General features: G+C 31.9%; 2 protein-coding genes across 2 annotated transcripts; both read left to right on the top strand.

Moving 5' to 3' along the window:
* The first annotated feature begins 7,744 nt into the window (after positions 1-7,744).
* Positions 7,745-23,134, top strand: LOC143246085 (uncharacterized). The gene is made up of 6 exons (XM_076492301.1): positions 7,745-7,789; positions 12,141-12,328; positions 14,404-14,713; positions 17,692-17,919; positions 18,739-18,946; positions 22,994-23,134. Exons 3-5 carry the CDS (start codon positions 14,461-14,463, stop codon positions 18,822-18,824), a joined length of 567 nt encoding a protein of 188 aa, XP_076348416.1. The 5' UTR covers positions 7,745-7,789; positions 12,141-12,328; positions 14,404-14,460; the 3' UTR covers positions 18,825-18,946; positions 22,994-23,134.
* Positions 23,135-27,070: 3,936 nt separating this feature from the next.
* LOC143247003 (uncharacterized) lies at positions 27,071-42,982 on the top strand. Its single transcript, XM_076494302.1, has 10 exons — positions 27,071-27,163; positions 28,060-28,241; positions 30,787-30,883; positions 32,389-32,578; positions 34,345-34,470; positions 35,757-35,864; positions 37,467-37,529; positions 39,485-39,652; positions 40,980-42,781; positions 42,863-42,982. The coding sequence occupies exons 1-9, from the start codon at positions 27,074-27,076 to the stop codon at positions 41,162-41,164; spliced, it is 1,209 nt and encodes a 402-aa protein (XP_076350417.1). The 5' UTR covers positions 27,071-27,073; the 3' UTR covers positions 41,165-42,781; positions 42,863-42,982.
* The last annotated feature ends 29,107 nt before the right edge of the window (positions 42,983-72,089 follow it).

Below are 72,089 nucleotides of genomic sequence, written 5' to 3' on the forward strand. Positions count from 1 at the left end.
CTTGGGTTGGGTGATTTTTGTGGGTGTTTAAGCAACCTTAAGACTAACTCATGAGAATGCTGCTGATCACCCGGAAGCTGTGTATCACCCAGCACCAGCACAAACCAGTAAAATTGTAACCTACAAAGAGCTGTATTATGAACAAAAACACGAAACTACCGAATGAAGTCTTGTCTTCAAACTGTCAGACTTGATGATATATGATGATAAACGAATATTTGCTTCCTGTTCCTTACTGTTATTTTTTTCATCACAAATACTTGTCTTCAAACTCTCAGACTTGATGATATATGATGATAAACGAATATTTGCTTTCTCTTCCTTACTGTTATTTTTTCATCATAAATATTTGACTTGATGTCGGAATTATTCATGGGATTTCATTTATCGAAATATAAGCCAAGAAAAAAAAAAAACTGTTTGTTTTCTGAATTTCACACAAAGCAACACGAGGGCTGTCTGCGCTAATTGTCCCTAATTTAGCAGTGTAAGACTAGAGGGAAGGCAGCTAGCTAGTCATCACCACCCACCGCCACCTCTTGGGCTACCCTTTCACCAACAAATAATGGGATTGACCGTCACATTATAGCGCCCCACGGCTGAAAGGGCGAACATGTTTGGTGCGACCAGGATTCGAACCCGTGACCCTCAGATTACGAGTCGAACGCCTTAACCCATCTGGCCATGCCGGGCCCTGAATTAGAACGTTTAAAATAAAATATTACAACACTTACAACAAGAAATTACAACTAAAGCAAGAAATTTTAACACCTTGAATAAAATATTACAGCATCAGAAACGAGAGATTACACCTGAAACAACATCACGAGGGGGAGGAAAAGATGTGAAATCAAAGTTTGCAAACCCCATTTTTAATTTGCAAGAAAATAGTTGCTTATTCGGTGAAAGTTCATTCGAACATCAAGAAGGAAAAGTCTGGATATCCATCCAGTAACACAGTCGTATGTCTACGGACTTACAACGCTAGTAACCGGGTTTTGATACCTGTGACGGGTTGAGTAAATAATCGTTTGTATAGCTTTAAGCAACCCAGACAAAGGTGACGTTCCTAATATTGAAGTTACAGTATTACAGAACATTCTTGAATATATTTCGTTTTATACACAAAGTAAAAATATTTGTAATATTTTATTTTAAACCTTGTAATTTAGAGCCCGGCACGGCCAGCTGGGATAAGGCGTTTGACTCGTAATCTGAGGGCCACGGGTTCAAATCTCCGTCGCACCAAACATGGTCGCCCTTTCAGCCGTGGGGGGCCTATAATGTGACAGCCAATCCCACTGTTCGTTGGTAAAAGAGTAGCCCAAGAGTTGGCGGTGGGTGGTGATGACTAGCTGCCTTCCCTCTAGTCTTGCACTGCTAAATTAGGAACGGCTAGCGCAGATAGCCCTCGTGTAGCTTTGCGCGAAATTAAAAAACAAACAAAGAAAACCAGTGTCCTTGCGGAAGCTGTTGGCACCGGAAACGGAAATGAACCAGTTTGAGCTGTGCTAGTTACGAAACTGGGAGGAAAAATGAATTGTGATAACTGCTTCTATTTTAAAAAAAGAAGAAAAAAAAACATGTCATATGGTGAGACTCGGCACGCAACTACTAATTTTTCAATGGTTATTTCACTGCTATTTCTGTAAATTTAGTTTCGTATCTTACACTTTTCTGAATTTTATTTAGGACTACAAGTAACATCCAGAGTTAGAGATGTTACACTGGTGAGTTGGTTCCACGGTTTCACTTTTAACTGAGGGCGCGTTAAATGTATATATATAGGTGTATATATTTACAAGCCTTTTATTCCACCAAAACTTAACGCTGTTGTAGCAATTGGTCTTACTGACTATTTATATTTCCTTTGATTTGTAAGTTTATTTTGATTGGTTGTTTTGAATTTCGCGCCAAGCTACATGAGGATTAATCAATCCTAATTGAACAGTATAAGACTAGAAAGCTTCAGCTATTCCAAACCACTCATCGCTAACTCTTGGACTGCTCTTTTACCAAAGAATAGCGGGATTGATATTCACATTATAACATCCCCACAGCTGAAACAGCGAGCATGTTCGGCGAATAGAATTCAAACTTGCAGACTGCGAGTCGAGCGTTTTAACCATCAGGTCATGCCAGGCACTAACCAGAGGTCTCTTTTAAGCGTACGCTTGCAAAAGGTGAATTTTAAGTCAATAAATGAAGTTACCAAAAGCCAAAGTATGAAGTTATAAACTTTGTTTTATGGACTTCCATTTTTTGTTCAGTTAATATAATGTTTCTTCGGCCTGTATATTGGTTCACTCATAAACTGAGTTATTTTTTTCTTTCTAATGTGAATTCAACGTTGTATTTAAATACCTTTAGCTATTTATTTATATTATTTATATTTACATATATCTTTTATTTTCAGATATAATATAATAATATTTCCTCCTCAATTTTTAACTGATAGATCACAGGAGATCTGAATTAACAGCGCACATCACCCATCTTTAGTCAACACTTTCTGACCAAATAGTGAAATGTTATTTTTACAGGAGTAAAAATTAATTAATCATTAATTAAGTGTAGAGAAAGCGAGATAATCTATAAGAAACTTTTATAAACATTGAATCAGATTAAAAGAGGGTGTAGATAGGTTTGACCCATAAATTATTAAATACACTGATGAGATTGGCTATTTCTTCATCCACAATGAGCACAACTGACCAGGTTATTTCCTAGAGATTGTGACTTATCCGAGTAAGTGGACTCTGGTCGGAATGTCTCACTGAGGAGCGGACAGGCTGGCCCTAGAAATCTCTGACGTGGCCGTTTAGCTCGTTTATCCATAAAACCAGAAACTGATAAACTAGCTTTCTAAAAGTGCACCAGAAATGGATTGAATGGTCTGACAAAGAGGGAAAGTTGCCGGATTTGCGGGCTGTAAGCAGGCTTGTGGAACTGTTAAATGTGGCATGAACAGGAAGGAAACACCCCTACTAATATCCCTCTGTGCTAGTGTTTTGGTCGATGTTCAGTGACCACGGAGAGTTAGGTACAGAAGGGACCTTTTTTTTTGTCATTTTGAAGTTGGAAACGAATTAAGGACAATATATGATTTCCATTCAACTGCTGATAAGATATGGAACAGGTTATTGTTTTTGGAAACTACCACATTACCCTTAGCAAGAATGTCTGTTGTCGCTATTGCAATGAACAATATAGTAACATCTTATTTACGATTAATTTACATGGCCCCGGCATGGCCAAGTGTGTTAAGGCGTTCGACTCGTAATCCGAAGGTCGCGGGTTCGAGTCCCGGTCGCAACATACATGCTCGCCCTTTCAGCAGTGGGGGCGTTATAATGTGACGATCAATCCCACTATTCGTTGGTAAAAGAGTAGCCCAAGAGTTGGCGGTGGGTGGTGATGACTAGCTGCCTTCCCTCTAGTCTTACACTACTAAATTAGGGACGGCTAGCGCAGATAACCCTCGAGTAACTTCGTGCGAAATTCAAAAACAATGATTCATTTCCACAAATGCTCGTGTTGAACAAACACACTCTTAATGTTAACGCATTAGTTTCGTTTCCCGGCGTTAAGTGACCAACGATTAATAGTTGAATAAACTTTAAAGAGGGAGATATTTTAAGCCCTGTTAACATCATACGTAACAATTTTTTTAGTTTTTTTTTATTTTTTTTTCCTGAAAAAGCCAAATGAACATTGAGGTAATCTGTCTAACAACATAGGAACATTTTAGTTCTCGTGCAAAATCTGTAATTACGACTATCTGTATAGGTTGTATTTAGTCTTGAATAGTTTATAATTTATCCAGATTAGATAGACAAATATTAAACCAAGCTAAACATAAGTAATAAAATACTCACCTTGTGTAAGATTTATCAGTTCTAATGACATATTCAGGTGACACACATAGGTCGGTCCTAAGATTTATCAGTTCTAATGACATATTCAGGTGACACACATAGGTCGGTCCTAAGATTTATCAGTTCTAATGACATATTCAGGGGACACACATAGGTTGGTCCTAAGATTTATCAGTTTTAATGACATATTCAGGTGACACACATAGGTTGGTCCTAAGATTTATCAGTTCTAATGACATATTCAGGGGACACACCTAAGTTGTTACTAATATCACTTTGAATGGTATATTCAGGGACACACCTAAGTTGTTACTAATATTTATGACTTTGAATGGTATATTCAGGGGACACACCTAAGTTGTTACTAATATTTATCACTTTAAATGGTATATTCAGGGGACACACCTAAGTTGTTACTAATATTTATCACTTTGAATGGTATATTCAGGGGACACACCTAAGTTGTTACTAATATTTATCACTTTGAATGGTATATTCAGGGGACACACCTAAGTTGTTACTAATATTTATCACTTTGAATGGTATATTCAGGGGACACACCTAAGTTGTTACTAATATTTATCACTTTGAACGGTATATTCAGGGACACACCTAAGTTGTTACTAATATTTATCACTTTGAATGGTATATTCAGGGACACACCTAAGTTGTTACTAATATTTATCACTTTGAATGGTATATTCAGGGGACACACCTAAGTTGTTACTAATATTTATCAATTTGAAAGGTATATTCAGGGGACACACCTAAGTTGTTACTAATATTTATCACTTTGAATGGTATATTCAGGGACACACCTAAGTTGTTACTAATATTTATCACTTTGAATGGTATATTCAGGGGACACACCTAAGTTGTTACTAATATTTATCACTTTGAATGGTATATTCAGGGGACACACCTAAGTTGTTACTAATATTTATCACTTTGAACGGTATATTCAGGGGACACACCTAAGTTGTTACTAATATTTATCACTTTGAACAGTATATTCAGGGGACACACCTAAGTTGTTACTAATATTTATCAATTTGAACGGTATATTCAGGGGACACACCTAAGTTGTTACTAATATTTATCACTTTGAACGGTATATTCAGGGGACACACCTAAGTTGTTACTAATATTTATCACTTTGAACAGTATATTCAGGGGACAACCTAAGTTGTTACTAATATTTATCACTTTGAACGGTATATTCAGGAACACACCTAAGTTGTTACTAATATTTATCACTTTGAACAGTATATTCAGGGGACACACCTAAGTTGTTACTAATATTTATCACTTTGAATGGTATATTCAGGGGACACACCTAAGTTGTTACTAATATTTATCACTTTGAATGGTATATTCAGGGGACATACTTCTGCTATTACCAGTTGAACTTCTCACATACTTTATTTTCAAAACTTGATTTTCGATGTGTCTAATCCACCTAAGCCTCATATCAAAAGAGAGGCCAAGAAACCTGTCTGATGTAGGTGTTTAAAGCTGGGTTATTTGTAAGTGTAGTCGTCGTCTTTGTAATAGATTACAACAAACGTTGTGTCCAATGTGAAGATTGAACTCAGAATTTTGGTGTTTCAAACTCACTGCTGAGCCACAAGGCTAGTAAAGACAAATGGTGAGAACTTGAGGTTTAATTTATGAACAATAATTTTCTAGAATTGTTAAAAAACTAAATGATTATGATTATGACCACTGTGTCTGAAGTGTTTCATTGATCAGAGGATCAACGGTAAGTTTTCAAACAAACAACGATAAAATTTGTAATTCGATTCTACGCGGTGAAGGAAAAAGTGCTTGTAACTTATTGTGTAACTTTACACACACAAAACCCAAGACCAATAATTCATAGAAGGTATTCAAAAAACTAAAATTATTTGTTCCTTGTGAAAGGAAAATACAGTTTAACGTGATTGCAATACAAACTCGCGATTTACTCAGTGTGTTTGTATTTTAAATTTCGCACAAAGCTACTCGAGGGCTGTCTGTGCTAACCGTCCCTGGCTTAGCGATGTAAGCTAGTCATCACCACCCACCGCCAATTCTTGGACTATTTTACCAACGAATAGTTGGATCGATCATCAATTTTAACGGCTGGAAGGGCAAGCATGTTTGATGTGACGGGAATTCGAACCCCCACCCTCAGATTACGAGTCGAACGACTTAACTCACCTGGCCATGTCGGGACCTCAATGTAATGTGAAAACGAAAGTAATCAATGGAGAAAACATATGCTAAGAAGTTTAATTTTGGTCAGGTTTAGTTGTTTTAAGATAGGTTGTATATTTACTACACGTACTTTACCCGCAAATAAGTTATTTGTGGTTAGGCTTAACCTAAAAATTACCCAAAAGGTTTTTACAACACATTTTGATAAACTACATATGCGCCCAGTTGCTTTTGGGTTTTTGAATCCTTTTCCTACCAGAAATGCTTAACTATTCAGCCAATGGAGCGTTGTAAAGTCACGGTAAATCCCACTATCCGTTGGCAGCGGATAGCGAGGAATAGCTACCTTCCCTCTAGTCTAACATTGCTAAATTATGGATGGCAAATGCAGATAGTCCTCGTGTAGCTTTGAGCGAAATTCAAAAACGAACAAACAAACAAACTTTTATTTTTCACGTCTTCCATGAATGTCCTTTAATTGTCTCAAATACTTATTAAGTAATGATAACTTCTTTACTACACCGAAAAGACAGTAACTTTGAGAATCAGAAAATTTATATTTTAAATCCCTTAGCACTACGTTTGTGTATGTGCTTGAGTGCGGTTTGTGGTTTTAAGACAATTAAATTTTTGAGGCCTACAATGTATATATCAATAATCTTTAATTATATGTTTTTTTAAAAAAATATTTTCTTTTTTCAGCACAGGAAAAATATAACGAAGTATGAAATATTAAACTCATGTAAAGAAGTGTAGTTAATGTAAGTACTTTGAATCTGGAAAGACACCTTTAGTAATTTTAGTGATTTGTCAAAACGAAATATCATCTCGAGTAGAGTAAAGCCTATAAAAATGCTAACAAGTACATCTCGCTTTTCACTACTAGGCCTTGCGCGATGTTTTAACGAGTTTATTATATTTTAAATGTTATAGCTTTTGTCGTTATTTTGAAGATTAGCACATAAATATTTTACAAAAAACAGTGAAGTTCTACCGCCCTAAATATATAAATGTATATATCAATAATGACCCACAAAATAATCATTAAAGTTATATTAACAGCGCCAATAGCGTTGGGTTTGTTTGTTTTGAATTTCGCGCAATGTTACTCGAGAGCTATTTACTCTAGCCCTCTCTAATTTAGCAGTGTAAGGCTGGAGGGAAGGCAGCTAGTCATCACCACCCACTGCCAACTTTTGGGCTACTCTTTTACCAACGAATAGTTGGATTGACCGTCACGTTATAACGCCCCCACGGCTCAAAGGGCAAACATGTTTGGTTCGACCGGGATTCAAACCCGCCACCCTCGGATTACGAGTCGAACGCCTTAACACGCTTGACCATGCCGGGCCACCCAATAGGTTTGGAAATAACCTGATTTATCAGTATCGGACAAACGCAAGACAATAACTATGAGTAAACAAAATAACACAGTAAGGTCAGTGGTGAAAATTGTTTGGATCTGTCCTTATAAACAAATAATTATATCGGTATTTAAATTGAAATTGAAACATTAAAATTTACTTTGATCCGAAAAATAACTTATAACCAGATTTAATATTAATGTACAAATTGTAATTTAGATTTTATCGTTAGAGTGCGTTAAATATATTTATCACTGTTTATATATTTACAACAAATAAAACTATGGTAGTTTTCTTCAGATGGCGCTACTGGTGTGGAATATCGGAAGGGTAGCTTTATGTATTTTGGTAGGCGGCTAAATTCTGTTTATTTGATACTACAGTTGATATGTGTTACATTTTTATAATTACAATTTTTACAGAGACAGAACATAGAATTTTAGTTTAGGAGTACGTCTATTGATCTAGTCTGTCTTATCCATTAAACTTTAGATTTTAAGAAACAAATAAAAACTGTAATTTTGTCTTTAATGTGTAAATATTTGTCTAGCCTACTTTTAAAGCCTCCTACATGGAGAAGACAGTCTATTCTAAATCTAGTAAAAGCCAATCACCCTGTTAGTGTTAGAAAAAATAACTCATAGCTGAATATGACACACACTGGAAGTACTTATATTTGTGACCCGTAACGCTACTCATAATTATTTATGAAATTAAATAAAAAAGTTGAATAACCAACATTATCAAGTTCCTTGACACCACAATTAGATCAACTCTAACTCTTCTTTAATCAAGTGAAAACAACTTCAGATAAATTATTCTCTTATGACAATATTTCCTACCAACATTCCCAGATATCATCTTACTACAGGGTGTTCGGAAAGTCACTGTGCAGTTTGTAATCATATTTTATTCAGTATATTTCAAGCCAGCAACTGATAGCGGTGTTTAGAAACAAAATAAGAAGGATCCAGGCCTGTATTGATGCCAACCGGGGGTCACTTTCAACATTGTTTATAATTGTCATTTATATTTACTTCCTGTATTCTGTATTGAAACATGTCTGTTAATAAATATATAAGTGCACAGTGACTTTCCAAACACCCTGTAGTTCTCCTCTGAACACTTGCCAATAATTCAATGTCCTTTCTAAGCACTCCAACTGTGACCTAATTAGTGACCCATATATTGCAATGAAAACTTTTAATTCTTATATTTAATGTTTCTATGGATACATCCAAAAATCATATTTGCTCTACAACTAGCAACAATACACTTCTTGGATGGTTTAAGATACTGATCAATTTGAACACAAATTGGCCCTGGTAATACAATTATTTTAATTTAAATTATGTCAGATAATGTGTTTCCTGGCATTTATTATAATTAAAAGCTGTCCACAATTTAATTGTCCAACTCACCAAATAACCTAAATCCTTTTGTAAAGCAGTGGCATCCTTACAACCAGCAACACTCAAGATATTAATATCATAAGCAAATTTATTGACCATTCCATTATTTATTTCATTGACATAAATCGTAAAGAATACAGGTCTTAACATTGAGCCCCAAAATACCACATTTGGAGCATTAATCCCATTTATTTAAACTCTGTTTACAACCTCTGGGTCCTTCTGCCCAGCCAATTATTCTACTTAATTAGCCAACTTATCTCCAACACAAGTTGTGATATTTTATAACAACTCTTAAGATTTAGATACACCAAATTCACACCCTAACCCTTATCAATGTAAAAGTAACCTCTTAAAAAAACATTTAAAGATAAGGAAAATAATAAGAACAGAAGGATAACCAACTGTAACACTTGTAAAAAAAACCTTGTGTTAGAGTCACACATTACATAGAAGATACTCCTGAGGAATCATATGGAGTAAATTAACCAAACTTCTTGCTGCTTGAGTTGTCAACTTCATCTCAAGTAAAACGGTTATTTTAAGTTTGGCTGATTTGGAAATAAATTGTTACTTCTTGTGGATGGTTCATTGGATTTTATTGTGTTATGCTATGCAGGTTGGTTTTGTATATTATTTTTTACTTTACTGCTTTATTTGATAACTAGCTGTAAATAGTAAATGATTTGGATGCTACTTTTGTTAAATCCCCTTATGGAATGTATTTTTGTAACTCTGTTAGTTTTTTCACCTTTGTTTAACAAGCATTAAATTAATTTACAGTGTAAGTCTGATGGTTTTTCACCTGAGATTTGTAACCCCTTACTAAACATATGTTGTTAGTCTAATGGTTCTTCACCTGAGATTCGTAACCCCTTACTAAACATATGTTGTAAGTCTGTTGGTTCTTCACCTGAGATTGGTAACCCCTTACTAAACATATGTTGTAAGTCTGTTGGTTCTTCACCTGAGATTGGTAACCCCTTACTTAACATATGTTGTAAGTCTGATGGTTCTTCACCTGAGATTGGTAAACCCTTACTAAACATATGTTGTAAGTCTGATGGTTCTTCACCTGAGAGTGGTAACCTCTTACTTAACATATGTTGTAAGTCTGATGGTTCTTCATCTAAGATTGGTAACATCTTACTAAACATATGTGGTAAGTCTGATGGTTCTTCATCTAAGATTGGTAACATCTTACTGAACATATGTTGTAAGTCTGATGGTTCTTCACCTGAGATTAGTAACCCCTTACTTAACATATGTTGTAAATCTGTTGGTTCTTCACCTGAGATTGGTAACCCCTTACTAAACATATGTTGTAAGCCTGATGGTTCTTCATCTAAGATTGGTAACCCCTTACTAAACATATGTTGTAAGTCTGTTGGTTCTTCACCTGAGATTGGTAACCCCTTACTTAACATATGTTGTAAGTCTGATGGTTCTTTACCTGAGATTGGTAACCCCTTACTAAACATATGTTGTAAGTCTGATGGTTCTTCACCTGAGATTGGTAGCCCCTTACTTAGCATATGTTGTAAGTCTGATGGTTCTTCATCTAAGATTGGTAACATCTTACTAAACATATGTTGTAAGTCTGATGGTTCTTCACCTGAGATTGGTAACCCCTTACTAAACATATGTTGTAAGTCTGTTGGTTCTTCACCTGAGATTGGTAACCCATTACTTAACATATGTTGTAAGTCTGATGGTTCTTCACCTGAGATTGGTAACCCCTTACTTAAGATATGTTGTAAGTCTGATGGTTCTTCATCTAAGATTGGTAACATCTTACTAAACATATGTTGTAAGTCTGATGGTTCTTCACCTGAGATTAGTAACCCCTTACTTAACATATGTTGTAAGTCTGATGGTTCTGGTAACCCACTTGAGAGTCTTGGTTCTTCATCTAAGATTGGTAACATATAAACATATGTTGTAAGTCTGATGGTTCTTCACCTGAGAGACTTAGTCTGATGGTTCTTCACCTGAGATTAGTACTTAACATGTGTTGTAAGTCTGATGGTTCTTCACTTGAGATTGGTAGCCCCTTACTTAACATATGTTGTAAGTCTGATGGTTCTTCACCTTAAAATGTAGACCCTAATGAGTTGGAGTAACGCATGATCATTATTTTATTAACTGACTGTTGTAATAAAAATAAATAAAATTCACTTTCATTCGTATGCCTGCGTTTTTTTTTCTTCGAATGTTCGTGTAGTTTAGGGTAAGTTGGTTTCATCCTTTTGTCGTACAGAATCATTGGATCAAAAATGATTAATTATCCAACATAATTATGAAAAGTTAAATGGATATCAGTACAATTTCGAGAGTCAGAAATGTGACGTGTTGTGACTTGTTTGCAGACAAGTTTAAACTTAATACATGAAGGTGAAAAAATATACCTAATTTTCAACGATTAGAAAAAAACAACAACAACTACTTTTACTTTTTGCAAATGTTGATAGACCTTTTGACAAAATCCTAAAATTCTTTATATGGCGAGAACAATTTTCATATATAACCGGTCAAGCTCAAAGTTCTATTCCTTGGGGAAGGTCAGTGGATATTATCATGCAATGATACGGAATAACAGTAATATTTTATGTTGTGTTTTTCTTTACGTAACAGTATGATTTTTGAGCTGTTATACAGAATGAATTAGGGTGTACCAGAGTGAAATCTTAGGGTGCACAGTCCTTGCCTGATAATGTTTTAAGAAGCAAGATGCATTAAGATATGTGAAAACACGATAATACCACCAATCATTTCAATTTGTAAGATTAAATACGTGCAATATAATTTCCTTGACCGAAAAAAGCTGCTATACGAATATTAAAAGTAATTACAATGTACTCCGGTTGAGAAGAGAACTTGAAGGAGAAAACAAAATTATTAAGTTAACGATATTTAATAAAATAAAATGGCGGCACCTAAGCAAAAGATTGGCAAATCTTTAATTTTAAGGTTTGTTTCCATTATCGTTTTATTACATCCCTAAATAGCCATGTTTAAAATCATTTTTTACATGTTCTGATTCCAATTAAATTACGTTTGATTTAATTTTTTACACAGATTTTATGACATTAAAAATTAGAATGATAATACTTGTTTAAAAATCTGAAGGTCAGATAAACTTAGATACCGCTCTAGGGTAACAGTTAAAAGATACTTAGACAGCGTAGCAAGCATGAAGATCAAATTGTTTTAGTAAAATAACACTGAATTTTGATGTATGTTAACTTATTGCATGTTTGAAATGTTATCCTTTCACCAAAACGCAGAGGAAAGATGTTGCACAAACACGTCGCCCCTGTGGAACGTGCTCTACTGCGCGAGCGAAGCTTGTGCAGTGAAGCTAGTGTAACGCCCTCTGGCCGAAGCGTCATCACTAACTGGCGTAGTGAAGCGACGGTGAAAAGTATTAATGACGGTAGAAAGGTGATGTGTTGAGCAGCTGTCTGAACCATATGTGAGTAATTTTTTCGATGTTAGTTGTGTAAACTTTAGCTAAATAACTCTTTTGACTAAAAAGTACAAGAATCTGTGAGAAAATACTGGACTTGGACAGCAAAATAAAAGTAAAACCGATTAAAAATATGTTTTCTTTTGGAACGCAAAATTATGTAAGCCCATAATTTGTAGTGTAATGTTACGCTGGCAAAATGTTTATTCAGTTGCTAATTTTCGTTTTAAATTTAAATTTATTTTCTATAGCTTGGTATATTATAACATTTATTAGCAATGAGTATTTGAAAATCAAAAGTATACCTTAACGAAATTCGAGAGTATTTGTTACAAATATCCATGTTTAATAACTTAATCAATGAAACAAAAAATATCAGATTACTTCAGTTATGTTTATCAGACTTCATTTCACTCGAACTTCTTTTGTATTTAAAATAACTTCACTGTTAAAAAGTTTCAAGAATTTTACTAATGAGAACATAACATCATAAGAAAAGGTAATTTGTGTTGGAAATCAGGTATATCTTTAATGACATACAATGATTATTTGATGTGTAGAAATAATGAAGTTAATGAAACCATAAAACAATTAAATAGTACGTCAGTAATTTGCTGTTGTTTCTTTAACATTTAAAATTACATGGCAAAATCAAAGGTTTGATAATATAAGTCAGAAATAAATATTAAACAAAAATCGTATTTCAATATATTTATTATTACTATGATTATACATGTTTATCGTTTAGTGTGTTTGTTTTTACTATGTAAATCACTTTTCATGAGTTTAACAAATATGGAAAGCAGTTTGTATTACCTAAACATAAATTAGAATATAGAAATTAGGGCTATACAGTCAGTGGTACCAAAAACAATGTTTTATTTTATAATATCTGTGTTAGTAGTATTTCTAAAACATATTGTCATGTTACATTGTCTGCTACATTTTATTAACCTATAATTCTAATTATTATCAGTTATTAATTTTTTAATATTTTGTAAGATGGATTTTTTTTGTCATACAAGTTAAGCCTAACACACAATTAAGAAATATTCAGTAGTTCTCTGCTACTGTTTTATTTCATCTGTTTTTTCCTTTTATTTTAAAGATATTATACAAAACATGAAAGTATTGGTTTACTTTTGTTCTGTTTTAAGGTTAAAGAAGAAAGGATTTATAATATATTTTTTATTATTAGGAATAACTGACTTTAAGATTACATATCAGCTTAGTATTACTGTAACGTGACACATTATTATCACTTTGGTCAATAGCTGATCCATTCAGCAGTTGTAAGTGAAACGGACTTCTGCATTATATATGTGGCCCATGACCTATGATTTTATATTGTAAAATGTGTATGTAATGTTTAACAAAAGATTAATAGTAACAAATTATGTGCCCCCCACTAGTACAACGGTATGTCTCTGGATTTACAACACTAAAATCAGGGGTTCAGTTCCCCTCAGTGGGTTTAGCAGATAGCCTGATGTGGCTTTGCTATACGAAAACACACACACACACAAATTACGTTTTATAGCTGTTGTAACATGATACAAAGCTCATATTACTTTGGATATTAATCATAATGTTTAGATGTTGTGTGAAAACATTTCCATTGTGTAAATAAATTATGAAAAATCACCTTGGTGTTTCTCACCCTACTGAAGTTTATTCACACTCTAAATAGATAAGTTTTAAATGTAATTCTTCCCTTTTTATGTTGCTATTAATTTCCTTACTTGCATAAAACAATTTTATGTCTGAGTAACTTCATCAACACAAACAATGCATCTTTCTATGGATATTTTCAATTTTACTTTAGTATTGTTCATTATAACAAATTATTCACTTATTACTTCTTATTTGCCAGTTTATCATGTGGGAATGTTTAAAGACCTGAACTGTAACACAGTTTTTTAGTTAACTTTTGAATTATTCCATTGGCATTTGGTGCACTGTCTCATGAGTTTCAGTTATAACAGTGGAGAAGTATGCTGTGAGAGTACAGTAAACATTGTACATTATTTAATCTCTGCTAAAGTGTAAAGTGTGATAAAAGTACAGAAAATGCATTACAGGTTTTTCAAGCTATATATGCAGTGGCTTCTTAAGCCTGATGATATCGTAAGGTTGTGATGGCAACGTATACAGAGCACTTAGAACTTAATGGATTAGACGAAGAAGATGAACTGACAGACGACGAGGTATTCACCCGTGGAGGAAAGTCTATTCCACTTGATGAAAATGGAATTAGCAAACCCCTTATGGCTCCTCGCCACCGTGTCTCCAAGACTGACGTCCTACACACTAGAGTTCGGAAAGTGCCCCCTTTAAGAGTAATCTGGGGCCCCATTATTTATGGACTGATTGCTCTAGGAGCTGTTATAGGTGAGATCATGTGATGGAGTACACTGGGAAACATTGAAAATAAAATGTGTAGCCTGTAGTGTCCTATCATTTTACTGTGATTTTGGCATCATAATGACTTTGAGTAAAATATGTCATTAACGTTAATGTTTAGGATGTAAAATATCTTAAGGCATTTTGTGTGAAATAATCTTGCATTTAAAGTTTGAAAATTTAAACATGCTACGTGATAAAAAGTGACACATTTTCAAACAATTTCAAACACAATATATTAACATATCTTGAAATATACATGCAAGTAGAAGTAAAAATTTTATGGGATTTGTGAAAAGGTTCTTGGCAAATTCAAACATCATTGAAGTGAATAATGTTTATCACAGAGTAGGAACTTTCGGTGGGTAAATCAGAGATACTATGGTGTACAAAATTCATCTGTGGTTTCAGGAAATATTCACCAGAGGGAGCTACATCTACTAGAGTGTTCACCATTCATGTAAATAATGGCCTGTATCTCTGGTGATGTGAGAAACTGTTGGGCAAAATTGCCTGATAGTTTATGTGACTGTTCTGGTGGTTGGTCTACTTGAATAATTTACCTTTCAGATATAATTGAAATTAGGTGCATATCATGAGGGGCTTAAATGATGGAGAGCTTCATTCACCTCTTTTGAAGGATATGGGCCATTGGCAACACAAATTGTGACCACCTTGAAGAGTTATAGTGCCCTCTGGTGGACATAGAATCATTGTATCACTGGTATATTCATTTGCCAAGAATTATTGGTTTATGATGATGTTTATAAGAGCCCCATATTTCAAAATATATTTTCTTGGTGTCACTCAAATTAGCATTGAACTATGTGTTAAACTCTAGATGTACGTTCACAGGGTTTTCAATAGTGTTCTGTTTCAAGAGTAAATTAAACCAAAATTAATAAGAACAAATATATTTAATCTTTGCATTTAAAGTTCATATGTCATGCTATTTTGTATTGTAGAGAGTGGATAATTCTTCTCATGATTCATGGCTTGAGCATGTTTCACTGATGTGACAACAGTATGAATTACAGCATTAAGCATACTTCATGCAGTGTCATTTTAGTCTACTGACTGACAAACATACAAACACTACTCAATAATGGAGCAAGCATTCAGGCAACCTTCAACCCTTCTTCAGGGAAATAACTGGTATATGTAGTATGTTGTAAGTGGTAGGTGCTACATAATAATTCACAACAATAGGAATGATGCTTATTACACTATTCCTATTACCTTCTCTAGTTAAACCTAAGCCTCATTCCTCCATCCTTGATTGTTGTAAGTGGTAGGTGCTACATAGTAATTCACAACAGTAGGAATTATGCTTATTACACTATTCCTATTACCTTCTCTAGTTAAACCTAAGCCTCATTCCTCCATCCTTGATTGTTGTAAGTGGTAGGTGCTACATAATAATTCACAACAGTAGGAATGATGCTTATTACACTGTTCCTATTACCTTCTCTAGTTAAACCTAAGCCTCATTCCTCCATCCTTGATTGTTGTAAGTGGTAGGTGCTACATAATAATTCACAACAGTAGGAATGATGCTTATTACACTGTTCCTATTACCTTCTCTAGTTAAACCTAAGCCTCATTCCTCCATCCTTGATTGTTGTAAGTGGTAGGTGCTACATAATAATTCACAACAGTAGGAATGATGCTTATTACACTGTTCCTATTACCTTCTCTAGTTAAACCTAAGCCTCATTCCTCCATCCTTGTTTGTTGTAAGTGGTAGGTGCTACATAATAATTCACAACAGTAGGAATGATGCTTATTACACTATTCCTATTACCTTCTCTAGTTAAACCTAAGCCTCATTCCTCCATCCTTGATTGTTGTAAGTGGTAGGTGCTACATAATAATTCACAACAGTAGGAATGATGCTTATTACACTGTTCCTATTACCTTCTCTAGTTAAACCTAAGCCTCATTCCTCCATCCTTGATTGTTGTAAGTGGTAGGTGCTACATAATAATTCACAACAGTAGGAATGATGCTTATTACACTATTCCTATTACCTTCTCTAGTTAAACCTAAGCCTCATTCCTCCATCCTTGATTGTTGTAAGTGGTAGGTGCTACATAATAATTCACAACAGTAGGAATGATGCTTATTACACTGTTCCTATTACCTTCTCTAGTTAAACCTAAGCCTCATTCCTCCATCCTTGATTGTTGTAAGTGGTAGGTGCTACATAATAATTCACAACAGTAGGAATGATGCTTATTACACTATTCCTATTACCTTCTCTAGTTAAACCTAAGCCTCATTCCTCCATCCTTGATTGTTGTAAGTGGTAGGTGCTACATAATAATTCACAACAGTAGGAATGATGCTTATTACACTGTTCCTATTACCTTCTCTAGTTAAACCTAAGCCTCATTCCTCCATCCTTGATTGTTGTAAGTGGTAGGTGCTACATAATAATTCACAACAGTAGGAATGATGCTTATTACACTGTTCCTATTACCTTCTCTAGTTAAACCTAAGCCTCATTCCTCCATCCTTGATTGTTGTAAGTGGTAGGTGCTACATAATAATTCACAACAGTAGGAATGATGCTTATTACACTGTTCCCATTACCTTCTCTGAGGCCATGTTCACAAATTTTACACTTAAACAAAATCACATAGAATAATAAAAGGTGTTCTGATTGTTTTGAGTTCATAATTTGAAATAAAGCATTCAGTTACAATAAATACTTTGTTGTTAATAATATGGTCATGTTCTCTCCCAGGTTATGTGAATTCTGGTTGCGTCACATACATTTCTTTTCACAAACAAATTTCAGTAACTGTAACTTGTATATAATCATAGTGTTGTGGGTTGTTTCAGAATAGAAAATCCAGCTTGTGTTGTTAGAGAAAGAATTACCAGTATGCTATAAAACTCTGCAATTTGTATTTCACGTGCTTTATCTGTTTTACCAATGACACTTTATTCTGGTTTCTTAGGAATCATCTGTCTGGTGGTTTTTCTAATCAACACCTTCATGGCACATTTATCAACTTCACATCAACTGCTTCACACTCACACTCGAAAAGCTATTTTACCCTGTACCAACATAACAGTCAGTGATATATGGGTCCAGACATTCCCGATGCTTACCACAGAAACAGCAGTGAGACTTGATGACATAAATCTTGATGGAGCTGAAGACATTATTATGGGGTTTGGAACAGGTAAGTTTGGACCAATAGTTTTTTTCCCTCCCATTATTAGCAAAAATAATTTATATATAGATATAGTATGTTTGTTTGTTTACAGTATATTTTCTCACTAAACCTCTTGCAGATTAGGTGAATGTTCCACCAACTTACTTAAAGAGCAAGCACATTCTCATAAACAAGACCCACCCTAAGGCCTAATTTCAGTATTGGTGACTTCAGAAGTAATGCCCAATAACATTATGTAACACAAATTTTGTTCTTGGATAGTATGTGTTATTTCTTAATTACTTATGTTGTAAAAGTACAGAAAATGGCCATTATTAACTTCAAACTTTGCTTTTGTGACCGGATAATGAAATTTAGAAATTAACCTATTTTGTATGTAAAGATGGGCAAACTTGCAAATTTTCATTTACATAAGGTCTGAATGAAACAACATATGAATCGAGATTTACATGTATTTCTGCCAAAGTTATACAAAAATGAAAACAAATATTTAGAAGTGAGTATTTTTCGAGACTTGCGACTGTAATGTAAATAACTTTCACGTATCAGCCCCCAAATATAGTCTCCCATAATGTTTTTGTTATACGCTCCCAGGTCACTAAAGCAAAGTTTTAAGAGAAAATAGGTCTTTTCCATTTGACTTCAGGCTTAAGTAATTGGAAAATAACACTTTCTGTCCAGGAACAAGGAAAAGTAAAATTTTGTTACATAGTGTAATGTGATCAACATGCTTTTAATAAATTATTCTGTGAACTTTGACCTTTTGACCATTTTCTGCAGTTTACCTTTAATGAGCCAATACACCATAGAATTATTGTTCTGCAGGTGCTGATGCCTTTATTACCCCCGAATTGTTTGTGATGTCTATTTTGATGGTCAAGAAGCTTGTGGGGGTGGAATTCTTGCTTTGAATGGACGTACCGGCCAAGAAATATGGAGGCGTTACACACCGCACGAAATCTTTGCAATCAACTGTAATGCTGACTTGGATGGAGACAAGATAAAGGATTGTATTGGAGGTGGACGGATGGCAGTAAGTGAGGCGTTTTGTTTACGCACGTCTTTGATAAACATGAATGAAGATGTAAATATTAGTCATATTTGGTTTAGACGTGTCTGCTATGATTTTGAAGATTGTAGTATTAGATGATTTGCTGTGAGTAAAATTATGAAATATCAAACAAAACACAGTTTAATGTTTCAAAATTCTTTGTGTATCTTACATACACAATGCTAACAAAAGCAATCTGAGAGATTCCATGTCCTTAATTCATTTCTTCTCTTTTTGAGGTCATATGTGTTTATACAATTTCAAATTTTACATTTAAAACTCAGTAAATCCTTTTCAGGCCCTGAATGGTCAACAATCCAGATAATATTTTGTAGTCTCATGAGGAATCTCAGTCTTAATGTGTCCATGGAATTTAGTGCAAATGTGATCACACTGTACAGAGTTATTAACCCCAAAATGCCCCGCCTCCCTATTAAAAAAAAAAAAAAGGTTCAAAGTGATGCAGAAGCCAGATCTGAACCTAAACAAAATTTGAGGAGAACTATCCCGTTTTGACTTCCTATCTCGTGTAAACTTTTTGTATGCATCAGGCTGTTAGTTGAAGAAACTTTGTAGGATGGATGGCAGTTACCTATTGTGGAGACACAAGTGTAGAGGATGGCGGAAGGCTTTTTGAAACATCGTTCTCTACACTTGTGTAGAGGATGGCGGAAGACTTTCAAAACGTCATCCTCTACACTTTTGCCTCTGCAACAGGCAGTTGCCGTCCATTCTACAAAGCTTCATCATGAATACTCTGCCTAAACATCCTGTTAGAGAATAGTCTATTAGTTTTCGAGGCACGGATGTGAATAGACGGACACAAGGACCCAGTTGCAATACCTTTCCAGGGTGAGGGTAACTGGACTTCTTTTGAATGCATGCTTAATTGTAACCTAATGCTCAAACTCTTATTTAACATGTGTGAATAGTATTATAGAATTTAAGAAACTGAAAGGAAGTCCTCATTACTTAAATATTTATTAAGCTTTCATTTGAGCATCCTGAAACTTGCTGCATCCAGCTTATTCCAAACATCCTGTTGGAAAAATAAAAGTTTCCTAGCCAAAGTTGACTTCTACTCTGCCCAAACTTATATATTTGTTTTCCTTAGTCCTTTAGTTTTCACTCTTATTTGTGGTGTAAAATATATCCACCTGCATTTGTCTCATATGTCTTGCAAACTTTACTTGTTTCTGTGTTTTATTGTTTGTAGTAACTTGTGGTGGTTTAATTGATACTAGGCTAAAAGAGTTTACCACTACTTGTTAAGTAATTTTTTATTGAATTAATAACATCTAACCCTAATTAGATATTGAATGTATGAGTAATATTTCCAGAAATACTCAGACTTTAAATTATTGTGTTTTCAGAATATTATTTAGATTTGTAAAGTAAACTGTAACAGAACTAATATTTTGTATTAGAGACAGGTGGTATTTTAAATATACCCTGAATAGGTCATCAAAACTTTACAGTACTGCACAGTGTTTGCTTTTGTAACAACATCTATGTAATGACTGATTCACAAGTTCTGGTAATGTCTGTAAACATCACAGCAGAAAGTTTGTATTTTTAAAATTTAACAATTAATACGACTGATGGAACCTAACTGTATTTAGAACCTGGTTATAAATCTGTTTAGCCAAACACAGATGGATTATTTGGTACATCAACTGTACATGTTTCAGCCAAACACAGATGGATCATTTGGTACATCAACTGTACATGTTTCAGCCAAACACAGATGGATCATTTGGTACATCAACTGTACATGTTTTAGCCAAACACAGATGGATCATTTGGTACATCAACTGTACATGTTTCAGCCAAACACAGATGGATCATTTGGTACATCAACTGTACATGTTTCAGCCAAACACAGATGGATCATTTGGTACATCAACTGTACATGTTTCAGCCAAACACAGATGGATCTTATAGTGCATCAACTGTACATGTTTTAGCCAAACATAGATGGATCATTTGGTACATCAACTGTACATGTTTCAGCCAAACACAGATGGATCATTTGGTACATCAACTGTACATGTTTCAGCCAAACACAGATGGATCATTTGGTACATCAACTGTACATGTTTCAGCCAAACACAGATGGACCATATAGTGTGTCAACTGTACATGTTTCAGCCAAACACAGATGGATCATATAGTGTGTCAGCTGTACATGTTTCAGCCAAACACAGATGGATCATTTGGTACATCAACTGTACATGTTTCAGCCAAACACAGATGGATCATTTGGTACGTCAACTGTACATGTTTTAGCCAAACACAGATGGATCATATAGTGCATCAACTGTACATGTTTCAGCCAAATGCAGATGGATCTTATAGTGCATCAACTGTACATGTTTCAGTCAAACACAGATGGATCATATAGTGTGTCAGCTGTACATGTTTCAGCCAAACACAGATGGATCATATAGTGTGTCAGCTGTACATGTTTCAGCCAAACACAGATGGATCATTTGGTACATCAACTGTACATGTTTCAGCCAAACACAGATGGATCATATAGTGTGTCAGCTGTACATGTTTCAGCCAAACACAGATGGATCATTTAGTACATCAACTGTACATGTTTCAGCCAAACACAGATGGATCATTTGGTACGTCAACTGTACATGTTTTAGCCAAACACAGGTGGATCATATAGTGCATCAACTGTACATGTTTCAGCCAAACGCAGATGGATCTTATAGTGCATCAACTGTACATGTTTCAGTCAAACACAAATGGATCATTTGGTATATCAACTGTACATGTTTTAGCCAAATACAGATGGATCATATAGTGCATCAGCTGTACATGTTTCTGCCAAACGCAGATGGATCTTATAGTGCATCAACTGTACATGTTTCAGCCAAACACAGATGGATCATTTGGTACATCAACTGTACATGTTTTAGCCAAACACAGATGGATCATATAGTGCATCAGCTGTACATGTTTTAGCCAAACACAGATGGATCATATAGTGCATCAGCTGTACATGTTTCAGTCAAACACAAATGGATCACTTGGTACATCAACTGTACATGTTTCAGTCAAACACAGATGGATCACTTGGTACATCAATTGTACATGTTTTAGCCAAACACAGATGGATCATTTGGAACATTAACTGTACATGTTTCAGTCAAACACAGATGGATCACTTGGTACATCAACTGTACATGTTTCAGTCAAACACAGATGGATCACTTGGTACATCAACTGTATATGTTTTAGCCAAACACAGATGGATCATTTGGTACATCAACTGTACATGTTTTAGCCAAACACAGATGGATCATTTGGAATATTAACTGTACATGTTTCAGCCAAACACAGATGGATCATTTGGAACATTAACTGTACATGTTTCAGCCTTTTTGAATGATTAAACTCATTTTGTAATCAAAACCAACATCACATTACAATTTTAAACTATCAGAATAATCTACTTTTAACACCAGAATTTCTGACAAGGGTCTTATGGATTCCATTGTACTTTTACAAACAGTTTTCAAACTGTTTATTTACCAAACTGCTTGTTGCTCCATGGCATTGTTTTTTACAGGTCTTTAATAACATGAGTCACAACATAATGGAAACAGAAATACTGTGAATATGCCAATTAATCATACTGTTTATTAACAGTGTCACCTAACTATTTGATGTAGAAAAGTGATTTTAAAATATTATGAACATTTTCTTCTACACAAAGAATTTAAATGATTTATATAAACCTAAATTAAACTTATGTGATGAAAGTATTCAAAACTTAACAGAATTAGACTTATTTATAAGAAAAAATATTAGTAGACATTTTAGAATAGTGGGGTGGTCATTAGACAACTCCGAGATATGTCCCTGTGATTGTACATCTTTACTTTACGATGTCGATAACTTGCAAGAATATGACATTTTATATAATTAATTTGACCTTGTTTTGCTCCAATAAGACTATGTTGAATTGCAATATGAAGTCTATAATTATTTTCCATATAATTAAATCAACAGGGTCTGCTGGCAGTTAGTGGAAAAGATGGAACTGTTATTTGGGATTTCAAAAATTCTGATGCAATAATGAAAACATCAAATATGTACACTCCTGTTTATATCAATGATATAAATTCTGATGGAGTCCCAGATCTGGTCCAGATCCATGGAGGAGACCCTTTAAAAGAGCCAGGTAGGGTTATCAACAGTATAATGCTTGGAAGGTTATCAGGGATATGAACAGTATAATGCTTGGAAGGTTATCAGGGTTATCAACAGTATAATGATTGGAAGGTTATCAGGGTTATTAACAGTATAATGCTTGGAAGGTTATCAGGGTTATCAACAGTATAATGCTTGGGATGTTATCAGGGTTATCAACAGTATAATGCTTGGAAGGTTATCAGGGTTATCAACAGTATAATGCTTGGAAGGTTATCAGGGTTATCAACAGTATAATGATTGGAAAGTTATCAGGGTTATCAACAGTATAATGCTTGGAAGGTTATCAGGGTTATCAACAGTATAATGCTTGGGATGTTATCAGGGTTATCAACAGTATAATGATTGGAAGGTTATCAGGGTTATCAACAGTATAATTATTGGGATGTTTTCAGGGTTATCAACAGTATAATGATTGGAACGTTATCAGGGTTATCAACAGTATAATGCTTGGAAGGTTATCAGGGTTATCAGCAATATAATGCTTGGAAGGTTATCAGGGTTATCAACAGTATAATGCTTGGAAGGTTATCAGGGTTATCAACAGTATAATGCTTGGAAGGTTATCAGGGTTATCAACAGTATAATGCTTGGGATGTTATCAGGGTTATCAACAGTATAATGATTGGAAGGTTATCAGGGTTATCAACAGTATAATGCTTGGGATGTTATCAGGGTTATCAACAGTATAATGCTTGGAAGGTTATCAGGGTTATCAACAGTATAATGCTTGGAAGGTTATCAGGGTTATCAACAGTATAATGCAGTATTGGAAGGTTATCAGGGTTATCAACAGTATAATGCTTGGAAGGTTATCAGGGTTATCAACAGTATAATGATTGGAAGGTTATCAGGGTTATCAACAGTATAATGCTTGGGATGTTATCAGGGTTATCAACAGTATAATGCTTGGAAGGTTATCAGGGTTATCAACAGTATAATGCTTGGAAGGTTATCAGGGTTATCAACAGTATAATGATTGGAAGGTTATCAGGGTTATCAACAGTATAATGCTTGGAAGGTTATCAGGGTTATCAACAATAATGTTATCAGGGTTATCAACAGTATAATGCTTGGAAGGTTATCAGGGTTATCAACAGTATAATGCTTGGAAGGTTATCAGGGTTATCAACAGTATAATTATTGGAAGGTTATCAGGTTATCAACATGCTTGGGTTATCAACAGTATAATGCTTGGAAGGTTATCAGGGTTATCAACAGTATAATGCTTGGAAGGTTATCAGGGTTATCAACAGTATAATGATTGGAAGGTTATCAGGGTTATCAACAGTATAATGCTTGGAAGGTTATCAGGGTTATCAACAGTATAATGCTTGGAAGGTTATCAGGGTTATCAACAGTATAATGCTTGGAAGGTTATGGGATGTTATCAGGGTTATCAACAGTATAATGCTTGGAAGGTTATCAGGGTTATCAACAGTATAATGCTTGGAAGGTTATCAGGGTTATCAACAGTATAATGATTGGAAGGTTATCAGGGTTATCAACAGTATAATGCTTGGGATGTTATCAGGGTTATCAACAGTATAATGCTTGGAAGGTTATCAGGGTTATCAACAGTATAATGCTTGGGATGTTATCAGGGTTATCAACAGTATAATGATTGGAAGGTTATCAGGGTTATCAACAGTATAATTATTGGGATGTTATCAGGGTTATCAACAGTATAATGCTTGGAAGGTTATCAGGGTTATCAACAGTATAATGATTGGAAGGTTATCAGGGTTATCAACAGTATAATGCTTGGGATGTTATCAGGGTTATCAACAGTATGATGCTTGGAAGGTTATCAGGGTTATCAACAGTATAATGCTTGGAAGGTTATCAGGGTTATCAACAGTATGATGCTTGGAGGGTTATCAGGGTTATCAACAGTATAATGCTTGGAAGGTTATCAGGGTTATCAACAGTATAATGATTGGAAGGTTATCATGGTTATCAACAGTATAATGCTTGGGATGTTATCAGGGTAATCAACAGTATGATGCTTGGAAGGTTATCAGGGTTATCAACAGTATAATGATTGGAAGGTTATCAGGGTTATCAACAGTATGATGCTTGGAAGGTTATCAGGGTTATCAACAGTATAATGCTTGAAAGGTTATCAGTGTTATCAACAGTATAATGCTTGGAAGGTTATCAGGGTTATCAACAGTATAATGCTTGGAATGTTATCAGGGTTATCAACAGTATAATGCTTGGAAGGTTATCAGGGTTATCAACAGTATAATGCTTGGAAGGTTATCAACAGTATAATGCTTGGAAGGTTATCAGGGTTATCAACAGTATAATGATTGGAAGGTTATCAGGGTTATCAACAGTATAATGATTGGAACGTTATCATATTTAAATTTGTTTGTCAGTTAATTAATAACGAAGTTCATCTGTTAATGTCAGCCAGCAGTTAATTTGGTGTTGTGAATATTGGGTTTGTGTTTTGACAAAGACTTATAAGAATAATGATTTTGTTTATTCATTGAGAGACGAGAAATAAGTGTTACATCACTATTTTATGTTGCGACAGGAAGCCCCACACGACTTGTCGGAAGACTGCTGGTGATCAGTGGAAGGAATGGACAGGTTGTTCAGTGGGTGGAAGTACCCGACAAGAAAGAGAGCTACTATTCTCCGCAGATACTCACCCGTCCGATGGTGAGGTTTTAGCTTCACTTATTGAAACCATACACATTTATTTTTGAAGTTAATACTGTTACTTTTAGGCCTGATTATTTTGTGTAGTTTAAAGTTCTAAGTTTGTGTGAACTTTTCACTGACATCACGTACATGCCTAAAATTCTTTGTTTTGTATTCAATAGCATTTCCATTGTACGTTTCTGAGATTTCTCATTTGCTCCTTAACTCGTGACATGAACAACTGTTATGTTTTGCAAACAATATGTATATATGTTTTACATAAAATAATAATTCACTTCAATTATAAACATAATAATACTCTTACGATTATCTTATTGTATACAAAAGTAGTAAATAATGGATACTTTATTAATAGCTTAAAACTTGAGGAAAGATTAAGAGATTTTACTGCCTTTGGTAATTATGTATTGAACGCTGTTTTCTTTGCATTTTTCTTCCTTTCACATATTAACGGAAGTGCTTCTTATTGTATTAATTGTCTCCTTGTTTGAAAACTGTGCTTCATTATAAAAACGTGTATCAATTTAAAATGCTTTGAGTGAACTTAAAAACACACCAACTGGTGCTTGTTGATTTTTATGGAATCTCCTGCCATGCTGTTATGGTTTGGCCAAGCAACTTGAGTGTATTCGAGTCTTTCTAGAAATACCTGTGCCAAAATAAACTTCTTTGTATATGAATTATGCTTCTTCAAGTAATATTAAACTACAAGGTGTTCGGAAAGTCACTGTGCAGTTTGTAATCATATTTTATTCAGTCTATTTCAAGCCAGCAACTGATAGCGGTGTTTAGAAACAAAATAAGAAGGATCCAGACCTGTATTGCTGCCAATGGGGGTCACTTTCAACATTGTTTATAATTGTCATTCATATTTACCTTCTGTATTCTATATTGAAACATGTCTGTTAATAAATATATAAGTGCACAGTGACTTTCCGAACACCCTGTATATTCCTTGTACCCATGAGGCTTACATTTTGAGTTAAAGATTTAATAACACTGGACAGACATAAAATAGTATGTATCTCAGAACGGCTGGTATGGGTATTAACACTTTTATTGACAAGCAGAGAACAACCTTTTGACCTTCCTAGGACATCTTCAGGTGTTTATTTCAAGTGGGTTTCTCGTCATCAAGACATAAAATAGATTGTGGCTATACATTTAGAGACATTAATAAGTGTCATGGTTTCAGGAAGTCAGATGGTCCTGTTTGGAACTGGAGGGGAAACACATGGTGGTTCCTTGTGGTATATCAGTTTGGTAGATTTGCTGAATGGACACGTTGAAAAGGTGAGTGTGAACACAACACTGATTGTTCAGTAGGCTGTTACCAAAATGTAGAGGAGAGACAATGTATCATTACTTGTGGTAATGCAGAATGTGTTTAGAACACTATAATAAGAAAGACTGACCATTATTGTTGAATGACCAAATTATTTAGCTTTAATCTCTTTATCTTTAATGATTTAAAGTTCACATGCACTTGTCATAACACAAACTACTCATGGTGTCAAGGCACAGCTGGTATGTGGTAGTTTTAATGTCATAAACATCTCTAACAATATTTCAGGGGTAGATTTGTGCATCAAATATGAAATTCATACAATCATGTTGAATGAATGAAAAATAATTACATTTTTCATTTTCCAGTCAGGTCCAAAGGTTAAAGTGTCACACAGGTAACAGAACTTTTGTGACAAGGAAATACAAAAGAAGACCTGAAGTGACAACATTTCAGAAGTACTCTATCTTCACATTAACAATCTTTGTTACTGAAAACTGTTGTCAGAAACTTTCTGTTACTAGTGTGAGGATTTGATACTTTTCACCTGTGTTTTAGAGTTAATGTAAATATTGTGTTAACCCTATCTTCAGAATAAATAATTATTTCTAAAATCTGGGTTTGTAACCAGATGCATTATAATACAGTATTGTTTATTAGATAATTGGTTCATATCAAAATTATTAGAATTTGTTGTTCGTATTATTCGTAAAATTTTGAGAAATTTCAAAGTACAATTGAGTGTTTCATTAGCTTTAACATTACACATTCTTACAGTTCTCTTAATGACCAAATTTATTTCTAGATCTAATTTTAGATTGGTCTGTTTATCATAGAATGCTTATGATTATTTATCCTTTATTGTTTTGCCTAGTTAAATTTTTTTTTTCCACTGATATTCAAGGCTGACAAGATATACACAGATAAATACAAAGGGATTATGACACCTCCAGTATTAATCGATATTACAAAAGATGGAGTACTAGATGTTGTAATGGCCATGTTCAACTCTTCCGTGATTGCGTTTGATGGACTTACGTTCAAAACCATCTGGATATCTCACTTTCCCAGCTCAGAATCCTACAGGTGACCAGAAATTAGTCAGTTATCTATTTGGTTATCCAATGAAGTTGTTAGTTAGCTTCAAAATATGTAGGATTGATTAGGAAATAGAGAGTCAATCAAACAGATGTGTCTGCACTTACATTTAGCATGTAATAATTCTATTTGGTGATGAATCAACTAATTGATTAATTGTAATTGTGAGTAATGACAACTGGTCTTAATGTGACTGTTCCCTAATATTACCAATCAAAATGATGTATCATTTCCCTGTTATGAAGTTGCTGTTATTGTATTTTTGAATGGGATAATTTTGTTTACTTTTTGTCTTTATAGGTTTTATACAGTTCAGAATAGTTTAATTAAATATCTTCTTCCAGTTATTTTTAAAGTGACAAAAAAAGTTGGAAAACAGATCTGAATTAAACTTGGTTAGTATGTTCTTGAATAAAAACCAGATGTGTGATGTTTTCAAAGGCTACCATTTTAAGGGGATTTGCTGGTTTTATTTTGGTATTTACCTTTCTTTATCTTACTCATATAGTTAATGTGTTTTCAAATTGTTTTTTGAAAATATTTGAATACTTTTCAATGACTTTCACAAACTTATCTTCTGTTAAAAAATTGAGAAATTTGCTATAATATTTTGATGCATATCGAGAAGATATCACGACATTAAGTGTTTACAAACACAGCTGAAGGATATTTTAAACATATATTTTGGAGAATGTTCAGAAAATATTATATAGGGTAATTTAAACATTTATTTTGATTAATGTTGAGTAGATATCACGACACTACATGATATACAGGATGTTCGGAAAGTCACTGTGCACTTTTATGTTTATTAACAGACATGTTTCAATATAGAATATAGAAGATAAATATGAATGACAATTATAAACAATGTTGAAAGTGACCCCCTTTGACATCAATACAGGTCTGGATCCTTCTTATTTTGTTTCTAAACACCGCTATCAGTTGCTGGCTTGAAATAGACTGAATAAAATATGATTACAAACTGCACAGTGACTTTCCGAACACTTTGTACAAACATAATTGTAGGATGAACCAAATCTGAAAAACAACATTTAGCTAGTTTGTAAATTAGTCAATTCCGAGAAACTGATAAAATTTCTATGTATTTAGTTAACTGAAAAACAACATTTAGCTAGTTTGTAAATTAGTCAACTCCGAGAAACTGATAAAATTTCTATGTATTTAGTTAACTGAAAAACAACATTTAGCTAGTTTGTAAATTAGTCAATTTCGAGAAACTGATAACATTTCTATGTATTTAGTTAACTGAAAAACAACATTTAGCTAGTTTGTAAATTAGTCAACTCCGAGAAACTGATAACATTTCTATGTATTTAGTTAACTGAAAAACAACATTTAGCTAGTTTGTAAATTAGTCAAATCTGAGGAACTGATAACATTTCTAAGTATTTAGTTAACTGAAAAACAACATTTAGCTAGTTTGTAAATTAGTCAAATCTGAGAAACTGATAACATTTCTATGTATTTAGTTAACTGAAAAACAACATTTAGCTAGTTTGTAAATTAGTCAAATCTGAGACACTGATAACATTTCTATGTATTTAGTTAACTGAAAAACAACATTTAGCTAGTTTGTAAATTAGTCAAATCTGAGGAACTGATAACATTTCTATGTATTTAGTTAACTGAAAAACAACATTTAGCTAGTTTGTAAATTAGTCAAATCTGAGAAACTGATAACATTTCTAAGTATTTAGTTAACTGAAAAACAACATTTAGCTAGTTTGTAAATTAGTCAAATCTGAGGAACTGATAACATTTCTATGTATTTAGTTAACTGAAAAACAACATTTAGCTGGTTTGTAAATTAGTCAAATCTGAGGAACTGATAACATTTCTATGTATTTAGTTAACTGAAAAACAACATTTAGCTAGTTTGTAAATTAGTCAAATCTGAGGAACTGATAACATTTCTATGTATTTAGTTAACTGAAAAACAACATTTAGCTGGTTTGTAAATTAGTCAAATCTGAGGAACTGATAACATTTCTATGTATTCAGTTAACTGAAAAACAACATTTAGCTGGTTTTATAAATTAGTCAAATCTGAGGAACTGATAACATTTCTATGTATTCAGTTAACTGAAAAACAACATTTAGCTGGTTTGTAAATTAGTCAAATCTGAGGAACTGATAATATTTGTATGTATTTAGTTAACTATCACTTTAAAAAAATATTTTGGTCCCAGTTTTTTTAATATTTTTTGAACTTTGTGTATTTCTAGTTTTTAAAATTTAAAACTCATTTTATAGAGAAAAGTTTTATTAAGTTTGTGAGAAAATTTCATTTTTGCAGTAAGTGTTAACATAACACGTAACACAAATGTAAAGGGAAGTATGGTTGAAAGTTTATTGAAATTGAGTAAAAGATTTGAGAAGTGAACTCAGTGACATTCACTTCTTGCTTTTAGCTTGTGTTGCATTAGTAGTAGATATGTTAAATTTTCTAAATTATCAGATGTGATATTTCTAGCTATTTGTACAAACACTTTCATTTTATTTTATGTAGCACACCAGGAGTTGGTTATTTTAATGATGACGCTGTTCCCGATTTCATTGTGAACTACCAAACTGGGCCTGGTTTTCCGGTGTATTATTACACACAGGTCTGTTCTGCCTATCCTTGTAAATAACATTTTCTCCATTACTAGAGTTTTTCATATTTTTTTCCTTTAATTTTTCATTTTCTCTGTTGATAAAGAATCCTTCTATAAAGCTTAATGGTTAGGCCTGGTGGTTAGTGTTCCCAACTTATATTCTCAGAATCACGTAATTGAACCCATCACCAAATGCTTGCCCTTTCAGCTGTTGGTGTGTTATAATGTGACATTTAAGCCTACTGTATGTTGGTAAAGAATAGCCCGAGAGAGAGTGGTGAAGGGATGGTGACAAGTTTCCTTCCATCTAGGCCGTCATTTGAAAATTAGGTACAGCTGTTGTAATGCAGACCTTTAATAACTTTGTCCACGATTCATCAAACAAACCTTCTGTTAAGGTTACTCTAACATTATTCTTAAGAGCTGTTTTATCGTGATTGTAACATACACTTCAATAGCATGTAATGAAAAGATTAACACCTAAACATGTAAAATTCTTCAAACATTTTACTGTAACGTAAACAAGAATTGGTAGGTTTGGCAAGGTACAAGTTGGTACACTGTCTGAAATGGGATGTTTCCATCACGGACACTGGTTTAACATTTATGTGCCTCAGTTACTTATTCCAATGAAAGGCCAGCTGAGTGTGGGCTGTTGTGACCTACTGGCCTGTACCATGATGCAATTTGAAACATTGTATATGTTGACGAATCAATATGACAGGTTTCTTATGTGCAGGTTTATGTTGTAGAGTATTACTAAAACATTTTTGTGAATTCTGAATCGTGCAGTGCCTGTAATTTGTGCACTCACAGAAGCACATGTGCCAATATTTTTAACTTTTAAAGGATGATAGCTTGTTCTTTATTAGTTAAAACAGTAACACATATTGTTATGCACTTTTACAGTGATGTTCTTTGAAGTTCAATTACGTTTACCCAACAACCTCCAACTTTACTACACACGTACATCTTAAAATTGGACCTAAATGTTTCAGTTACCACAACAAGCTTGCTGTAGTTATATCTTTGTCTCTTCAGTTTCAGGATTCAGAAATCTTTTATTTTAACTCCAATTGCACCTGTAATATCTCAGACCCAACATTAATTATTATTTTTGTACATTTATTACATGTGTTATTAATTACTTTCCATATACACGTAATGGGACAAATATATTAAAATACAGTTTGTGCTTCATTACCATGGCTTCACTATGTCTCTCAGTGATGTTACTCTGTGTTGTTTCATTTATATTACCATGGTTAAGTGATGAAGTATTTTCAGCTGGTTAACCATATTGCAATATGTCTTTTCAGTGTTTTTATTTTCAACTCGGCTACTGTTGTATGACTAATTTATATTAAATTCTTGCTTCCAAGGCTCAAATTATCATGATTAAATTTTAATATGGAAAAATTTACTATAACACTTTGTTATTGAAGCTTTAACAGTCATATGACGTTTGTTATAGAACATAGTTGTGATGTAATTTCATTTATTTATGAAATCAGACAACTATATTAGATGGAAGAACCGGTCAACATTTACTGTCAGAACCAATCAAGATGGTGGTAGGAACACAATCTTCACCATTGGTTATTAGTGCTGAAGGATTTGGTAATGACATCTTTCTTTACTGGGTGTCAGACTGCCATGGTGTGTCTGGTGAAGATCGTAATTTAAAATTCAGCTTTGTGCATGGTAAGTTCAACTTTATTTATGTTTTTCAAAAAGACAACCTATTCAGACTTCATTGACTGTTTCATTTTGCCCAGGAGAAAGTTTAAATTGTAAAAGACTGTCCAATATGAATGATTGGATTTGGATTTTTAATGAACATTTATTGCCCATAAATCTTTGCCTTATTAGTTTAAAACATGAATGAATATTTTCGTGTATATCTATATATGTATGTGTTTTTTAATATGATTCTCCTAAAACATACTTCAAGGCTTAAAATATGCAGTATAAATGGTAATTTGTCTTTGCTACTTCTGTAGATGTAGAACCCTGGTGGTAAAAAGTGGAATTAACTGCAATACTGACAGTATTTTTTTCCACTTTCGTTTGTGACTTATTTTATTACAAACCCTGTAGTCATGATGTTTTGTTGTGTGTGTTTGTGGCATTTTTATTATGACCCTGTAATCTTTATGTGCCCACAAGCAATTTGCTTTGTAGATGGTTTGGAAAACTGTCTAACGAAAACTAGTGGAATCACACCAGTAATTCTATGGTTTATTTGAGACTAAAGGTTAAAGTAGTGGAATCACACCAGTAATTCTATGGTTTATTTGATACTAAAGGTTAAAGTAGTGGAATCACACCAGTAATTCTATGGTTTATTTTATACTAAAGGTTAAACTAGTGGAATCACACCAGTAATTCTATGGTTTATTTGATACTAAAGGTTAAAGTAGTGGAATCACACCAGTAATTCTATGGTTTATTAGATACTAAAGGTTAAAGTAGTGGAATCACACCAGTAATTCTATGGTTTATTTGATTCTAAAGGTTAAAGTAGTGGAATCACACCAGTAATTCCATGGTTTATTAGATACTAAAGGTTAAAGTAGTGGAATCACACCATTAATTCTATGGTTTATTTTATACTAAAGGTTAAAGTAGTGGAATCACACCAGTAATTCTATGGTTTATTTGATACTAAAGGTTAAAGTAGTGGAATCACACCAGTAATTCTATGGTTTATTAGATACTAAAGGTTAAAGTAGTGGAATCACACCAGTAATTCTATGGTTTATTTTATACTAAAGGTTAAAGTAGTGGAATCACACCAGTAATTCTATGGTTTATTTGATACTAAAGGTTAAAGTAGTGGAATCACACCAGTAATTCTATGGTTTATTAGATACTAAAGGTTAAAGTAGTGGAATTACACCAGTAATTCTATGGTTTATTTGATTCTAAAGGTTAAAGTAGTGGAATCACACCAGTAATTCTATGGTTTATTTGATACTAAAGGTTAAAGTAGTGGAATCACACCAGTAATTCTATGGTTTATTAGATTCTAAAGGTTAAAGTAGTGGAATCACACCAGTAATTCTGTGGTTTATTTGATGCTAAAGGTTAAACTAGTGGAATCACACCAGTAATTCTATGGTTTATTTGATACTAAAGGTTAAAGTAGTGGAATCACACCAGTAATTCTATGGTTTATTAGATACTAAAGGTTAAACTAGTGGAATCACACCAGTAATTCTATGGTTTATTTGATACTAAAGGTTATGACAAAGATCGTATTTTATGAAAGGAAAAAGTGACCACCAGTGTGCGATTTTAATTTTAGACCTTTAGTGTACAAGTTTATTGGTCAAATTATGAAATGCTTAGAGAATGAGCCCCAAACCCTCCACCCTCCTGGTTACTTGTGATATGTGTTGTTTTAACAGTTAGATGATTTTATTGTGCTCACTATTTGACCATATTTACACGTAATAAACTTCTAGGTACAACCATACATGAACAGTCAAGAGCAGACTTCTGTAAGCTCAGATTTAAGGAGAGGTTATTTACTAGAATGTACGCACTTAATCATGCATCGGGACCGCCGGGAACAATCGTGTATGATTCAGGTAAAGCTGTGTTTTCTTTTATCAGAACAAAATAAAAAAATAAATATGGGAAGACAAATTTTATATTTTTGCTTGTATAAACCAACATTTGCATTAGTTTCTGTACAGAAAACTGTTTATGTTTTAGAAACTTCCTCTGAAATGATGCGTCTTATCTGTCAACTTTGCATGGTGGTGCAGATAATTTCACTGTTATATTTAATACAACAGAATAGCTGTGTGACTAGTGTATAAATGCTTACAAGTTATTCTTCTATTTTCTCTTCTGTCCTCTCTGTCCATCCTATTCTGGATATGTTGGGAGTGAACTTGCTGACATTGTGGCCAGATTGGTTTTGTCATCATGGCTTTGCTCTGTTCCTTATATAGATTAGAAGTGTTTAAAAAAAAAAAGGCTTTGTGACAGTTGATTGACAGGAACTTGGGGATAATCAGTGTGTGAATAAGTTTTTTCCATGTCAAACCTGCTGTTAATAATTGGCCATATGGTGAACAGGGGAATAAAGCTATCCTGAGAAAACTCCACATTGGTCGTAGTTTTCTAGCAACTTGCTTTCTCCTTCAAGGGAATGACCTGCTGTTGAGTGACCAGTGTGACACTCAAGCCACAAGTGACGAACATTATTTTTATGACATTTTCAACATGATTTGACTTCTGGACTTCATTTACATTGGCCGTTGTTATGTTTTCAGTTCCTTAATCCATAGGTCATTTTAACTCTGTTCTTTTTTTCTTTAAATAGAAGACTCTAACTTGGATAGCCTGTGTGATTTTGTATGATATATATATATGTGTGTGTGTATAAATGAAATGACATCTAGTGTATGAAACAAAAACTAGAAATAATCAACTTTCTATAATTATGAAAATTGGCATAAGTTATCAGTGAAAAACAAACTGCTGTCATAAATATGCAACTTAAAATCATTGTCAGAATTTCTTTTAACCTGTATTTTCTTAGATTTTACATGGGCTTAAAGCTGGAAAGAAATTAATTTTCAGAACATAAATAATTAAAATAACACTGACCACATACCTGAATGCAATGTAAGGTAAAAATATGTTTAAAAAAGTTAATAAAAATTTGAATATAAAAGAAAAAAAAATTGGTCTTTTTTTAAAATCTATTAATTTCTTTCAGAAAAGTTACAGCCTGAAAATCAGAATAAGAAATATATTTTATTAATATTTATTAATAGGTCAATAAATAAAAATACAAAACATATATATATTATTTGTATTTGTAATTTTCATTCATTGAAACTTAAGATTCAATGTGTTTTAGATTTGAGACAAGAAGTAGAACATAGAGATACACTGAATTACACTGAAATCGGTTTGAGGTTTCTTGAGAAGCACCCAAATTATTGGTCTGACTATTACAATTATCCAAGTCAAGGGAGAAAAAATGGACCGATGAAGATCATCGTGTCCTAGATGGACCACCAGAAATGGATGTGAGACTTCCAGCAGGCAGATATCAGGAGAAAACTCACTACAAAGCTTATCCTTGGCCCCATGATCGACCCGAAAATCACAGACATAGTTCTGTGTCAATGGGTGATTCTCACGACGATCAGTACCCCTCTTATTACACGTTTCGAAAAAATATCCATCATATAGATCCGTCTGGTACCCAGGTGAGGTATAACTATCCGTACAATGAAAGGGTTAGCTCATCATCTGGAGATTCGGATGGTTATCACAAAAGTAACAGATGGCAAGAGCCTGATCTATATGGCCAGGACTGGCATGACTGGCAAGACTGGTATGGTGAGCCAGAAGAGTGGTATGCTGAAAAGCCAAAAACACCAACCTATCAGCCTTATCTACAAAACAGACACAGATTACCTTATGACAGGAGGTACTTACATAGACGCAGAGCAAATGAAGTAACAGATCACTCGGGTTTTAGAAAAAGTGAGTATTGAACCCAATAATTTTCATTCTGCTGCAATGATAATTTTGATCCTTGTGAAAAATTTCTTGGATTTTAGTTTTCATTGCAAAGTTATGCAATATTTTAATATATTAGGCTTACAGGTACTGTGATTGTGATTTAAATAATTCTCTTATATTATGGAGTAAAGGATAGATTGTTGTTGTTAAATTTGCTAAAGTGCATTCAGTCAGAAACTGTGATGACAAGCAGAGACCTGCAAAACATGAATATTTTATTATTATTATTGCTAGAATACTTTTGTAAATACTGGTCTTCTAAAGTATTACAAAAGAATTCTAATTGCAGAAACTAACATCTGCTAGTCCATGTGCCTTAAGCCTGACATTAGTATTAAGTCTTTATTAACCCTTTTATGACAAGTCATGAGTCAAAGGCCATTTCGTCTTGTTTGTTGACTTGCATTCAGAATTTTATTAAACTACTATTTTATGAATTTATGTCACTAAGTTTAGAATCATATTTTTTAATTTAAAAGTAAGTATTAAAAGAACACATCTAAATATATATTTTAGTTAGTCATATAATATGTTGAACACAGCACTGTTTAAAATTAGATGTTTGTGATGTCAAAATACAAAATATACAGTCCATACAAATTAGGAACTCAAATTACTGATATTACAAGCTATAATATAAAATAAGAACATCATACCCTTTTATTTTGCTGAGATGTGGCTTACATTCTGAATTAAAGTTTATTTCCTTTTTTTTTAACAATGGTTACGAGGTTGGTCAATTTACAGACCCCATGTAGTTAGAATATAGAAAATAACATAAAATGTAAAGTCTAACAAAAAAAAAACACAAACAGAAAAAACTGAATATTGTTACAATGGATTGTTTCATTCATTATTTTTCTTCCTTAGTATATATGTTAAATTTAGGCCTTTTGATTTTGTTGTTGATTCAGTAAGTGTTAGGTTTTGAAAATCATTATTTAGTGAGCTTTTAAGCTTAATATAATACATTTAGTTTCTCAGAAATAATAAATGCTAACTTGGATTTCAGAATTAGCTAGATCAAGAAGAAAAGTCCTAGAAAAGCGGCATGTAGGTCCTCACGATGGAGGAGGTATCCAAAGAACCATCTCTACAGGTATGTTTTTTATAAGATGTTCTTTATACCTTTTGGCATCTAGTTGATATCTGAAATGGGTCCTCATGATGCAGGAGGTATCCAAAGAACCATCTCTACAGGTATGTTTTTTTATAAGATGTTCTTTATACCCTTTTGGCATCTAATTGATATCTGAAATGGGTCCTCACGATGAAGGAGGTATCCAAAGAACCATTTCTATAAGTATAATATTTTTTAGTATGTTAGTCATAATATTCGAAGTGGTGTTGAGAGGCTGTGAAGACGTTGCTTTTCGAATAATTCTTTTGTTGTCAGTGTACAGTATCTGATCCTTAAATGTTTGAGTACTTAGTGAAAGTCCCTCCATTCAGCACAAGAGTTGGAGGTGGTTGTTGTGACTGACACTTTCTCGACAGCAAATGTACTTGGTGCAATTTGATCATCTTACACAACTGTCTGAAAGAAATAAACAGAAGTTCGTGATCTTGTGAAACATAAACAAAACTAGTCTTATCTGGGGGTACAGTAAAATGAGTAACACAGTTACTTTTCTGTTTATTCAGCATATGTATATCAATTATCTATTTGATTCATAACACTATGTAACAAAAAACAGGCTTATAACACTATGTAACAAAATGTTTACTTTTTCTTGTTCCTGGACAGAAAGTGTTATTTCCAAATTGCTTATGCTTAAAGTAAATGGAAAAGACCTATTTTTCTCTTCAAAATTTGCTTTTGTGAACTGGGAGCGTATAACAAAAACATGATGGGAGACTGTATTTGGGAGCTGATACGTGAAAGTGATTTACATTACAGTCGCAAATTTTGAAAAACTACTCACTTCTAAACATTTCTGTATAACTTTAGTATAAATACATGCAAATCTTGATTCATATGTTGTTTTATTCGGACCTTATGTAAATGAAAATGTCCAAATTTGCCCGTTTTAACATAGAAAATAGGTTAATTTCTAAATTTCATTATCCAGGTCACAAAAGCAAAGTTTGAAGTGAATAATGGTCATTTTCTGTACTTTTACAACATAAGTAATTAAGAAATAACACATACTCTCCAGGAACAAAATTTGTGTTCTGTAGATATTTTTCCAGATAGTATATAGATGACAATGACATCACTATAAACTAAAACAAGAGAGAAAGAAAAAAGAACTTTCAACTTCAAAACAAGTTAGAGGCAATAAAAACATTCTTATTGATAGAGTAAAATAATTGTGTTAGAGTACAAACTAACTTTGTCAGAATTTCACATGGACTGACATGCATATGTATTTGGCAGTAGAAGTAATTATTACCCATGAACACTACCAGTTAGGCAGCAGAAATACAGGGTGTTCGGAAAGTCACTGTGCAGTTTTGTAATCAGCATTCATTCAGTCTATTTCAAGCCAGCAACTGCTAGCAGTGTTTAGAAACAAAATAAGAAGGATCCAGGCCTGTATTGTTACCAACAGGGGTCACTTTCAACATTGTTTATAATTGTCATTCATATTTACCTCCTGTATTCTATATTGAAACGTGTCTGTTAATAAATATATAAGTGCACAGTGACTTTCCAAACACCCTGTATAAATGTCTCTCTTGTGGAAGCCTCCCTGGCACTGGTGAGCCCTCAGCACATGTTGGTAGAAGTGATACAATGTGATATTCATTAACTCTCTGACATTACTCACTTATCTTAGTGAAAAGAAAGAGCTTCTTTATTCGTTCTGAGTTATTATTAGGTGTACATTGTTGTAAGTCTGACTAATGCCACAGTTGATTGGTTGAAACATATCCCTACAGATTTCATATGTGAAGAGTATGGTTGCTTATCCTTTGAATGAAACTTTGTAGAAATGGAATGATACATGTATACCTTGAAACAGAACAGTGCCCGTCTATGCCAGCACGTTATAAGAATGTAATATCAGTTTTATACGGATACTGTAACAATGTACTCTGTTTATTTAGGTACTTTAGTGAAACCACTGTCAGAAGATGGAGAAATAAATTACAGCATGGACATTGTTTTTGCTACATTTTGGTTCTATCCAGCTAAGACACAAGCTCTGGTACCAGAGGATCAAGAATGTATCAAAGACAGGTTGGCTGGAGAGGCCGAACGATTTCAACCAGAAAGTAAGTTGACGAATTAACTTGTGAAGCAAAGAACACAAAAACTGTCCAGTACTGGCTGGTATAAAAATAAAACAGACAGGTCTTAGAAAATCTGTATTTTAAGAAATTATGTCATCATGATTGAAGTTTACTTTTCAAATTTAACAGCATATGTTTATAAGATGACTAAATGCTCAGCAGTACTTTCATTTCAGCTGTGATGTGTGTATAAATATCACATTTATTACTTCATAGGATATACAAACACGTAAAGCATATCATTATCTTATCAACTGTACACATCTTTGTAATAAAAATAGCACATTGATGTCCCTCCAACTATGTACACATTGTTTTTAGTAAGAACAGCACGTTGATGTCCCTCCAACTATATACACATTGTTTTTAGTAAGAACAGCACGTTGATGTCCCTCCAACTATATACACATTGTTTTCAGTAAGAACAGCACGTTGATGTCCCTCCAACTATGTACACATTGTTTTTAGTAAGAACAGCACGTTGATGTCCCTCCAACTATATACACATTGTTTTTAGCAAGAACAGCACGTTGATGTCCCTCCAACTATATACCCATTGTTTTTAGTAAGAACAGCACGTTGATGTCCCTCCAACTATATACCCATTGTTTTAGTAAGAACAGCACGTTGATGTCCCTCCAACTATATACCTATTGTTTTTAGTAAGAACAACATGTTGATGTCCCTCCAACTATATACACATTGTTTTAGTAAGAACAGCACGTTGATGTCCCTCCAACTATATACCCATTGTTTTAGTAAGAACAGCACGTTGATGTCCCTCCAACTATATACACATTGTTTTAGTAAGACCAGCACGTTGATGTCCCTCCAACTATATACACATTGTTTTTAGTAAGAACAGCACGTTGATGTCCCTCCAACTATATACACATTGTTTTTAGTAAGAACAGCACGTTGATGTCCCTCCAACTATATACCCATTGTTTTATTAAGAAAAGTGTTGTTAATTTGATGTGTGGTTATTTATTAGTTCACAACAGTCGCTATTCAGAAAATAATTAACACAAATGAGTTCATTCATTGTAACAAACATCCTTTTAGAAGTATAAATGTCTTCTTATCTTATTTTGAAGCCATCATAAATTTTTTAATGAAAATCTCCAAGATAAAGATTTTGTTGTTGAATCTTTAAAGATAATATAATTTCAGTCATTTAATTTGAATTACAATATTCTCTTAATATTTGTTGACCACTCATTTGAAAGATCAAAATTCTATGAACGACGCGTGCGTGTCGTGACGAGGTTAAAAGTATTTTGTGCCGTATTTTACCTGTTTTTTACAGGTAAGTACTACGGGCTGGACCACGATGCCTACGAAGAAGCTGTGACGTTGGAATGTTTACAAAAGAGTGGACACGATGCAAGATATGAAGAAGGAACGTCGCGTGAATGTCGACGAATACAATCCTTTCAATCGTCCAATGGGTCAGATGACTCTGTATCGGTTGAAGATATCATGTCACTGTGATGCAGTAGACTTGCCTGATGGGCAAGAATGCACAAACATTCTTCCATTTCACCAGCAAGGTTGGTCGGGTTACATGGGGCCAAAGGGTGATGGGGTTTTCGTTTCCGCCCTTCTTCGTGATTAATTGCTTTGTGGAATAACCTGCCGTGTGGGGTTTTGTGAGTTTAATGTTCACCAGGTAGGCTCAGGAATAACTTAAAGAATGAAAACATATGCAGCTAACCCTAATCATAACTTTATTGTACTCTCTATGTAATGGTACATCACTGCTGTACAGTTATATTAGGAGTAACCCACAATGGATGTTCACGTCTATTCATTTGAATGTCAAAGTCTAAAAGATTCTTTCTCCTTTTTCACAATTCTGCCATCTCTGCAGTTTATTAAAGAAATGGTCAGTTGTTTTGTTGAGTTCTTTAAAGAAGGAAAATCTTTATTTAATCTTTGTAATAAATGCTATATTGCAGAATGTTTTATCTGGGAAATAGATGTCAAGTTTGTGAAACATTAAATTACATAAAATGATTCTATTTAAGAACTTGGCACGGCACTCAGAGGATAATGCATTTTAGCTTGTTTGTTTTCACTGACAAGAGACAATAAAATACAATACAATAGGTGGCTCTAGTGTTAATCAGTCATACAGAAATTTTTAGAGGGGTAGGGTGGTGTGTAACTGTGAATTCATTGAAGAAACTTTGTACATATGCTAAAGAAATCAACCCTCACCCACCATGGGTGCCTGTGGTCATACATACACATAGCAAATTGTCTTCAGTAACAACTGTTGGGTTGTGCAGTTTTGTATGTAAAGTAATAGACAGATTATTATTGGTATTCCAACAAGTAATTACTGTTACAAGGTATATTATGTAGGTCTGTAAACTATTACTTGAATATGTGTTAATTACATAACTGAGGGTTTATTTTATCTTATTATAAATTTGAACCCTCTTTCCAACATAACATTTCAAGTTAAGCAGGCTAATGTATTAAACATATGGATTAATCAAAAGTTCACCAGTGGCTCTCTTGTTGGTAAGAATGAAGGCTTATAATAATGGAATAACTAGGTTTTAAGACCCATCGCAGTGATAGCACAGATAGCTCATTATGTAACTTTGTGCTTCAACAACAAAATAAACATCAATTAATTAATTTGCAAATATTACCAAACCTTCCTTTAAAAGTATAAGTATTATTATTATTATTATGCATGCATAATTTTTCTTAAATCAAAATCTAAGAAATTCAATTTATATACATAGATGTGTTAATTTCAGTTACAGTTATGGTGCAGTGGTAATGAATGCTGTGTATTATGGCACAACAATTAGACGTTGTCATTGTGTTTTTCATAGTAGTAAGTGTATTGTTCAAAGAAGGAACTTCTTCCTCTGGTGTTATTCAGGGGTTCAGGAAGAAGGAACTTCTTCCTCTGGTGTTATTCAAGGGTCGGGGAAGATGGAACTTCTTCCTCTGATGTTATTCAGGGTTCAGGGAAGAAGGAACTTCTTCCTCTGGTGTTATTCAGGGTTCAGGGAAGAAGGAACTTCTTCCTCTGGTGTTATTTAAGGGTTCAGGGAAGAAGAAATTCTTCCTCTGGTGTTATTCAGGGTTCAGGGAAGAAGAAACTTCTTCCTCTGGTGTTATTCAGGGTTCAGGGAAGAAGGAACTTCTTCCTCTGGTGTTATTCAGGGTTCAGGGAAGAAGGAACTTCTTCCTCTGGTGTTATTCAAGGGTTAAGGGAAGAAGGAACTTCTTCCTCTGGTGTTATTCAGGGGTTCAGGAAGAAGGAACTTCTTCCTCTGGTGTTATTCAGGGTTCAGGAAGAAGGAACTTCTTCCTCTGGTGTTATTCAGGGTGGGGAAGAAGGAACTTCTTCCTCTGATGTTATTCAGGGGTTCAGGGAAGAAGGAACTTCTTCCTCTGGTGTTATTCAGGGGTTCAGGGAAGAAGGAACTTCTTCCTCTGGTGTTATTTAAGGGTTCAGGGAAGAAGAAATTCTTCCTCTGGTGTTATTCAAGGGTTCAGGGAAGAAGAAACTTCTTCCTCTGGTGTTATTCAAGGGTCGGGGAAGAAGAAATTCTTCCTCTGGTGTTATTCAGGGTTCAGGGAAGAAGAAACTTCTTCCTCTGGTGTTATTCAGGGGTTCAGGAAGAAGGAACTTCTTCCTCTGGTGTTATTCAGGGGTTCAGGAAGAAGGAACTTCTTCCTCTGGTGTTATTCAAGGGTTAAGGGAAGAAGGAACTTCTTCCTCTGGTGTTATTCAGGGGTTCAGGGAAGAAGGAACTTCTTCCTCTGGTGTTATTCAAGGGTCGGGGAAGAAGGAACTTCTTCCTCTGGTGTTATTCAGGGTTCAGGGAAGAAGGAACTTCTTCCTCTGGTGTTATTCAGGGTTCAGGGAAGAAGGAACTTCTTCCTCTGGTGTTATTCAAGGGTTCAGGGAAGAAGGAACTTCTTCCTCTGGTGTTATTCAAGGGTTCAGGGAAGAAGGAATTTCTTCTTCTGATGTTGTTCAGGGAAGAAGGAGCCTTTTCCTCTGATTTTATTCAGGGGAGAAGGTTTCCTTTCTCCCGAATTTTGAATAATCTTCCTTAATTCTAATTCAGTGAATTATACCTTACATCCTTATATAGTTAGTTTTTATGGTGTATAGATCATTATATAATTAACAAACAGTCATGTCTGTATAATACATAAAGTATTTAACATCTGGGATATTCAAACAAATATCTCTAGCAGACCCAATTAGGAGAAGTTTCTTGTGTGTTCTGACTTAGTATTTAAATTGAAGTAGATTAGTGAGATACGGAAATGTTGACTTACCTAAAGATACAAGGCAGGAGCAGTCTATAACAAGTCTATTTTTATTATCATTGTCAATCTATACTATTTTTAACCTGTTTGTACCTGTACATATGTACATTTAGAACTTTACCAAATAGTACTCTATGTTTTCATTTTTTAAGGTTGCCCAATATCTTGCCAGAACAGAAGAACAAGATACCTTTTGTTTCTCTCTCTCTCTCCGGTCTGTTGTCATAAACCCTCAAACATCTGGCTAGTGCTATTTTTCAAACGTTTCATCTCACTTGTTAACACTTGGCTGTCATATGAAAATAAAACGTGTCACATCTTTAAATTCCAGCTTGAATCCTGTACTTTCCATAACCCTCTTTGTTTCAGAGCCCACGGTTTATAAAGAACTGTACGATGGCTATATTTGCCCATCCAATAAAGTACAAGAGAACCAAAAGCATTTACAACAGGCATAACTGTAATATAAGATCTACAAATGTAAGAATTAACTTGAGGGAAGCAGCCAAAATTAAGTTTGTGAAGATTAATGGATATATCTAACTTTTATCTTGTGATGGATGAACCTAAAATGATGTGTGATTTTATAAGTGATGTACTAATTTGACATGAGTTTTTGAATCTAAATGTTGACTGTTTTGGAAGTCTGTATTAATAACAGTTTCATTTCACTTGAATTTTAATCATAATTAATCCACTAGTGAAGCCCCCTGTGAATGAAGTGTGTTGGTCTTGGACATGTTTCATGACTTAACCATCTGAAATAAGATATATGTTCTAAAACTTAAGTTTTTTTTTTTAAATGAAAAACATGCACAATTCAAGTAAAATAGTGAAGCCAGGTGTGTGTCAGTCAGTCGAGTTTTAAACACTGAAATACAAAGTTAGTTTTTTGTAGAAACTGAATAACCTATGTTAGTATTCATCAAATGCAAACTATAAGATATTACTATGTATTGGAGAAGTGATTTTTGTGACTTGAGGAAGTGCGATCTGTTTTGCCTTTTGTAGAACGTTCAGAAAGTAAAATAATACAAAGAACATTTAAATCAAGTTATTCTTTTCAGATCAGTGTATTGAATATTATATATTTTATCGATGATTAGGTAATATCCTAGTGTGCTGTTCAACTGGTTAGCTATGGTGCATATGAAAATAGGAAGTATTACATAAGTTGTACCATAATACCATACTCCATTGTGTTCATATTCTCAGTTGTTCTGTGTTTGAAATGAAACAAAAATTTACACCTAATTCTACACTAGAACAGTAGTTGTGCTAAGTTTAGTTTTTTAATTTTTGGGTAAGGTGCCATAAACCAAAGACCATAAGAGATGGAAGGGATTAGGTTCAAGAAGCCAAATTAGAAGTTACTGCAACTTATAAGTGGGATAGTTGATGTATTTTGACAACACTCTGAACTTGTGCAGCAAAATCCATGGTGAGTGGTGGTAGAGCATGATATATCAATGGAAGGTTTTGCTTCACGTTCCATGGGATGGCCACTTCAGCACTGGTATCTGTATAAACCAAAGCATCGATAAAGTATTACTTTCACCAGTAGCATAACTACTGACACACCACAGTACGTAAGAAGCTGTTTGGTCTGTCACATTCATTACACTGTAGTTGTTGTTATGATTCTGCCTTATTTGGGTCCCCCTTTTGGATAGTAAGTGAAACACGAAGGAAGAGTGAATAAATGAGAATGAAAACTGGAAGTTTACAAAATCATTTGAGATTGAGTTGATGAATTTTAATGAACCTTACACCCCCAACCGTCCTCTAGTAATAAAATATAAAAAGTAATAAATGACAAAATTTTCTTCTATAATAGTTGTAACACAAAATGAACCTGTTTAAGCATCATACAGTTAGAAAGATAATCCATAGTGTAATTGTTTATTATACTTGTGTCAAAAAATAAATTGATGTAACCTCTTCTATACTAATGTGATACACGTATGATTTTGAGAATGTAGACGTTGTTGTTTTTTAATAGGAGAAGAGACAATTGTGGCTGTAAAAAGATCAACCCACGTCTTCAGATATAACCAGTTCAAATAGTTGATTGCAACAACAATCAACTATTTCTATGTAAAAAAAAATTGCTATAAAAAATTAAAGAAACATTTGTGGCTGATCACTCAGGTGAGGTAAAGTAGGTGTCTCCCATAACTGATATAATTTATTTTGGGAATAATATATCCACACACATATATATAATTTACAAGTTGTAATATTTGAATGGTTATTAAACAGTATAGGAAATAAGGCATATCCTTTAGAAATGCACTGATCTTTATAGTTTGGCCTTTAAAAAATCCAAGGTGCAATCATATTGACTGCTGGTAAAATCCCCTCCATCTTTCTCCTATCTCCTCTGATAATCTCAGATGGTTTACCAAGAAACATCTCTAATTGTCCAAAGAACCTTTTGTACCTATTAGTTGGAATGTTGAAACAACTCTACTGTTTACCTTGGTTTATTTTAACTTGTAAGTCTTTCTATTGTCCTTTTCTTGCTTTGGTGGATTGACTCTTGAAACGAAACATAATGATAAATTGGCATCTTCATGTGAAGTTGGATGCTTTGTTACATTTTACTTATACAGGGTGTTCGGAAAGTCACTGTGCACTTATATATTTATTAACAGACATGTTTCAATATAGAATACAGGAGGTAAATATGAATGACGATTATAAACAATGTTGAAAGTGACCCCTGTTGGCATCAATACAGGTCTGGATCCTTCTTATTTTGTTTCTAAACACCGCTATCAGTTGCTGGCTTGAAATATACTGAATAAAATATGATTACAAAACTTCACAGTGACTTTCCTAACACCGTGTATAAATGTTGAGGCATTTTAAAATTCCTCTATAATTAAATTATCTTTCAGTTGAGTAGAGTGGGAGTTCATGGTTTTGATCTGCTTAATAGATCATTGAAGTAAAAACTACATAATTTTGCAATAACTTGTAACAATCAGAGCAGTCTCAAATATAATATCCATTTAACAAGCTGAGAGATTCAAACATAAAACATAAACAGAAAAATGTAAAGCCTATCTGTGAGTGTATGTTTTAAAGTCACTTTTAAGTTTAGAAATAGAATGTTATTGGTGAGTCGAGCGAAATTTACCAAAATACTAAATGTTAATCAGCCTGAAACAAGTGGGTACAATTTATAAAATATCTGTTTGAAAGTTATAATTATGGATTCCAATCTAATGTCTATTCTGACATTTTTTTCTGAACACGTACCTGTACATGTATAGAGACTGATTATATATATGCATATTACGTATCTTGCACTTGTGATTGACTTCTTCATCAGAGTTTTAACTAATAGCACACTATTACACTGATGAAACAGTTGTTGACTGTGAGGTGTACCCATCTTTCCCTGTATGTTTGCAGAAATGTTTCTGTTCTGTACAATTGTGATGGGCTTAACTTTATCTTAGCTAGTCAGTTAGACCAAGAAAATTCTAGTTGAGTGTATGATTTTAAAGTAGAGGTTCTCATCATAAGGAGGTCAGGTTTAAACAAATTATCCCTGTATGTACATAGGTATATATAAATAATTTATTACTCTCAAATTATAGCTTATGTAACTAACACACTTGAGTTCATATATCAAAGTTTTACTTTGGTTGACATAATGAGTACAGGCTATTAAAATGAAACCCATGTTATATCAATGAATACAAGGTATACATGTATTGGTTCTTTGGTAATTAGATGTGTATTGTTCTGTGTTTGGTGCAAAATTACAATGTATACTTGTATAATAAAACAGTTTCTGTTTAAGTGTGGGACAGTACTAAATTATATCTACTTGTATTTATGATAATAAATGCTGTTTGATCTTTCAGGAACGTATGGTGTGGGTTTTTGTATCAAGTTACAATAATTCAGTTTACAAGTGAAACACATCTGGCTGCTTATAACAGTGACATCTAAGAAAGTAACTGGGTAACCTTAAGTTTTGATATCCATGGTTACCACACCACTGATAACCCATTGTGTAACTTTGTGCTTAAAACAGTCTCACATATGTGATGATCTGGCATGCTACTGACTGTTACTACTTGTACTTACAGCTGACAAAATCAATGAAGGTTTACAAAGAGGAATGTTTCTTGTCCATTGCATTCCAGTGTGGAGAAACGTGTAATATTTACATTAGAGGGATTCCATTTTGTAATAAAGTGGATTCTTTAACCTTAGCAGTATTACATTGTGATAAAGTGTATTATTTTATCTTAGTATTATTACATTTTGTTGTAAAGTGAATCCTTTTATCTTAGTATTATTACATTTTGTTCTAAAGTGGATCTTTTTACCTCAGTAGTATCACATTTTGTTGTAAAGTGGATCTTTTTACCTTAGAATTATTACATTTTGTTGTAAACTGGATTCTTTTACCTTAGTAGTATGACATTTTTTGTAAAGTGGATCTTTTTACCTTAGTAGTATTACGTTTTGTTGTAAAATGGATCTTTTTACCTCAGTAGTATTATATTTTGTTGTAAAGTGGATCCTTTTACCTTCGTAGTATTACATTTTGTTGTAAAGTTGATCCCTTTACCTTGATCGTATTACATTTTGTTGTAAAGTGGATCCTTTTACCTTCGTAGTATTACATTTTGTTGTAAAGTTGATCCCTTTACCTTGATCGTATTACATTTTGTTGTAAAGTTCATCCTTTTACCTCAGTAGCATTACATTTTGTTGTAAAGTGGATCATTTTACCTTAGTATTATTACATTTTGCTGTAAAGTGGGTCCTTTTATTTTAGTAGTATTAATTTTGCTGCAAAGTGGATCCATTTACTTTAGTAGTATTACATTTTGTTTTAAAGTGGATTCTTTTACCTTGGTAGTGTTACATTTTGTTGTAAAGTGGATCCTTTTACCTTGGTAGTATTACATTTTGTTCTAAAGTGGATCTTTTACCTTGGTAGTATTACATTTTATTGTAAAGTTGATCCCTTTACCTTGATAGTATTACATTTTGTTGTAAAGTGGATCTTTTTTCTTGGATAGAATTGCATTTTGTTGTAAAGTGGATTCTTATACCTTGGTAGTATTACATTTGGTTGTAAAGTGGATCCATTTAATTAGTATTATTACATTTTGTTGTAAAGTGGATCCTTTTACCTTAGTAGTATCACATTTTGTTTTAAGTGGATCCTTTTACTTTAGTAGTATTACATTTTGTGTCAAAGTGGATCCTTTTACCTTAGTAGCATTAAATTTTGTTTTAAAGTGGACCCATTTACCTTAGTAGCATTACATTTTGTTGTAAAGTGGATCCTTTTACCTTAGTAGTATTACATTTTGTTGTAAAGTGGATCCTTTTACCTTAGTAGTATTACATTTTGTTGTAAAGTGGATCCTTTTATCTCAGTAGTATTACATTTTGTTTTGAAGTGGATTCTTTAACCTCAGTAGCATTACATTTTGTTGTAAAGTGGATCTTTTTACCTTAGTAGTATGACATTTTTTTTGTAAAATGGATCTTTTTACCTTAGTAGTATGACATTCTCTTGTAAAGTTGAACTTTTTACCTTAGTAGTATGACATTTTGTTGTGAAGTGGGTCTTTTTACCTTAGTAGTATGACATTGTCTTGTAAAGTGTATCTTTTTACGTTAGTAGTATTACGTTTTGTTGTAAAGTGAATCTTTTTACCTCAGTAGTATTACGTTTTGTTGTAAAGTGGATCTTTTTACCTTAGTAGTATTACATTGTGTTGTGAAGTGGATCCTTTTACTTTAGTGGTATTACATTTTGTTGTAAAGTGGATCCTTTACCTTAGTAGTATTACATTTTGTTGTAAAGTGGATCCTTTTATCTCAGTAGTATTACATTTTGTTTTGAAGTGGATTCTTTAACCTCAGTTGCATTACTTTTTTTATAAAATTGATCTTTTTACCTTAGTAGTACGACATTTTTTTGTAAAATGGATCTTTTTATCTTAGTAGTATTAGATTTTGTTGTAAAGTGGATCTTCTTACTTTAGTGGTATGACATTTTCTTGTAAAGTGGATCTTTTTACCTTGTTTTTATTCCATTTTGTTGTAAAGTGGATCCTTTTACCTTAGTAGTATTACATTTTCTTAAAAAGTGGATTCTTTTACCTTAGTAGTGTTACATTTTGTTCTAACTTGGATCTTTTTACCTTTGTAGTCTTACATTTTGTTTTGAAGTGGATCCTTTTACCTTGGTAGTATTACATTTTGTTGTAAATTTGATTTTTTACCTTGTTAGTATTTCATGTTGTTGTAAAGTGGATCTTTTTACCTTACTATTTTTCCATTTTCTTGTAAAGTGGATCCTTTTATTTTAGTAGTCTTACATTTTGTTTTAAAGTGGATCCCTTTACCTTAGTAGTATTACATTTTGTTCTAAAGTGGATCTTTTTATTTTAGTAGTATTACATTTTGTTGTAAAGTGGATTTTTTAACCTCAGTAGCATTACATTTTGTTGTAAAGTGGATCCCTTTACCTTAGTAGTATTACATTTTGTTGTAAAGTGGATTCTTTTATTTTAGTAGTATTACATTTTGTTGTTAAGTTGAGCCGTTTACCTTGATAGTATTACATTTTATTGTAAAGTGGATTCTTTTACCTTAGTAGTGTTACATTTTGTTGTAAAATGGATACTTTTACCTTAGTAGTGTTACATTTTGTTGTAAAGTGGATCCTTTTATTTTAGTAGTATTACATTTTGTTGTAAAGTATATCCTTTTATCTTAGTAGTATTACATTTTGTTGTAAAGTGGATCATTTTTAGCTTGATATTATTACATTTTGTTGTGAAGTGGATCTTTTTACCTTGTTAGTATTAGATGTTGTTGTAAAGTGGATATTTTCACCTTAGTATTATTCCATTCTCTTGTAAAGTGGATCTTTTTACCTTAGTAGTATGACATTTTGTTGTAAAGTGGGTCTTTTCACCTTGGTAGTATTACATTTTGTTGTAAAGTGGGTCTTTTTACCTTAGTAGTATGACATTTTTTGTAAAGTGGATCATTTTACCTTAGTTGTATTACGTTTTGTTGTAAAATGGATCTTTTTACCTCAGTAGTATTATGTTTTGTTGTAAAGTGGATCCTTTTGCCTTCGTAGTATTACATTTTGTTGTAAAGTTGATCCATTTACCGTGATCGTATTACATATTTTTGTAAAGTTCATCCTTTTACCTCAGTAGCATTACATTTTGTTGTAAAGTGGATCATTTTACCTTAGTATTATTACATTTTGCTGTAAATTGGGTCCTTTTATTTTAGTAGTATTAATTTTGCTGCAAAGTGGATCCATTTTCCTTAGTAGTATTACATTTTGTTTTAAATTGGATTCTTTTACCTTGGTAGTGTTACATTTTGTTGTAAAGTGGATCCTTTTACCTTGGTAGTATTACATTTTTTTTATGGATTCTTTTCCTTGGTAGTATTACATTTTGTTCTAAAGTGGATCTTTTACCTTGGTAGTATTACATTTTATTGTAAAGTTGATCCCTTTACCTTGATAGTATTACATTTTGTTGTAAAGTGGATCTTTTTTCTTGGATAGTATTGCATTTTGTTGTAAAGTGGATTCTTATACCTTGGTAGTATTACATTTGGTTGTAAAGTGGATTCATTTAATTAGTATTATTACATTTTGTTGTAAAGTGGATCCTTTTACCTTAGTAGTATCACATTTTGTTTTAAGTGGATCCTTTTACTTTAGTTGTATAACATTTTGTGTCAAAGTGGATCCTTTTACCTTAGTATTATATGATTTTGTTTTAAAGTGGATCCTTTTACTTTGGTAGTATTACATTTTGTTGTAAAGTGGATTTTTTACCTTAGTATTATTACATTTTGTTGTAAAGTGGATCTTTTTACCTTGGATAGTATTGCATTTTGTTGTAAAGTGGATCTTTTTACCTTGGATAGTATTGCATTTTGTTGTAAAGTGGATCCTTTTACCTTAGTAGCATTAAATTTTGTTTTAAAGTGGATCCATTTACCTTAGTAGCATTACATTTTGTTGTAAAGTGGATCCTTTTATCTTAGTAGTATTACATTTTGTTTTGAAGTGGATTCTTTAACCTCAGTAGCATTACATTTTGTTGTAAAGTGGATCTTTTTACCTTAGTAGTATGACATTTTTTTTGTAAAATGGATCTTTTTACCTTAGTAGTATGACATTCTCTTGTAAAGTTGAACTTTTTACCTTAGTAGTATGACATTTTGTTGTGAAGTGGGTCTTTTTACCTTAGTAGTATGACATTGTCTTGTAAAGTGTATCTTTTTACGTTAGTAGTATTACGTTTTGTTATAAAGTGAATCTTTTTACCTCAGTAGTATTACGTTTTGTTGTAAAGTGGATCTTTTTACCTTAGTAGTATTACATTGTGTTGTGAAGTGGATCCTTTTACTTTAGTGGTATTACATTTTGTTGTAAAGTGGATCCTTTACCTTAGTAGTATTACATTTTGTTGTAAAGTGGATCCTTTTATCTCAGTAGTATTACATTTTGTTTTGAAGTGGATTCTTTAACCTCAGTTACATTACATTTTTTTATAAAATTGATCTTTTTACCTTAGTAGTATGACATTTTTTTGTAAAATGGATCTTTTTACCTTAGTAGTATGACATTCTCTTGTAAAGTGGAACTTTTTACCTTAGTAGTATGACATTTTGTTATGAAGTGGATCTTTTTACCTTAGTAGTATTACATTGTGTTGTAAAGTTGATTTTTTTACCTTACTATTATTACATTTTGTTGTAAAGTGGATCATTTTTACCTTGGTAGTATTACATTTTGTTGTAAATTTGATTTTTTACCTTGTTAGTATTTCAAGTTGTTGTAAAGTGGATCTTTCTACCTTACTATTTTTCCATTTTCTTCTAAAGTGGTTCTTTTTACCTTAGTAGTATGACATTTTTTGTAAAGTGGATCTTTTTACCTTAGTAGTATTACGTTTTGTTGTAAAGTGGATCTTTTTACCTCAGTAGTATTATGTTTTGTTGTAAAGTGGATCCTTTTACCGTAGTAGTATTGCATTTTGTTGTAAAGTGGATCCTTTTACCGTAGTAGTAATGCATTTTGTTGTAAAGTCAATCCTTTTACCTTAGTAGCATTAAATTTTGTTTTAAAGTGGATCCTTTTACCTTAGTAGCATTACATTTTGTTGTAAAGTGGGTCTTTTTACCTTAGTAGTATGACATTTTGTTGTAAAGTGGGTCTTTTTTACCTTAGTAGTATAATATTTTTGGAAAATGGATCTTTTTACCGTAGTAGTATTACGTTTTGTTGTAAAATGGATCTTTTTACCTCAGTAGTATTATGTTTTGTTGTAAAGTGGATCCTTTTACCTTCGTAGTATTACATTTTGTTGTAAAGTTGATCCCTTTACCTTGATCGTATTACATTTTGTTGTAAAGTTCATCCTTTTACCTCAGTAGCATTACATTTTGTTGTAAAGTGGATCATTTTACCTTAGTATTATTACATTTTGCTGTAAAGTGGGTCCTTTTATTTTAGTAGTATGAATTTTGCTGCAAAGTGGATCCATTTACTTTAGTAGTATTACATTTTGTTTTAAAGTGGATTCTTTTACCTTGGTAGTGTTACATTTTGTTGTAAAGTGGATCCTTTTACCTTGGTAGTATTACATTTTTTTTATGGATCCCTTTACCTTGGTAGTATTACATTTTGTTGTAAAGTTCATCCTTTTACCTCAGTAGCATTACATTTTGTTGTAAAGTGGATCATTTTACCTTAGTATTATTACATTTTGCTGTAAAGTGGGTCCTTTTACTTTAGTAGTATTAATTTTGCTGCAAAGTGGATCCATTTACTTTAGTAGTATTACATTTTGTTTTAAAGTGGATTCTTTTACCTTGGTAGTGTTACATTTTGTTGTAAAGTGGATCCTTTTACCTTGGTAGTATTAAATTTTTTTATGGATCCTTTTACCTTGGTAGTATTACATTTTGTTCTAAAGTGGATCTTTTACCTTGGTAGTATTACATTTTATTGTAAAGTTGATCCTTATACCTTGGTAATATTACATTTTGTTGTAAAGTGGGTTTTTTACATTACTTGTATTACATTTTGTTGTAAAGTGGATCTTTTTCTTGGATAGTATTGCATTTTTTGTAAAGTGGATTCTTTATACCTTGGTAGTATTACATTTGGTTCTAAAGTGGATCCATTTAATTAGTATTATTACATTTTGTTGTAAAGTGGATCCTTTTACCTTAGTAGTATCACATTTTGTTTTATGTGGATCCTTTTACTTTAGTAGTATTACATTTTGTGTCAAAGTGGATCCTTTTACCTTAGTATTATAAGATTTTGTTTTAAAGTGGATCCTTTTACTTTGGTAGTATTACATTTTGTTGTAAAGTGGATTTTTTTACCTTAGTATTATTACATTTTGTTGTAAAGTGGATCTTTTACCTTGGAGTAGTATTACATTTTGTTGTAAAGTGGATCCTTTTACCTTAGTAGTATTACATTTTGTTTTAAAGTGGATCCTTTTACCTTAGTAGTATTACATTTTGTTGTAAAGTGGATCCTTTTATCTCAGTAGTATTACATTTTGTTTTGAAGTGGATTCTTTAACCTCAGTAGCATTACATTTTGTTGTAAAGTGGATCTTTTACCTTAGTAGTATTACATTTTTTGTAAAATGGATTTTTTACCTTAGTAGTATTACATTTTTTTGTAAAGTGGATCTTTTACCTTAGTAGTATGACATTTTCTTGTAAAGTGGATCTTTTACCTTAGTAGTATGACATTTTGTTGTAAAGTGGATCTTTTACCTTAGTAGTATTACATTTTGTTGTAAAGTGGATCTTTTACCTTAGTAGTATTACATTTTGTTGTAAAGTGGATCTTTTACCTTAGTAGTATTACATTTTGTTGTAAAGTGGATCCTTTTACCTTAGTAGTATTACATTTTGTTGTAAAGTGGATCTTTTACCTTAGTAGTATTACATTTTGTTGTAAAGTGGATCTTTTACCTTAGTTTTATTACATTTTGTTGTAAAGTGGATCCTTTTACCTTAGTAGTATTACATTTTGTTGTAAAGTGGATCCTTTTACCTTAGTAGTATTACATTTTGTTGTAAAGTGGATCTTTTTACCTTAGTAGTATTACATTTTGTTGTAAAGTGGATTTTTTACTTTTTAGTAGTATTACATTTTGTTGTAAAGTGGATCTTTTACCTTAGTAGTATTACATTTTGTTGTAAAGTGGATCCTTTTACCTTAGTAGTATTACATTTTGTTGTAAAGTGGATCTTTTACCTTAGTAGTATTACATTTTGTTGTAAAGTGGATCTTTTACCTTAGTAGTATTACATTTTTTGTAAAGTGGATCCTTTTACCTTAGTAGTATTACATTTTGTTGTAAAGTGGATCCTTTTACCTTAGTAGTATTACATTTTGTTGTAAAGTGGATCCTTTTACCTTAGTAGTATTACATTTTGTTGTAAAGTGGATCCTTTTACCTTAGTAGTATTACATTTTGTTGTAAAGTGGATCCTTTTACCTTAGTAGTATTACATTTTGTTGTAAAGTGGATTCTTTTACCTTAGTAGTATTACATTTTGTTGTAAAGTGGATCCTTTTACCTTAGTAGTATTACATTTTGTTGTAAAGTGGATCCTTTTACCTTGGTAGTATTACATTTTGTTGTAAAGTGGATCCTTTTACCTTAGTAGTATTACATTTTGTTGTAAAGTGGATCCTTTTACCTTAGTAGTATTACATTTTGTTGTAAAGTGGATCTTTTACCTTAGTAGTATTACATTTTGTTGTAAAGTGGATCCTTTTACCTTAGTAGTATTACATTTTGTTGTAAAGTGGATCCTTTTACCTTGGTAGTATTACATTTTGTTGTAAAGTGGATCCTTTTACCTTAGTAGTATTACATTTTGTTGTAAAGTGGATCCTTTTACCTTAGTAGTATTACATTTTGTTGTAAAGTGGATCCTTTTACTTTAGTAGTATTACATTTTGTTGTAAAGTGGATCCTTTTACCTTAGTAGTATTACATTTTGTTGTAAAGTGGATCCTTTTACCTTAGTAGTATTACATTTTGTTGTAAAGTGGATCCTTTTACCTTAGTAGTATTACATTTTGATCTTTTACCTTTGTATTACAGTGGATCCTTTTACCTTAGTAGTATTACATTTTGTTGTAAAGTGGATCCTTTTACCTTAGTAGTATTACATTTTGTTGTAAAGTGGATCCTTTTACCTTAGTAGTATTACATTTTGTTGTAAAGTGGATCTTTTACCTTAGTAGTATTACATTTTGTTGTAAAGTGGATCTTTTACCTTAGTAGTATTACATTTTGTTGTAAAGTGGATCCTTTTACCTTAGTAGTATTACATTTTGTTGTAAAGTGGATCCATTTTGTTTTTACCTTAGTAGTATTACATTTTGTTGTAAAGTGGATCCTTTTACCTTAGTAGTATTACATTTTGTTGTAAAGTGGATCCTTTTACCTTAGTAGTATTACATTTTGTTGTAAAGTGGATCTTTTACCTTAGTAGTATTACATTTTGTTGTAAAGTGGATCTTTTACCTTAGTAGTATTACATTTTTTGTAAAGTGGATCTTTTACCTTAGTAGTATTACATTTTGTTGTAAAGTGGATCTTTTACCTTAGTAGTATTACATTTTTTGTAAAGTGGATCTTTTACCTTAGTAGTATTACATTTTGTTGTAAAGTGGATCTTTTACCTTAGTAGTATTACATTTTGTTGTAAAGTGGATCCTTTTACCTTAGTAGTATTACATTTTGTTGTAAAGTGGATCCTTTTACCTTAGTAGTATTACATTTTGTTGTAAAGTGGATCCTTTTACCTTAGTAGTATTACATTTTGTTGTAAAGTGGATCATTTTACCTTAGTATTATTACATTTTGTTGTAAAGTGGATCCTTTTATTTTAGTAGTATTACATTTTGTTGTAAAGTGGATCCTTTTACCTTAGTAGTATTACATTTTGTTGTAAAGTGGATTCTTTTACCTTAGTAGTATTACATTTTGTTGTAAAGTGGATCTTTTACCTTGGTAGTATTACATTTTTTTGTAAAGTGGATCCTTTTACCTTAGTAGTATTACATTTTGTTGTAAAGTGGATCTTTTACCTTAGTAGTATTACATTTTGTTGTAAAGTGGATCTTTTACCTTAGTAGTATTACATTTTGTTGTAAAGTGGATACCTTGGTAGTATTACATTTTTTTACCTTAGTAGTATTACATTTTGTTGTAAAGTGGATCTTTTTTACCTTAGTATTATTACATTTTGTTGTAAAGTGGATCCTTTTACCTTAGTAGTATTACATTTTGTTGTAAAGTGGATCCTTTTACCTTAGTAGTATTACATTTTGTTGTAAAGTGGATCCTTTTACCTTAGTAGTATTACATTTTGTTGTAAAGTGGATCCTTAGTTTTACCTTTAGTAGTATTACATTTTGTTGTAAAGTGGATCCTTTTACCTTAGTAGTATTACATTTTGTTGTAAAGTGGATCCTTTTACCTTAGTAGTATTACATTTTGTTGTAAAGTGGATCCTTTTACCTTAGTAGTATTACATTTTGTTGTAAAGTGGATCCTTTTACCTTAGTAGTATTACATTTTGTTGTAAAGTGGATCCTTTTACCTTAGTAGTATTACATTTTGTTGTAAAGTGGATCCTTTTACCTTAGTAGTATTACATTTTGTTGTAAAGTGGATCCTTTTACCTTAGTAGTATTACATTTTGTTGTAAAGTGGATCTTTTACCTTAGTAGTATTACATTTTGTTGTAAAGTGGATCCTTTTACCTTAGTAGTATTACATTTTGTTGTAAAGTGGATCCTTTTTTTACCTTAGTAGTATTACATTTTGTTGTAAAGTGGATCATTTTTTTTACCTTAGTAGTATTACATTTTGTTGTAAAGTGGATCTTTTACCTTAGTAGTATTACATTTTGTTGTAAAGTGGATCCTTTTACCTTAGTAGTATTACATTTTGTTGTAAAGTGGATCCTTTTACCTTAGTAGTATTACATTTTGTTGTAAAGTGGATCCTTTTACCTTAGTAGTATTACATTTTGTTGTAAAGTGGATCCTTTTACCTTAGTAGTATTACATTTTGTTGTAAAGTGGATCCTTTTCCATTTTAGTAGTTTACATTTTGTTGTAAAGTGGATCCTTTTACCTTTAGTAGTATTACATTTTGTTGTAAAGTGGATCCTTTTACCTTAGTAGTATTACATTTTGTTGTAAAGTGGATCCTTTTACCTTAGTAGTATTACATTTTTTTGTAAAGTGGATCTTTTACCTTAGTAGTATTACATTTTGTTGTAAAGTGGATCTTTTACCTTAGTAGTATTACATTTTGTTGTAAAGTGGATCTTTTACCTTAGTAGTATTACATTTTGTTGTAAAGTGGATCTTTTTACCTTAGTAGTATTACATTTTCTTGTAAAGTGGATCTTTTACCTTGGTAGTATTACATTTTGTTGTAAAGTGGATCCTTTTACCTTAGTATTATTACATTTTGTTGTAAAGTGGATTCTTTACCTTAGTAGTATTACATTTTGTTGTAAAGTGGATCCTTTTACCTTAGTAGTATCACATTTTGTTTTTAGTGGATCCTTTTACTTTAGTAGTATTACATTTTGTGTCAAAGTGGATCCTTTTACCTTAATATTATAACATTTTGTTTTAAAGTGGATCCTTTTACCTTGGTAGTATTACATTTTGTTGTAAAATGGATTTTATACCTTAGTATTATTACATTTTGTTGTAAAGTTGCTCTTTTTACCTTGGATATAGTTTGCATTTTGTTGTAAAGTGAATCCTTTTACCTTAGTAGCATTAAATTTTGTTTTAAAGTGGATCCTTTTACCTTAGTAGCATTACATTTTGTTGTAAAGTGGATCCTTTTACCTTAGTAGTATTACATTTTGTTGTAAAGTGGATCCTTTTATCTCAGTAGTATTACATTTTGTTTTAAAGTGGATTCTTTAACCTCAGTAGCATTACATTTTGTTGTAAAGTGGATCATTTTTTTGTAAAATTGATTTTACCTTAGTAGTATGACATTTTTTTGTAAAATGGATCTTTTACCTTAGTAGTATGACATTTTTTTGTAAAGTGGATCTTTTACCTTAGTAGTATGACATTTTGTTGTAAAGTGGATCTTTTACCTTAGTAGTATGACATTTTCTTGTAAAGTGGATCTTTTTTACCTTAGTAGTATTACATTTTGTTGTAAAGTGGATCTTTTTACCTTAGTAGTATTACATTTTGTTGTAAAGTGGATCTTTTTACCTTAGTAGTATTACATTTTGTTGTAAAGTGGATCCTTTTACTTTAGTGGTATTACATTTTGTTGTAAAGTGGATCCTTTACCTTAGTAGTATTACATTTTGTTGTAAAGTGGATCCTTTTACCTTAGTAGTATTACATTTTGTTTGTAAAGTGGATCTTTTACCTTAGTATTATTACATTTTTTTGTAAAGTGGATCTTTTACCTTAGTAGTATTACATTTTTTTGTAAAGTGGATCTTTTTACCTTAGTAGTATTACATTTTGTTGTAAAGTGGATCTTTTTTTACCTTAGTAGTATTACATTTTCTTGTAAAGTGGATCTTTTACCTTAGTATTATTACATTTTGTTGTAAAGTGGATCCTTTTACCTTAGTAGTATTACATTTTCTTGTAAAGTGGATCTTTTACCTTAGTAGTATTACATTTTGTTGTAAAGTGGATCCTTTACCTTAGTAGTATTACATTTTGTTGTAAAGTGGATCCTTTTACCTTAGTAGTATTACATTTTGTTGTAAAGTGGATTTTTTACCTTAGTAGTATTACATTTTGTTGTAAAGTGGATCTTTTTACCTTAGTATTATTACATTTTTTTGTAAAGTGGATCTTTTACCTTAGTAGTATTACATTTTGTTGTAAAGTGGATCTTTTACCTTAGTAGTATTACATTTTGTTGTAAAGTGGATCTTTTACCTTAGTAGTATTACATTTTGTTGTAAAGTGGATCCTTTTACCTTAGTAGTATTACATTTTGTTGTAAAGTGGATCCTTTTACCTTAGTAGTATTACATTTTGTTGTAAAGTGGATTTTTTACCTTAGTAGTATTACATTTTGTTGTAAAGTGGATCTTTTACCTTAGTAGTATTACATTTTGTTGTAAAGTGGATCCTTTTACCTTAGTAGTATTACATTTTGTTGTAAAGTGGATCTTTTACCTTAGTAGTATTACATTTTGTTGTAAAGTGGATCCTTTTACCTTAGTAGTATTACATTTTGTTGTAAAGTGGATTCTTTTACCTTAGTAGTATTACATTTTGTTGTAAAGTGGATCCTTTTACCTTAGTAGTATTACATTTTGTTGTAAAGTGGATCCTTTTACCTTAGTAGTATTACATTTTGTTGTAAAGTGGATCTTTTTACCTTAGTAGTATTACATTTTGTTGTAAAGTGGATCTTTTACCTTGTAGTATTACATTTTGTTGTAAAGTGGATCTTTTACCTTAGTAGTATTACATTTTGTTGTAAAGTGGATCTTTTACCTTAGTAGTATTACATTTTGTTGTAAAGTGGATCCTTTTACCTTAGTAGTATTACATTTTGTTGTAAAGTGGATCCTTTTACCTTAGTAGTATTACATTTTGTTGTAAAGTGGATCTTTTACCTTAGTAGTATTACATTTTGTTGTAAAGTGGATCTTTTTACCTTAGTAGTATTACATTTTGTTGTAAAGTGGATCTTTTACCTTAGTAGTATTACATTTTGTTGTAAAGTGGATCTTTTACCTTAGTAGTATTACATTTTGTTGTAAAGTGGATCTTTTACCTTAGTAGTATTACATTTTGTTGTAAAGTGGATCCTTTTACCTTAGTAGTATTACATTTTGTTGTAAAGTGGATCCTTTTACCTTAGTAGTATTACATTTTTTTGTAAAGTGGATCCTTTTACCTTAGTAGTATTACATTTTGTTGTAAAGTGGATCATTTTACCTTAGTATTATTACATTTTGTTGTAAAGTGGATCCTTTTATTTTAGTAGTATTACATTTTGTTGTAAAGTGGATCCTTTTACCTTAGTAGTATTACATTTTGTTTTAAAGTGGATTCTTTTACCTTGGTAGTATTACATTTTGTTGTAAAGTGGATCCTTTTACCTTAGTAGTATTACATTTTTTTAAAGTGGATTCTTTTACCTTGGTAGTATTACATTTTGTTGTAAAGTGGATCTTTTACCTTAGTAGTATTACATTTTATTGTAAAGTTGATCCCTTTACCTTGATAGTATTACATTTTGTTGTAAAGTGGATCTTTTTTCTTGGATAGTATTACATTTTGTTGTAAAGTGGATCCTTTACCTTGGTAGTATTACATTTTGTTGTAAAGTGGATTACCTTGGTAGTATTACATTGGATCCATTTAATTAGTATTATTACATTTTGTTGTAAAGTGGATCCTTTTACCTTAGTAGTATTACATTTTGTTTTAAAGTGGATCCTTTTACTTTAGTAGTATTACATTTTGTGTAAAGTGGATCCTTTTACCTTAGTATTATTACATTTTGTTTTAAAGTGGATCCTTTTACCTTGGTAGTATTACATTTTGTTGTAAAGTGGATTTTTTACCTTAGTATTATTACATTTTGTTGTAAAGTGGATCTTTTACCTTGGTAGTATTGCATTTTGTTGTAAAGTGGATCTTTTACCTTAGTAGTATTACATTTTGTTGTAAAGTGGATCCTTTTACCTTAGTAGTATTACATTTTGTTGTAAAGTGGATCCTTTTACCTTAGTAGTATTACATTTTGTTGTAAAGTGGATCTTTTACCTTAGTAGTATTACATTTTGTTGTAAAGTGGATCTTTTACCTTAGTAGTATTACATTTTGTTGTAAAGTGGATCTTTTACCTTAGTAGTATTACATTTTGTTGTAAAGTGGATCTTTTACCTTAGTAGTATTACATTTTGTTGTAAAGTGGATCTTTTACCTTAGTAGTATTACATTTTGTTGTAAAGTGGATCTTTTACCTTAGTAGTATTACATTTTGTTGTAAAGTGGATCTTTTTACCTTAGTAGTATTACATTTTGTTGTAAAGTGGATCCTTTTACCTTAGTAGTATTACATTTTGTTGTAAAGTGGATCCTTTTACCTTAGTAGTATTACATTTTGTTGTAAAGTGGATCCTTTTACCTTAGTAGTATTACATTTTGTTGTAAAGTGGATCTTTTACCTTAGTAGTATTACATTTTGTTGTAAAGTGGATCTTTTACCTTAGTAGTATTACATTTTGTTGTAAAGTGGATCTTTTACATTTAGTAGTATGGACATTTTGTTGTAAAATGGATCTTTTACCTTAGTAGTATTACATTTTGTTGTAAAGTGGATCTTTTTACCTTAGTAGTATTACATTTTGTTGTAAAGTGGATCTTTTACCTTAGTAGTATTACATTTTGTTGTAAAGTGGATCTTTTTACCTTAGTAGTATTACATTTTGTTGTAAAGTGGATCTTTTTACCTTAGTAGTATTACATTTTGTTGTAAAGTGGATCCTTTTACCTTAGTAGTATTACATTTTGTTGTAAAGTGGATCTTTTACCTTAGTAGTATTACATTTTCTTGTAAAGTGGATCTTTTACCTTAGTAGTATTACATTTTTTTGTAAAGTGGATCTTTTACCTTAGTAGTATTACATTTTGTTGTAAAGTGGATCTTTTACCTTAGTAGTATTACATTTTGTTGTAAAGTGGATCCTTTTACCTTAGTAGTATTACATTTTGTTGTAAAGTGGATCCTTTTACCTTAGTAGTATTACATTTTGTTGTAAAGTGGATCCTTTTACCTTAGTATTATTACATTTTGTTGTAAAGTGGATCCTTTTACCTTAGTAGTATTACATTTTGTTGTAAAGTGGATCCTTTTACTTTAGTAGTATTACATTTTGTTGTAAAGTGGATCCTTTTACCTTAGTAGTATTACATTTTGTTGTAAAGTGGATCCTTTTACCTTAGTAGTATTACATTTTGTTGTAAAGTGGATCCTTTTACCTTGGTAGTATTACATTTTGTTGTAAAGTGGATCTTTTTACCTTGGTAGTATTACATTTTGTTGTAAAGTGGATCCTTTTACCTTAGTAGTATTACATTTTGTTGTAAAGTGGATCCTTTTACCTTAGTAGTATTACATTTTGTTGTAAAGTGGATCTTTTACCTTAGTAGTATTACATTTTGTTGTAAAGTGGATTCTTTTACCTTAGTAGTATTACATTTTGTTGTAAAGTGGATCCTTTTACCTTAGTAGTATTACATTTTGTTGTAAAGTGGATCCTTTTACCTTAGTATTACATTTTGTTGTAAAGTGGATCCTTTTACCTTAGTAGTATTACATTTTGTTTTAAAGTGGATCCTTTTACTTTAGTAGTATTACATTTTGTTGTAAAGTGGATCCTTTTACCTTAGTATTATTACATTTTGTTGTAAAGTGGATCCTTTTACCTTGGTAGTATTACATTTTGTTGTAAAGTGGATTTTTTACCTTAGTATTATTACATTTTGTTGTAAAGTGGATCTTTTACCTTGGATAGTATTACATTTTGTTGTAAAGTGGATCCTTTTACCTTAGTAGTATTACATTTTGTTTTAAAGTGGATCCTTTTACCTTAGTAGTATTACATTTTGTTGTAAAGTGGATCCTTTTACCTTAGTAGTATTACATTTTGTTGTAAAGTGGATCCTTTACCTTTTATTACCTGTAAAGTGGATCTTTTACCTTAGTTATTATTTTGTTGTAAAGTGGATCTTTTACCTTAGTAGTATTACATTTTTTTGTAAAGTGGATCTTTTTACCTTAGTAGTATTACATTTTTTTGTAAAGTGGATCTTTTACCTTAGTAGTATGACATTTTCTTGTAAAGTGGATCTTTTACCTTAGTAGTATTACATTTTCTTGTAAAGTGGATCTTTTACCTTAGTAGTATTACATTTTGTTGTAAAGTGGATCTTTTTACCTTAGTAGTATTACATTTTGTTGTAAAGTGGATCCTTTTACCTTTAGTAGTATTACATTTTGTTGTAAAGTGGATCCTTTACCTTAGTAGTATTACATTTTGTTGTAAAGTGGATCCTTTTATTTTAGTAGTCTTTCATTTTGTTTTAAAGTGGATCCTTTTACCTTAGTAGTATTACATTTTGTTGTAAAGTGGATCTTTTTACCTTAGTAGTATTACATTTTATTGTAAAGTGGATCCTTTTACCTTAGTAGTATTACATTTTTTTGTAAAGTGGATCTTTTACCTTAGTAGTATGACATTTTCTTGTAAAGTGGATCTTTTACCTTGTTTTATTACATTTTGTTGTAAAGTGGATCCTTTTACCTTAGTAGTATTATATTTTGTTAAAAAGTGGATTCTTTTACCTTAGTATTATTACATTTTGTTGTAAAGTAGATCTTTTTACCTTAGTATCATCACATTTTGTTCTAAAGTGGATTTTTTTACCTTATTATTTTTACATTTTGTTGTAAAGTGGATCTTTTACCTTAGTAGTATTACATTTTGTTGTAAAGTGGATCCTTTTACCTTAGTAGTATTACATTTTGTTGTAAAGTGGATTCTTTTACCTTGGTAGTATTACATTTTGTTGTAAAGTGGATCCTTTTACCTTGGTAGTATTACATTTTTTGTAAAGTGGATCCTTTTACCTTGGTAGTATTACATTTTGTTGTAAAGTGGATCCTTTTACCTCAGTAGTATTACATTTTGTTGTAAAGTGGATCATTTTACCTTAGTATTATTACATTTTGTTGTAAAGTGGATCTTTTTACCTTAGTAGTATTACATTTTGTTGTAAAGTGGATCCTTTTACTTTAGTAGTATTACATTTTGTTTTAAAGTGGATTCTTTTACCTTGGTAGTGTTACATTTTGTTGTAAAGTGGATCCTTTTACCTTGGTAGTATTACATTTTTTTTATGGATCCTTTTACCTTGGTAGTATTACATTTTGTTGTAAAGTGGATCTTTTACCTTGGTAGTATTACATTTTATTGTAAAGTTGATCCTTTTACCTTGGTAGTATTACATTTTGTTGTAAAGTGGATTTTTTACATTACTTCTATAACATTTTGTTGTAAAGTGGATCTTTTCCTTGATAGTATTACATTTTTTTGTAAAGTGGATCTTTATACCTTGGTAGTATTACATTTGGTTGTAAAGTGGATCCATTTAATTAGTATTATTACATTTTGTTGTAAAGTGGATCCTTTTACCTTAGTAGTATCACATTTTGTTTTATATGGATCCTTTTACTTTAGTAGTATTACATTTTGTGTCAAAGTGGATCCTTTTACCTTAGTATTATAAGATTTTGTTTTAAAGTGGATCCTTTTACTTTGGTAGTATTACATTTTGTTGTAAAGTGGATTTTTTTACCTTAGTATTATTACATTTTGTTTTAAAGTGGATCTTTTTACCTTGGATATTATTGCATTTTGTTGTAAAGTGGATCCTTTTACCTTAGTAGCATTAAATTTTGTTTTAAAGTGGACCCATTTACCTTAGTAGTATTACATTTTGTTGTAAAGTGGATCCTTTTACCTTAGTAGTATTACATTTTGTTGTAAAGTGGATCCTTTTATCTCAGTAGTATTACATTTTGTTTTGAAGTCGATTCTTTAACCTCAGTAGCATTACATTTTGTTGTAAAGTGCATCTTTTTACCTTAGTATTATTCCATTTTTTGTAAAATTGATCTTTTTACCTTAGTAGTATGACATTTTGTTGTAAAGTGGGTCTTTTTACCTTAGTAGTATAACATTTTTTTGTAAAGTGGATCTTTTACCTTTGTAGTATTACATTTTGTTGTAAAGTGGATCTTTTACCTTAGTAGTATTACATTTTGTTGTAAAGTGGATCCTTTTACCTTAGTAGTATTACATTTTGTTGTAAAGTTGATCCCTTTACCTTGATCGTATTACATTTTATTGTAAAGTTCATCCTTTTACCTCAGTAGCATTACATTTTGTTGTAAAGTGGATCATTTTAACTTAGTATTATTACATTTTGTTGTAAAGTGGATCCTTTTATTTTAGTAGTATTAATTTTGTTGTAAAGTGGATCCATTTACCTTAGTAGTATTACATTTTGTTTTAAAGTGGATTCTTTTACCTTAGTAGTATTACATTTTGTTGTAAAGTGGATCCTTTTACCTTGGTAGTATTACATTTTTTTTTATGGATCCTTTTACCTTGGTAGTATTACATTTTGTTCTAAAGTGGATCTTTTACCTTGGTAGTATTACATTTTATTGTAAAGTTGATCCTTATTCCTTGGTAATATTACATTTTGTTGTAAAGTGGGTTTTTTTACATTACTTGTATTACATTTTGTTGTAAAGTGGATCTTTTTTCTTGGATATTATTGCATTTTTTGTAAAGTGGATTCTTATACCTTGGTAGTATTACATTTGGTTCTAAAGTGGATCCATTTAATTAGTATTATTACATTTTGTTGTAAAGTGGATCCTTTTACCTTAGTAGTATCACATTTTGTTTTATGTGGATCCTTTTACTTTAGTAGTATTACATTTTGTTTTAAAGTGGATTCTTTTACCTTGGTAGTGTTACATTTTGTTGTAAAGTGGATCCTTTTACCTTAGTAGTATTACATTTTTTTGTAAAGTGGATCCTTTTACCTTAGTAGTATTACATTTTGTTGTAAAGTGGATCCTTTTACCTTAGTAGTATTACATTTTGTTGTAAAGTGGATCATTTTACCTTAGTATTATTACATTTTGCTGTAAAGTGGATCCTTTTACCTTAGTATTATAAGATTTTCTTTTAAAGTGGATCCTTTTACTTTGGTAGTATTACATTTTGTTTTAAAATGGATTCTTTTACCTTGGTAGTGTTACATTTTGTTGTAAAGTGGATCCTTTTACCTTGGTAGTATTACATTTTTTTTTATGGATCCTTTTACCTTGGTAGTATTACATTTTGTTGTAAAGTTCAACCTTTTACCTCAGTAGCATTACATTTTGTTGTAAAGTGGATCATTTTACCTTAGTATTATTACATTTTGCTGTAAAGTGGATTCTTTTTTTTAGTAGTATTACATTTTGTTGTTAAGTTGATCCCTTTACCTTGATAGTATTACATTTTGTTGTAAAGTGGATTCTTTTAACTTAGTAGTATTACATTTTGTTGTGAAGTGGATCCTTTTACTTTAGTGGTATTACATTTTGTTGTAAAGTGGATCCTTTACCTTAGTATTATTACATTTTGTTGCAAAGTGGATCCTTTTATTTTAGTAGTCTTTCATTTTGTTGTAAAGTGGATCCTTTTACCTTAGTAGTATTACATTTTGTTGTAAAGTGGATCTTCTTACCTTAGTATTATTCCATTTTTTTGTAAAATTGATCTTTTTACCTTAGTAGTATGACATTTTTTTGTAAAATGGATCTTTTACCTTAGTAGTATGACATTTTCTTGTAAAGTGGATCTTTTTACCTTAGTAGTATGACATTTTCTTGTAAAGTGGATCTTCTTACCTTAGTGGTATGACATTTTCTTGTAAAGTGGATCTTTTTACCTTGTTATTATTCCATTTTGTTGTAAAGTGGATCCTTTTACCTTAGTATTATTACATTTTCTTGAAAAGTGGATTCTTTCTCCTTAGTAGTGTTACATTTTGTTGTAAAGTGGATCCTTTTACCTTAGAAGTATCACATTTTGTTTTTAGTGTATCCTTTTACTTTAGTAGTATTACATTTTGTGTCAAAGTGGATCCTTTTACCTTAATATTATAAGATTTTGTTTTAAAGTGGATCCTTTTACCTTGGTAGTATTACATTTTGTTGTAAAATGGATTTTTATACCTTAGTATTATTACATTTTGTTGTAAAGTTGCTCTTTTTACCTTGGATATAGTTTGCATTTTGTTGTAAAGTGAATCCTTTTACCTTAGTAGCATTACATTTTGTTTTAAAGTGGATCCTTTTACCTTAGTAGCATTACATTTTGTTGTAAAGTGGATCCTTTTACCTTAGTAGTATTACATTTTGTTGTAAAGTGGATCCTTTTATCTCAGTAGTATTACATTTTGTTTTGAAGTGGATTCTTTTACCTCAGTTGCATTACATTTTGTTGTAAAGTGGATCTTTTTAACTTAGTAGTATGACATTTTTTTGTAAAGTGGATTTTTTTATCTTAGTAGTATGACATTCTTTTGTAAAGTGGATCTTTTTACCTTAGTAGTATGACATTTTGTTGTAAAGTGGGTCTTTTTACCTTAGTAGTATGACATTTTCTTGTAAAGTGGATCTTTTTTCGTTAGTAGTATTACGTTTTCTTGTAAAGTGAATCTTTTTACCTCAGTATTATTACGTTTTGTTGTAAAGTGGATCTTTTTACCTTAGTAGTATTACATTTTGTTGTAAAGTGGATCCTTTTACTTTAGTGGTATTACATTTTGTTGTAAAGTGGATCCTTTACCTTAGTATTATTACATTTTGTTGCAAAGTGGATCCTTTTATTTTAGTAGTCTTTCATTTTGTTGTAAAGTGGATCCTTTTACCTTAGTAGTATTACATTTTGTTGTAAAGTGGATCTTCTTACCTTAGTATTATTCCATTTTTTTGTAAAATTGATCTTTTTACCTTAGTAGTATGACATTTTTTTGTAAAATGGATCTTTTACCTTAGTAGTATGACATTCTCTTGTAAAGTGGAACTTTTTACCTTAGTATTATGACATTTTGTTGTAAAGTGGGTCTTTTTACCTTAGTAATATGACATTTTCTTGTAAAGTGGATCTTTTTACCTTAGTAGTATTACATTTTGTTGTAAAGTGGATCCTTTTACCTTAGTAGTATTACATTTTGTTGTAAAGTGGATCTTTTTACTATTAGTAGTATTACATTTTGTTGTAAAGTGGATCCTTTTACCTTAGTAGTATTACATTTTGTTGTAAAGTGGATCCTTTTACCTTTAGTATTACATTTTGTTGTAAAGTGGATCCTTTTACCTTAGTAGTATTACATTTTGTTGTAAAGTGGATCTTTTACCTTAGTAGTATTACATTTTGTTGTAAAGTGGATCCTTTTACCTTAGTAGTATTACATTTTGTTGTAAAGTGGATCTTTTACCTTAGTAGTATTACATTTTGTTGTAAAGTGGATCTTTTACCTTAGTAGTATTATTTTGTTGTATTACATTTTTACCTTAGTAGTATTACATTTTGTTGTAAAGTGGATCCTTTTACCTTAGTAGTATTACATTTTGTTGTAAAGTGGATCCTTTTAATTAGTATTATTACATTTTGTTGTAAAGTGGATCCTTTTACCTTAGTAGTATTACATTTTGTTGTAAAGTGGATCCTTTTACCTTAGTAGTATTACATTTTGTTGTAAAGTGGATCCTTTTACCTTAGTAGTATTACATTTTGTTGTAAAGGTGATCCCTTTACTTTGATCGTATTACATTTTGTTGTAAAGTGGATTTTCATACCTTAGTATTATTACATTTTGTTGTAAAGTGGATCTTTTACCTTAGTAGTATTACATTGCATTTTGTAAAGTGGATCCTTTTACCTTAGTAGTATTACATTTTGTTGTAAAGTGGATCCTTTTACCTTAGTAGTATTACATTTTGTTGTAAAGTGGATCCTTTTACCTTAGTAGTATTACATTTTGTTTTAAAGTGGATCCTTTTACCTTAGTAGTATTACATTTTGTTGGATTCTTTACCTAGTAGTATTACATTTTGTTGTAAAGTGGATCCTTTTACCTTAGTAGTATTACATTTTTTTGTAAAGTGGATCTTTTACCTTAGTAGTATTACATTTTTTTGTAAAGTGGATCTTTTACCTTAGTAGTATTACATTTTTTTGTAAAGTGGATCTTTTACCTTAGTAGTATTACATTTTGTTGTAAAGTGGATCTTTTTACCTTAGTAGTATTACATTTTGTTGTAAAGTGGATCTTTTACCTTAGTAGTATTACATTTTGTTGTAAAGTGGATCCTTTTACCTTAGTAGTATTACATTTTGTTGTAAAGTGGATCCTTTTACCTTAGTAGTATTACATTTTGTTGTAAAGTGGATCTTTTACCTTAGTAGTATTACATTTTGTTGTAAAGTGGATCCTTTTACCTTAGTATTATTACATTTTGTTGTAAAGTGGATCCTTTTACCTTAGTAGTATTACATTTTGTTGTAAAGTGGATCCTTTTACCTTAGTAGTATTACATTTTGTTGTAAAGTGGATCCTTTTACCTTAGTAGTATTACATTTTGTTGTAAAGTGGATCCTTTTACCTTAGTAGTATTACATTTTGTTGTAAAGTGGATCTTTTTACCTTAGTAGTATTACATTTTGTTGTAAAGTGGATCTTTTACCTTAGTAGTATTACATTTTGTTGTAAAGTGGATCCTTTTACCTTAGTAGTATTACATTTTGTTGTAAAGTGGATCCTTTTACCTTAGTAGTATTACATTTTGTTGTAAAGTGGATCTTTTACCTTAGTATTATTACATTTTGTTGTAAAGTGGATCTTTTTACCTTAGTAGTATTACATTTTGTTGTAAAGTGGATCTTTTACCTTAGTAGTATTACATTTTGTTGTAAAGTGGATCCTTTTACCTTAGTAGTATTACATTTTGTTGTAAAGTGGATCTTTTACCTTAGTAGTATTACATTTTGTTGTAAAGTGGATCCTTTTACCTTAGTAGTATTACATTTTGTTGTAAAGTGGATCCTTTTACCTTAGTAGTATTACATTTTGTTGTAAAGTGGATCCTTTTACCTTAGTAGTATTACATTTTGTTGTAAAGTGGATCTTTTTACCTTAGTAGTATTACATTTTGTTGTAAAGTGGATCCTTTTACCTTAGTAGTATTACATTTTGTTGTAAAGTGGATCCTTTTACCTTAGTAGTATTACATTTTGTTGTAAAGTGGATTCTTTTACCTTAGTAGTATTACATTTTGTTGTAAAGTGGATCCTTTTACCTTGGTAGTATTACATTTTTTTGTAAAGTGGATCCTTTTACCTTGGTAGTATTACATTTTGTTGTAAAGTGGATCTTTTACCTTGGTAGTATTACATTTTATTGTAAAGTTGATCCCTTTACCTTGGTAGTATTACATTTTGTTGTAAAGTGGATCTTTTATCTTAGATAGTATTACATTTTGTTGTAAAGTGGATCCTTTTACCTTGGTAGTATTACATTTTGTTGTAAAGTGGATCCTTTATACCTTGGTAGTATTACATTTTGTTGTAAAGTGGATCCATTTAATTAGTATTATTACATTTTGTTGTAAAGTGGATCCTTTTACCTTAGTAGTATCACATTTTGTTTTTAGTGGATCCTTTTACTTTAGTAGTATTACATTTTGTGTAAAGTGGATCCTTTTACCTTAGTATTATTACATTTTGTTTTAAAGTGGATCCTTTTACCTTGGTAGTATTACATTTTGTTGTAAAGTGGATTTTTTACCTTAGTATTATTACATTTTGTTGTAAAGTGGATCTTTTACCTTGGATATAGTTTGCATTTTGTTGTAAAGTGGATCCTTTTACCTTAGTAGTATTACATTTTGTTTTAAAGTGGATCCTTTTACCTTAGTAGTATTACATTTTGTTGTAAAGTGGATCCTTTTACCTTAGTAGTATTACATTTTGTTGTAAAGTGGATCCTTTTATCTCAGTAGTATTACATTTTGTTTTAAAGTGGATTCTTTAACCTCAGTAGCATTACATTTTGTTGTAAAGTGGATCTTTTACCTTAGTATTATTACATTTTTTTGTAAAATTGATCTTTTACCTTAGTAGTATTACATTTTGTTGTAAAGTGGATCTTTTTACCTTAGTAGTATTACATTTTTTGTAAAGTGGATCTTTTTACCTTAGTAGTATTACATTTTGTTGTAAAGTGGATCTTTTTACCTTAGTAGTATTACATTTTGTTGTAAAGTGGATCTTTTACCTTAGTAGTATTACATTTTGTTGTAAAGTGGATCCTTTTACCTTAGTAGTATTACATTTTGTTGTAAAGTGGATCCTT

The sequence above is a fragment of the Tachypleus tridentatus genome, chromosome 3 (assembly GCF_004210375.1).
Source record: "Tachypleus tridentatus isolate NWPU-2018 chromosome 3, ASM421037v1, whole genome shotgun sequence".
Lineage (NCBI taxonomy): Eukaryota > Metazoa > Arthropoda > Merostomata > Xiphosura > Limulidae > Tachypleus > Tachypleus tridentatus.

Coding starts and splice junctions, on each gene's coding strand:
- LOC143246085 (XM_076492301.1), top strand. CDS start 14,461: ATGGCAACGTATACAGAGCACTTAGAACTTAATGGATTAGACGAAGAA. Junction 14,714..17,691: donor TGCTCTAGGAGCTGTTATAG/GTGAGATCATGT, acceptor CTGGTTTCTTAG/GAATCATCTGTCTGGTGGTT. Junction 17,920..18,738: donor TATTATGGGGTTTGGAACAG/GTAAGTTTGGAC, acceptor ATTGTTCTGCAG/GTGCTGATGCCTTTATTACC.
- LOC143247003 (XM_076494302.1), top strand. CDS start 27,074: ATGGTCCTGTTTGGAACTGGAGGGGAAACACATGGTGGTTCCTTGTGG. Junction 32,579..34,344: donor AAAATTCAGCTTTGTGCATG/GTAAGTTCAACT, acceptor ATAAACTTCTAG/GTACAACCATACATGAACAG. Junction 39,653..40,979: donor CGAACGATTTCAACCAGAAA/GTAAGTTGACGA, acceptor TGTTTTTTACAG/GTAAGTACTACGGGCTGGAC.